The sequence below is a fragment of the Pan paniscus genome, chromosome 14, assembly GCF_029289425.2.
Source record: "Pan paniscus chromosome 14, NHGRI_mPanPan1-v2.0_pri, whole genome shotgun sequence".
NCBI classification, from domain to species: Eukaryota; Metazoa; Chordata; class Mammalia; order Primates; family Hominidae; genus Pan; species Pan paniscus.
The window spans coordinates 17930598-18002686 of NC_073263.2; the positions used below are offsets into that span (position 1 = coordinate 17930598).

General features: G+C 37.9%; 1 pseudogene; it reads right to left on the reverse strand.

Moving 5' to 3' along the window:
* Positions 1–5100: 5100 nt before the first annotated feature.
* LOC134728423 (general transcription factor II-I-like) lies at positions 5101–41946 on the reverse strand (annotated as a pseudogene).
* Between the last annotated feature and the right edge of the window lie 30143 nt (positions 41947–72089).

Sequence of the window (72089 nt, forward strand, 5' to 3'; positions counted from 1 at the left end):
GCCTTCAACATGTGTAAGTACACAGACAAATACAGATGTAAATGTGTGCATGCACACGATGATTTTCCTTATTGTGCTGACTGTACTGTGGTTACACAGGCCAATGTCCTTGTTTGTAAAAATTACACATGGAAGTAGCTGAGAGATAGGGCATTGTGCTGGCAACTTACTGTCAAATAGTACAGGAAAAAGTTTATTGCACCATATACATGGATGCTTTCTGGGGTCTTTCTGTTAGCTTGAAATTGCTTCAAACTGTAACTGATTTTACAACAAAAATTTTAAAGAATTACAGTATTATTTATCTCTTCTACATCAAGCTTTTCTCTTGTAGTCTATCTTACAGGTACTTCCCTATGAATATAAACAGATCTATCATTTTGTGTTTACTGGCAACATGGATGGAATTTCCAGAATGGAACAGTAGGTTAATTATCTTTTTTATAAGGCAGCAATGGGTTAAAGAATACATGCATCTTAAAATAATAAATATTGTCAAAGTACCATGCACAAGATAGCTACAGTTTATATGCACATAAACAATGTCTTAACCTGCCTGTTTTTCCAAACCCTTTGCTAAGACTGAGCATAAGCAAAATTTACTGTCTGCCAACCTGCTAGGTGTCAAACATTTTCATTCTTAGATTGTTATCCGCACTTCTTTAACGAGATTGAGAATTTCTTGAGTCTCTGCTCATTTATTTTGTGGCTTGCTTCTTTTAAAACAACATATAGATGGGGTCTTCCTTTGTTGCCTAGGCTGGATTCAAACTCCTGAGTGCAAGCAATCCTCCCATCTTGGCCCTTCAATGACTGGGATTACTGGTGTAAGCCACCATGCCCAGCCTGGATTCGTTCTTCGTAAATCAAACCCTTTGTCATTTTCTTGCAAATAGCCTACCCTTTCTCTTACACGTCCTTTGACACATTTTAGATGGTTTTGCCATACAAAACTTTTCGATTTTTAGTTAAAGGTAGGCTTAGGAAACATTTCAAGAAACTGAAGTGTTTCTTTTTTCACCTGCTTTTAATCTAAAGTCTTATTATATCTGGATTTTAACATTTATTAAAAGTAATGTCAGATTATAAATGTTTGGATTTTATTCATTTTCTAAATGATTCTGACTGGTTTCCTACATATACAATCATATGACCTGCAAAACAAGATGTGCCCTTTACTTTCTAATTATTTGCAACTAATCTGTACTGGTTTATACATCTAGGAAACTGATGAGCAACTGGTGGGAGTGTGTATCTTTTTCATATGAAGCATGCTTCTAGTGGTTTACTATTAGACAATAATGGGTTGGCATTTGCAATAATATTCCAACCAATTATATTAAGGATTTCTGCTGCTTTTTCATGAGACACACAGATGATACATTATTTCTAGTTAGTTCAATAATATGAGAAAATGAATTAAGATTTTTTATAAAATTATCCTGTGTTTCTGGATAAATCCTAAATATGAAATTCACTGTAGAATATAAATTTTTATATTTTAGAGATAGAATCTTGCTCTGTTGCCCAGGCTGGAGTGCCATGGTATAATCCTAGCTCACTTCAGCCTCCAATTCCTGGACCCAAGCGACCCTCTTGCCTCAGACTCCTAAGTAGCTGAGACTACAGACATGCACCACCACACCTGTGTAATTTTTGTATTTTGATAGAGGTGGGGTTTTGCCATGTTGCCCAGGCTGGTCTCTAACTCCTTGTCTCCAGCAATCCACATGCCACAGCCTGCCAAAGTGCTGAGACTATAGGCATGAGTCATCACACTGAGCCATAAGATATTTTTTGAACTCATGTGAAAGCATAGTTAAAAGCCCCACAATGGCAGGATCTGCAACAGTGAGAATTCAGATATAATGCAACTGACAACTGGCTCCCACCCTCTGCAAGAGGTTAAGCCCAGAGACGTTGACTATTTTTCAACAATGTAAAATTGTGTTTCATATGATTAAAATTTTTGGACCCCACATATAACCTAAAGACAGGTTATATAGCTTAAAGGAACATATAAGCTATAAATCCCTTAATACTAGTACCAAACTAGTACCAGGCATGGTGATGCATGCTTGTAATCCTAGCACTTTGGGAGGCCAAGATGAGTGGACTACTTGAGCCCAAGAGTTGATTTTTGAAAAAGGTTTTATGGCAAGTAAGCAGAGAAGGAATGGTCTTTTCAACAGATGCTGCTGGTAAATCACATGCAAAATGGTGACTTTAAACTCTTACCTCACAATATGTGCAAAAAATAACTCACAATGGATCTTACCCCTAAACATAAGAGCTAAAACTATAAATTTCAGGAAGAAGATCTAAGTCTAAACCTTTGTGACCTTAGGTTGGACAAAGATTCTTTAGATACAACACCAAGAGCATAGTAATAAAAGGAAAACTTGAAAAACTGAATTTCACCAAAACAAAAGCTTTTGAGCAATAAGGGACACCACCAAGAAAATGAAACAACTAGCCAGACAGAAGCAGTATGTGCAGAATCTTACTTCTGATAAAAGACTTGTATCCAGAGCATATCGAGAACTCCTGTAACTCGTAAAAGAAGAAAAACACAATTTTTAAATGGGCAGACACTTACATAGACATGTCACCAAAAAAAAAAAAAAAGTAAAACAAAATAAAATCTTCATGCCTTTGGGTTAGGCAATGGTTTCTTAAATATGAAGTCAAGGCTGGATGCAGTGGCTTATGCCTGTAATTCCACCACTTTGGGAGGCTGAGGCAGGTGGATCACGATGTCAGGAGATAGAGACCATCCTGGCTAATACAGTGAAACCCTGTCTCTACTAGAAATACAAAAACTTAGCTGGGTGTGGTGGCACGCGCCTGTAGTCCCAGCTACTCAGGAGGCTGAGGCAGGAGAATCGCTTGAACCCAGGAGGTGGAGGTTGTGGTGAGCCGAGATCATGCCACTGCACTCCAGCCTGGGTGACAGAGCGAAACTGTCTCAAAAAAAAAAAAAAAAAATGAAGTCAAAGGCACAAGTGCCAAGAGAATAATCTGGTTTCTGTCAAAATTAAAAACTTTCCTGCCTCAAAACGATACTACCAAGCAAGGGAGAAGACAACTTATATATTAAGAGTAATGTAGAATTATTAGAATTGGAGAAAATATTTCCAAATCCTACACTACAGCCTGCATGAAAGTGTGACATCCTGTCTCACATGCAAATTTTTTCAAAATCATCAATCAATTAGGGACTTATATTGAGGCTATGTAAAAAACTCTTATGACTCAACAAAAGACAAACCCAATTTTAAAATGGGAAGAGGATCTAAGTAGACATTACTGCAAAAAAATTTGTAAATGACCAATAAGCGCATTGAAAGATAACACAAACCTGTAATCCCAGCACTTTGGGAAGCCTAGGCAGGTGGATTGCTTGAGCCCAGGAGTTTGACACCAGCCTGGGCAATGTGAGGAAACCCCATCTCTACAAAAAAAAAAAAATCAAAAATTAGCCAGGTATGATGGTGCACACCTGTAGTCCTAGCTACTCAAGACATGAGGCAGGAGGATCACCTGAGCCAGGAAGGTTGAGGCTGCACTCAGCCCAGATCATGCCACTGGACTCTAACCTGAGTGACAGAGTGAGACCCTGTCTCAAAAAAAAAAAGTAAAAGGTAACACAACATCAATAGTCACTAGAGAAATATAAAACAAAACAAAACAAAATACCAAAATGAGATACCACTTCACACCTATTATGATGGCTAACATCAAGAAGACAGTAAGTTGGCAGCAATGTGGAGAATCTGAACCCTCATAATGTGCTACTGGAATATACAATGGTACAGCCACTTGGGAAAACAACCGGTCAGTTTCTTAAAAGTTCAGTGTAAATGTACCCTATTCCTAGTAATTATACCCCTAGGTATATATACAAGAGATACTAAGGTATATGTCCAGACAAAAACTTGCTCAAGTATGGTCACTGTAGCATTATTCATAACAGCAAAAAATGAAAACAACAGAATCATCAAGTGATGATTAAACAGTTGGAATGTTCGTAGAATACTTAATGTTCAGCAATAAAAAGGAGCTACTGATCCACGCAACAAGCCCACTGAGCCTGAGGTGAATTACGCTCAGTGAAAAAAAACTAATTTCAATAGGAAACACACTATGTACTCAATTTCTATATCATAATTCAGAGATGGGGTCATAAAAGCACCCTAAAATTAGATTGTGATGATTGTTGCAAAATCATTTAAAAAAATGTAAGACTGTAAATTTACTATCAGTGAATTAAATACTTCAGACAGGTGAATTTTATGGTGCATCAATTATACTTCAATAAAGCTGCTAAAAATTAACCTTTTCACCACAATGAGAATAAAACAAAGGTTAACAGAAAACAAAATGTGTGTGTTTATGTGCATATTATTTTCCCTTTTATCCTTACATTGTGAAGAGTATTCCAATGATATTTGTTATTTCAAAAGTCTAAAAAAAAATTGACTCCAAAAGGTACCACTCTATCATTTTTTCTCTTCAAATGAAATGGTTAAACTTCCCTAAAGGAAGCTGAAATCCTTCTCATTCCCCAAGGGCTCATGTAAATGCCCTCTTCCTCATGAAATTCTTCCTGAACTATAAAGGAATCCAACCCCTAATGAACATTCGCAGCACTTTCTCTGAACCAGTCTTACAGCAGGGATGTGAGACTCTTGCCATGGCCATTTTACAAACTTTTCTCTCTTCCACGAGACTCCGAGCCCTCCAAAGCCATAATGCTTATACACAGCTGTGCATCCCCTCCCCACCCAAAGCTGTGCCCAAAAATGCCATGCCTATTCAGTGACATTAGGTCATTAATCCTACTCGTGATGCTTGGAAGTGGGCGCAGATCTATGATCTTATGTAGAAAACAAGTAGCTGATCTGAAAACAAAAAACAAGTCTCTACTTTTTCAGCTCAATGAACTTTTCTTGGATTATATAAATATCTAAGCAGCCCATAGGAAAATGTCTTACATCATATTCTCAAAGAAAATAAAAAAGAAACCATTAAAGTGTATTTAGATCTAGCAAAACGGGATTAGGAAGCCAGCCAGCTATCAAGGAAGCAAAGCAATCACTAATCTAGATGCTTCTTTGGCTCTAAGAAAGATCTGCAATAAAACAAATCTAATAAAACTACACATGAATACATAAAATTAATGACAGCATGAATTTAAATGAATTGTCTTAACCAAGAATTTTTAAACTATATTAACATAAGCTGAATATTCAAATTTATATGAATAAACCATTGATGGGCACGAAGGGAGAAAGCACTTCACCTCTTAATAATAAATGAAATCCCAGCTGTGTTCTCCAAAATCCATTTCAGGGTTGCAAGATCATAATTCTCAGGGTGTTTAAAGGCAACACCTTCTGGAAGCCCCTGTACTATCAAAGCTGACTGGTCTTGTAGCATCTTCTCATATGGTACAGGTACCTCTGTGGGTTTTTGTAAAGCTTTCCCTGGGAGAGGCAAAAAGCAGATAAATGTCATTAAATTTTAAGATTAAAGAACAAAATCATCACTACCTTATTGTGGCTTAATAAAGGCATACGTGATCTTTTGTAACATGTGGTTTTAAAATTACTTAACACTACAGCACCCTATTCACATGTAAGAAGTTCTAAACCTGACACCGATCCAAAGGGCCAAAATGTAAAGTATATTAAATATCTGACTTTAAAAACTACACAAAAGGAGAGAGAAATGTCTGATTTCTTGCATTATTGTCTTTAAGATGGTCCTACCCTGGCATATTTCTTGGGTTCCTCCTAAAAGGAAGTGGAAAGTAAGGTTATTCCTCATCCATTCAGCTTGTGAAAATGTTGTTATATGACTGTTAAGTCAATGACATAACATAGTCTACCCTTTAAAAACTCTATTATATCAGGTATCTTTTATAAAATTTAAGTGTGTTGCTTTTAAGACAGCAAAAGCAGAAACAGTCCTCAACTGTTTTTTTCCGAGTGTTGCCATTTCTACAACATCTACACTCATCTGATTCACCTGGGTTGTAGACCTTATTTTACACATCTCTGCAACCTTTTCTTCTTCTTCAACACCTGTAAAAAATATTAACGTGCATATCTATTTTCTTAATATTTATTTGGCTTTTAGTAAAAATAGTTTTTCCTGTATTCCAATATTTATGATCTGTTATACAAACAAAAAATAGGTCAAGTGAAGTGGCTCACACTTATAATCCCACCACCTTGGGAGGCTGAGGCAGAATTGCTTGAGCCCAGGATTTCAAGACCAGCTTGAGCAACATAGAAACAACCTATCCCTATAAAAAAAGATTAATAAAATTAAGTGTGGTGGTGCATATCTGTAGTCCTAGCTACTTTGGAGGCTGAAGCAAGAGGATTGCTTGAGTCCAGGAATTTAAGGTTACGATGAGCTATAATTTTAGCACTACACACGAGTCTGGGTCACAAAAAGAGACCCTGTGTTTAAAAAAAAAAAGGCAGGGGGAAGATCTTAAAGGGAGCTTTTAAAATACAAACATAAAATAAGAGTAATTTATTGGCTATAAATTTAAATATGGGAAGATTATCATCAGGAAACAAATTCTAGGCTTACGAAGTCCAGCACAATAACCACTAGACATATGTAACACTTGAAATGTGGCCAGTCCAAATTCAGATGTGCTGTAGGTGAACAATACACATTGACTTTTGAAAACTCAGCACAAAAAGTATTCCAAATATCCCATTAATAATTTCTATATTGATCACACATTGAAATATTTTAAAGTATTACCACTAAATGATTTTCACTTGTTTCCCTGTATTTTTTAATGTTATAACTAGAAAGTTTTAAATCATGTGAATGACTCGCATTATATTTAGTTCTATGTAATAGCACTTCACTAAATCCTAGAAAAGGGCTCAGAATTCTCCTGAAGAATTTCTACAACTTCCTCATGAAACTATTGATTATGTTTCAGAAGAACACTATTGCAAACAAATAAAAGGTACTTGAGAATTAGGTACAAAAACCATTCTCCATGGTATCAAATTAGTAGCAATGTAAACAAACTATAAATACCAATAGGCGGGGACTACAACTCGCAACGAGGACAACTCTCCTAAGGCTTAGTTCAAATCACTGGAGAACCATGTAAGCCATGGAACACAGGGAGGGGAGAATAAACACAGCTGCCTGCGAGATTGTGGTATTTGTGGGTCAGAGGGCAGGTGACACACACACAATCAAAACAGCATTATTAGTATAAAGAAACACACAATCAAGGACTTAACATTTCTCAAAATTAAAATATTGGCAAAATTTAAAAAATGGGTTACTACCATAAAGCTTGGAAGATTATAACACAGGTGGTGAGGGGAGGGATACAGTGGCGAGGATAGTTTTTTTAAGAAACTAAAAATACTACTGGGAATAGGAATTAGTGAATTAGCAAAATTTTTAATTCACTAGTAATGTGCTCAATTTATCATGAGTTGAATCTAATCTGACAACAGAAATTTAAGTTTAAAGCTTAGTGGCATACAGACATCTGTGGGAGATACTGTAGGTTCAGTTCCAGACCACCACAATCATGGAAGCATAAAGTGAAGTTACACAAATATCTTCGTTTCCCAATGCTTTTAAAAGTTAGTTGAATCTTTCTTTCACAAAAGATCTCTGGGAGGTATGATGCTATTGGATAGCATTTTACACACAGTGGAACTTCTTTCCAAATCGGAATCAATCCTCTGAAAGCCTGCCATTGCTTTATGAAGTAAATTTATGGAATATTCTAAATCTTTTGTCATTTCAACAATATTCACGACATCTTCACCAGGAGTAGATTCCATTTCAGAGACCCCTTTCTTTGCTCATTGTAAGAAGCAACTCCTTATCCGTTCACGTTTGATCATGAAATTCCAGTTCAGTCCCATCTGCAGGCTTTTTTTTTTTTTTTTTTGAGACAGAGTTTCACTGTTGTTGCCCAGGCTGGGGTGCAATGACAGGATCTCCACTCACTGCAACCTCTGCCCCCTGGGTTCAAGTAATTCTCCTGCCCCAGCCTCACAAGTAGCTGGGATTACAGGCGTGCACCACCATGCCTGGCTAATTTTGTATTTTTAGTAGAGATGGGCTTTCTCCATGTTGGTCAGGCTAGTCTCAAACTCCTGACCTCAGGTGATCCCACCTCGACCTCCCAAAGTGCTGGGATTATAGGCATGAGCCACTGTGCCCAGCCAGCAGGCTCCACTTCTAATTCTAGTTCACATGCTATTTCCACCACATCTGCAGTTCCTTCGTCCTCTAAAATCCCGAACCCCTTAAAGTCACCTATGAGAGATGGAATCAACTTCTTCCACCAGTCTTGTTAATGTTAATTTTGTTCTCTTCCCTTGAATCACAAATGTTCTTAATGGCACCTAGAACAGTAAATCTTTCCCAGAAGGTTTTTAATTTACTTTGCCCAGATCCATCAGAGGAATCACTATCTCTGGCAGCTATGGCCTTACAAAATGTAATTATTTCTTTTTTTGAGATGGAATCTTGCTCTGTTGCCAGGCTGGAGTGCAGTGGTGCGATCTTGGCTCACTGGAACCTCTGACTTCCTGGTTCAAGTGATTCTCCTGCCTCAGACACCTGAGTAGCTGGGATTACAGGCACACACCACCACGCCCAGCTAATTTTTGTGTTTTTAGTAGAGATGGGGTTGCACCATGTTGATCAGGCTGGTCTCGATCTCCTGACCTTGTGATCTGCCTGCCTTGGCCTCCCAAATCGCTGGGATTACAGGCATCAGACACCACGCCTGGCCTACAAAATATATTTCTTAAAGAATAAAACTTGAAGGTTGAGTGCAGTGGCTCACACCTGTAATCCCAAGCTCTAAAGAAGGCCAAGGTGGGCAGATTGCTTGAACCCAGAAGTTTGAAACCAGCCTAGACAACATGGAAACAAAACATCTCTACAAAAAAACCCTACAAAAATTAGCCAGGCATGCTGGTACACCACCTGTGGTCCCAGCTATTCAGCAGGCTGTAGTGGGAGGATCACCTGAGCCTCAGAAGACTGAGGCTGTAGTGAGCTGTGAATGTGCCATTACACTCAAGCCTGAACAACAGTAAGATGACCTTCTCAAAAAAGAAAATAATAATAATCATAAGACTTGAAATTACTCCTAAATCCATGGGCTGCAGAATGGATGTTGCATTAGCAGGCATTAAAATGATATTCATGTCTTTGTACAACCTCCATCAGGGCTCTCAGAGGGACTGGGTGCAGTGTTAATGAGCAGTAATATTTTGAAAGGAACTTTTTTTTCTGGGCAGTCGGTCTCAAAAGTAGGCTTAAAATATTCAGTGAACAATGCTATAAAGAGATATGCTGTCATCCAGGCTTTACTGTTCCACTGAGAGAGCACATGCAGAGCAGATTTAGCATAGCTCTTAAGGGCCCTAGAATTTTTGGAATGGTAAATGAGCACTGGCTTCAGTTAAAGTCATCAGCTGCATTAGCCCCTAACAAGAGTCTCAGCCTGCCCTTTGAAGCTTTGAAGCCAGTAATGGAATTCTCTCTAGCTAGCAAAGTCCCAGAAGGCATCTTCCAATATAAAGCTGTTTTGTCTACATTAAAAATCTGTTTTTTGAGTGTAGCCATCTTCATGAATTATCTCAGCGAGATCTTCTGAAGAACTTGCAGTTCCTACATCAAGCACTTGCTGCTTCACTTTGCACTTTTATATTATACAGACTATGTGTTTCTTTAAACCTTATGAGCCAACCTCTGCTAGATTTCAGCTTTTCTTTTGCAGCTTACTCACCTCCTCTCAGCCACCACAGAATTGAAGAGAGTTAGGGCTTTGTTCTGGATTAAGCTTTGACTTACAGGAATGTTGTGGCCAGTTTGAACTTCTATCCAGACCACTCAAAGTTTCTCCATATCAGCAATAAGGCTGTTTTGCTTTCTTATCATTTGTGGGTTCACTAGAGCAGCACTTCTCATTTCCTTCGATAACTTTTCCTGTGCATTCACCACCTGGCAAACTGTTTGGCCTAGCTTTCAGCTGCCAACATGTCTTCCTCACTAAGCTTCATCATTTTTAACTTCATTTAAAGTGAGCAGACTGCAACTCTTTCTTTTACATGAACACTTAGAGGCCACTGGAGGGCTGTTAACTGGCCTCATTTCAATATTGTGTCTCAGGGACTAGGGAGGCGTTAGGAGAGGAAGCGATGGGAAACCACCTGATTGGTGGATCAGTCAGAGCACACAACATTTGCCAATGAGGTTTGCCATCTTATATGGGTGCATTCATGGAGTCCAAAACAATTACAACAGTAACATCAACGCTCACTGATCGCAGGTCACCACAGCACATATAATAATCATGAAGAAGTTTGAAATATTCTAAGAGTAACTAAATGTGACACAGAGAACCAAAGAGAGCACATGCTGTTGGAAAAATGGCCCAAAAGACTTGCTTGACACAAGATTCCCACAAATCTTCAATTTGTAAAAACTGCAGTATCTGCAGGGTTCAAAAAAATGAGTTATGCCTGTATGTATTCTGTGCCTATAGACGCCCTGCCTTTTTTTGTTCCCTTTCAGTGTTTCACTCAGTTAACATGAAACCTATCGACAGTGTTAGGTTACATACAGATATGAAAATTGCCATACTGTGAAAGGCCATAAGTATTAACACCCTATAGTAAATTTTAATACTGTATTCCAATGTCAAATAAGCTCATTGCTCTAAACGAGGATTACAAAACCCACTGAAGATTCAGATAAGGTGATTCCACTCAGCAAGTTGAGAACTGTTTAATTCTGCATCGTGCTTAAACAAACTCTTTGCACAGTGAATTTCTTGTTTTCAGTTCACCACCTTTATCTAGAACTCCATATCTGAGTAAGAACGTTTAATGTATTCAAAATTTCTCTCCCTTCATTATCTTCTCTCTAATGCATCTCATTAATCCAGAGTGAAGCCAAGCAAGGAGCCCTGTACAATCAACACTTGCCATTGTTCTTAACTCTTCAGTATCTACCCTGACATATCACCACTTCAGTGATTCCTTTTAAGCATTTTGAAATGTCTTCATAAACATTTCAGAAAATCATTCATAGTTTAGGCCGTGCACAGTGGCTCACACCTGTAATCCCAGCACTTTGAGAGGCCGAGGTGAGTGGATCATTTGAAGTCAGGAGTTCAGTAGCAGCTTGACCAACATGGTGAAACCCCATCTCCACTAAAAATAGAAAAAAAAAAATTAGCTGAGTGTGGTGCCACGTGCCTGTAATCCCAGCTACTCAGGAGGCTGAGGCAGGGGATTTGCTTGAACTCAGGAAGCAGAGGTGGCAGTGAGCCGAGACCTCACCACTGCACTCTGCCTAGACAACAGAATGAGACTCCACCTCAAAAAAAAATTTTTTTTTTTACAGTTTAAACCTCATTCTGCTTTAGAAGCAAATATGACTAGTGTTATCTATAAATATTTAGGTTTAAAAACAATGAAATAAAAATGATAACAATACAACGCTTACAATATTTCACAAAATCGGCTTGAAAATCCTTTCTGGTATTGAAAAAATTGTGTCCTCTGTCCTTCAGTTCTGAAGGCAAAGAGATCTGCTTTATACTCTGTGATGCAGGCCACTTTGGCCTTAAACTTGGCCAGTTCTTTAAACTATAATAAGAACAGCAAATATTATGTTAAAGGCAGACATTTAAAAGCACCATTTCTGCTAGATGAATTAAAAAATCTAACACAAGCCTGGGCACAGCACCTCATGCCTTGTAGTTTCAGCACTTTGGGAGGCCAAGGCGGGTGGATCACGAGGTCAGGAGTTTGAGAAAAGGCTGGCCAACACAGTGAAACCCCATCTGTACTAAAAATCCAAATAATAATAATGATAACAAATAAATAAATAAAAGGCTGGGTGTGGTGGCTCACGCCTGTAATCCCAGCTACTAGGGAGGCTGAGGCAGGAGAATCGCTTGAACCTGGGAGGCAGAGGTTGCAGTGAGTCGAGATCATGCCAATGCACTCCAGACTGGGCAACAGTGCAAGACTCTGTCTCAAAAAAAAAAAGAAAGAAACTAACACCATTTTTTAAAGTTACTACTCTTTCTAAATAGATTTTTGCCTGATTTTAAGCAAAAGACAACACAAAATTTATAAGAAAAAAATGCAGAAATCCCTTGTAATCTATTATAGGTCAGATTCTCCAAGAAAGAGACTGATATTTCACACAGGCTTGCTGGGGAGCACTGTCAATAACAGCACCCAGGAGGTGGGAGGCAGGCATGGCTGAACAGGCAAAGTGCTGAACAGGGATGCAGCTGCACCAAGAGCTCAGAAGCCAGTGTGGCCCTCCCCAGGGAAAAGGTGGACAAGGTGACTCGAACACTTGTAGCAGCTGGGGAAATTAGTGCCATCAGAATTGAAAGAAGGGACTGAAACCCACACTACAGTATTCAGTACATAATCCCCTCCTCCAGAAGTATTACCCCATCTACACATAGCCAGAATCACATTTAGGTGATTACTTACTGACTTTCACTAAGAATATTTCTATGAGAGTCAAATTCTTTAAAAACGTTATAGAGTACATAGTATTCCATTTTATGGATACACCATAATTCATTTAGTGCTAACATCATTTCAAAGGTCAGTGATTCCAATTTTCCCTCCTAAAAATAACACTACAGTAATAACCTGGGAAGCAAATATTTATGTACATCTTCAATGACTTTCTCAAAAAAGACATGAGAGTCAAGAAAAACAACCATTAAGAGTCAATACTCCAAATACTCAAAATCTACTAAAATTTGCTTTCTAATAAGGTTCATAACATCCTAGCAAATGTTACCATGTGACTTTTCCAGAAACCTTGAAAAAGGGTATCTTAGTGTCATAAACATACTCCACTGATTGGTGTTAAAATTAAAGAGTATCATAGCATAATTCTCTGCACATTACCATATCCTTTGTCTATTTATCAAATGTGTTAGTGTATCTCCGACTGACCCATAGAGGTACATCACTTATTTTAGGCATAGAAAAGCCATTTATGGAATTAAATAATTATACAATAATTACATATATTTTGTTTTGGTTTTAAAATTTGTCCAGTATAACTATTTTTGCTCATCTAGAATTTAACTCATCACATGATGAAGACTATACATTGAAGCTTGTTTTTACCACAATTTTTACTTTTTACCAAATAGCCTATTTTCTCAGTATCATTTGTTGAAAACTGTAAGCTTTCCAGTATTTGTTTTTGATTTGTACAATAAGTGCCCTCTAATTTCTTAAATGGAGATTATTTCGGCATAATATTGCTTTAAAATGTTATCTTCAGTAACTAATTTAGCAGCTAGTGAGGTGATCAGAAATCTTTTGAGCTATAATAAAGCCATGGTAGCGAACTTCTGACTTGGAGGTGGGACAACTGCCCCAGCAAGAAGAATGATGGGCCTCAGTAATTTCCTTCCATTGCACTTACATGACATGTGCTGTGGCTACTCTCCTGTAAGGAACTATTATTTACTTACCTTGTGGTAAATGAGGGTACATTCTTGCTTCAGTATCCACACTCTAAAACAATCCTGTCAACAAAGGCAATGTTTATGAAAGAGGAAGCAAGATTCATGTACTATCCGTAGATTAGATAAAAGAAGTCTACCAGCCAAGGAAGAGATAAAGTCAGCCTGGATCTGCTTAGCACTCTGACAAGCCAGTGAAAAACTCAGCAGTTTCTACAACTTTAATTATACCATGTAATATACAACTAGGAATCGGAGGAGAAATGGTCTTACTAATGCTGGGAAGGAAGACATAAAGGCTGAGAATAGTGAAATGACTATGCCAAAGATGAGGGAACTGTTAAGAAACTCTAAGGAAGTGAATGGGTCTTACGTGGCCTTATGGTATTCTTTGCAGAGATCAATATTTTAAAAAAACATTTTATTATAAACAGAACAGCATTTCATCTCTAAATTTTTATTTAACATTAAAGTCACAAATTTTGCCTGGTTTTATGATCACAAGGCAGAAACAAGTCATTCATAAAATAACAATATATAACCACCAACCATTCTAAAATTTCTTTAAGGGGATAATTTTATAAAGTTCTTAAAACATTTTTTTAAATGCGCTAAGAAAACAAAACAGATGGCCAAGCACAGTTGCTCAAGCCTGTAATCTGAGCCCTTTGGGAGGCTGAGGCAGGAAGGTCACTTGAACCCAAGAGGTCAAGGCTGCACTGAGCTATGATCATGCCACTGCCCTCCATCTTAAAAGAGTCAGATCCTGTCTCAAAAAAATGAAAAAAAAGTATCCACAAACATTGTCACACAGAGTTCTGTGAGGTTAAGCACCACCTAAATACTTTTCAACCACTTAAGAGGAGGAAAATGCATACTCCTGCTTAAAACATTTACATTTAATATGTCAGAAAACACCTAAGGCCATGCATGGTGGCTCATACCTGTAATCCCAACACTTTGGGAAGCCAAGACAGGACAATTGCTTGAACCCAGGAGTTTAAGACAAACCTGGGCAACATAAAGAAACCCTGTCTCTACAAAAAAGCTTAAAAATTAGCTAGGCCAGGAACAGTGGCTCATGCCTGTAATCTCAGGACTTTGAAAGGCAGAGGTGGAATTGATTGAGCTCCAGAGTTACAGACCAGCCTGGGCAATATATTAAGACCTCATCTCCACTAAAAAGCAAAACAAAGTAGCCAGATGTGGTAGCACATGCCTACAGTCCCAGCTACTCTGAGGCTGAGGTAGGAAGACCACTTGAACCCAGTATGTCCAGGCTGCAGTGAGCCATGATTACACCACTTCATTCCAGTCTGGACAACAGTGTAAGATCCTTTCTCAAAAAAAAAAAAAAAAAAAGGTTAAAAAAAAAGATAATACCTAAGTCTGATACTTTTTCTTTTTTTTTTGAGACAGAGTCTCACTCTGTCACCCAGACTGGAGTGCAGTGGCATGATCTCGGCTCACTGTAAGCTCCACCTCCTGGGTTCATGCCATTCTCCTGCCTCAGCCTCCTGAGTAGCTGGAACTACAGGCATCCGCCACCACACCCAGCTAATTTTTTTTATATTTTTAGTAGAGACGGGGTTTCACCCTGTTAGCCAGGATGGTCTCAATCTCCTGACCTCGTGATCCACCCGCCTTGGCCTCTCAAAGTGCTGTGATTACTGGCGTGAGCCACCGTGCCCAGCCACCTGATACTTTTTATAATAAATACTATTTCCAACTACATACCCATAAAAATATAAATTAATTGTATAACCACCATGATAGTAATATAAAAATACAAAACTACATAATCAGTACTCAATATTTCACTGTAATTATGCATATTATAGGCTTTATTTTTTTAAGTAAAGAGCTGGCCAGGTGTGGTGGCTCTCACCTGTAATCCCAGCAATTTGGGAGGCCAAGGCAGACAGATCACTTGAGCTCGGGAGTTTAAGACAAGCCTTGCCAACATTGTGAAACCCCATCTTTAGCAAAAATACAAAAATTAGCTGAGTGTGATGGCACATATCTGCAGTCCCAGCTACTGGAAAGGCTGTCAGGAGAATCACTTGAGCCTGGGAGTCGGAGGTTGCAGTGAGCTAAGATCGCACCACTGCACTCCACCTTGGGTGACAGAGTGAGATTCCGGAAAAAAAAAACAAAAAAAAAAAACCATAAACAGCTAACACTAAACAATTTAGAAAGAGGTGGTTAATGCAATAGTGAATGTGTAAGCAGAAGAAATATAGATACACAATAGTAAAGATGCCCTCATGACCCCAAATTCTGGGAATCTTCTACATATTGATACAATAAAACTCCAGCCCCATACTCTAGTATACAAACTCATTCTGAGTAACCACAAATATTATACATAATTTCAAAATTCACACTTACAAAACAAAAGACTGCCTAAAATAATGGTAGAAAATTATTTGAGATTCAAAATAAAAATTAAACATTCTGAAGCATGGTAATAAACTGTGATTTGAAAGGCATAACTGCTACTCAAGAAAAAAAAACTACTCCTTAAAACTAAAAAGACATAAAATTATATCTTCTACAAAAACAAATCAACCTTATCTACAGCCCAGTTCTACCCAACTATGGAATGTCAGAATAGAAGGTCTCACCATGGACTCAAGAGCTAACATGAGGAATGTCACTACCATCCTGCTGAGGACTCCTCATCTTCAACGGCCAGGGTGGACACTGTTACTTGGGCCATGATCTTTGTGCAAGACAAGTAATAAGAAAATCAGTGGTAGAAATGTGGTGTTCCAAATCCACATTTGGAGCTCTGAGGATCTCCCACTGGCTGCCTAATTTACTGTTTTCTTACCTAAGAGAAAAAACAAGACTAAAAAATTAAGTATGTGATTTGCCCAAAACGCTCATCAGATAGAGAATCTATCCCCTAACTTCCTATCTAGTGTTATTTCAATAACATTGGGTTAATATCACACCAAAAATAAATGCAGATGGCACTCAGAATCAGTGAAATTTCTCCCAAGAAGGAGGAGGAGGAGAGGTGCTTTACAACCCAGTGATGGACTACCACAGACCAATGCAGGACAGAGCTGCCAAGCTCCCTCTCTCCCCTGAACATCCTGACACAGCAAAGGGTGGGTGCAGTGGACTGAGGATGGGTGGCGAGAAGTTTCTCTTCTTACTGTGAAAATAGATCACGGGCATCAAGAAGCAAGTAAGATGATTTATATTACAGCATATTGCTCTATTTGAAAAACTTTTTATAATATTTTGGTAATAAGAAAGACCCTCAAATGAATTTCAAACACTTTAAATATTCAACACATAAACAGAAAATATTAAATGTCAGCAAGGATATCGAAAAACTGGACCCTTTATGCACTGCTTTTTGGAATGTAACTGGTGCAGCCCCTGTGGAAAATGGTTTGGCAGCCCCTTAAAATATTAAGCACAGAATTATCACATAATCCAACAACTCCCTTTCAGGGTATATACCCAAAAGCACCGAGAGCAAGGACAGGAGAGCAAACAGGTATTTGTACACTCATGTTCATAGCAACACTATTCACAATGGCCAAAAGGTACAACCAACCCTAATGCCCATCAACAGGTAAATAGATAAGCAAAATGTGATATACACACATACATGAAATATTATTCAGCTGTATAAAGAAAAAACAATTCTGGCCAGGTTCAGTGACTTACCCCTGTAATCTCAGCACTCTGGGAGGCAGAGGCAGGCAGATCACTTGAGCCCAGGAATTCCAGATCAGCCTGGGCAAAATAGCAAGACCTCATCTCTGTAAGTTTTTTCAAAAAAAAATTCTGATACTGCTATAGATGAACCTTGATAGCACTATGCAATCTATGCGTGTAACGAAATTGCACTTACACTCCACAAATGTATGTAAAGTTGTTTTAAAATGGGGAATTCATCAAGGAAGAAATGTGAACCACAGAGAGCAGAGAGGAGTGAGACAGAAAAGCCACCCACCCAGAATTGGTGTGGATCCCAGGGGGGCTCCCCATGGCAGGAAAATAGTGAGCAAGAGCCACTGGTGACTCACCCTTCTGCCATCGACTTTTGAAATCCTGGGCACAGAAAATCCCCCGACACCCTCCCCTCAGGGCTCCCCAACTGACACAGAGAGCTGCATGGAGTCTGGGCAGAGCCTCCAGTCAGGCCCACATGGAACCCTAAGGGCCTTGGACCCCTGAGCACCACAGTGCCAGCTGCTATAGCTCTGCCACCAAAAGAGGCCAGACTCTCTCACATGCCCCCAGGATAGAGGCCATATCTACAGTGCTGAGGAGGAGACAGACTCACCTCCTGTCTCTACTCTACCTCCTGTAGCGGCCTCACCTCCATTACATCTCGCCTGGTAGTGCCCACTGGCCTGGGTCCCAGTGCAGCTACTTACCCTCTGCCTGAGCACTCAGGCTAATTGCAACTCTGCAGACTGACCTCCCAGAGGTAACTGTCAGGCGTACTGTTTTTGCAACTGCCATGGTCCCTGCCTCTACCTCTCCTAGGCTAGGGAGGGACTGAAGAGCCCAAGAACTATCATAGGCTTCTTAGCACGCCACAGCTGCCTTTCAGAAAGTGGGCAAACTGTATCCACGTGGATCCCCCTCCCTGCTATGCCTCACTGGGTAGGGTCTCCTGACCTGGGCCCCCAGCACAGCCATCCTGCACCCCCACCCTGAAGGATTGCTTCAGTCAGTGGCATCTCTGCATCTCTCTGAGATAGAGCTTTCAGAGGTAATCCATGGGCTCTCTGCCATTGCCACTGTAGCAGTACCACCACTGCTGCCTTTGGCCTGGGGAAAGAATAAAGACCCTGACTGCTTTGCCAGCACCTCCAGCGTGCCACAGCCACCAGATGGAGAGAAGCCCAGTTTCTCTTCTCTGTGAGCTTCCGGCAACCTGCTCTTCACCAGAGGGAGGCCCAGGTTTAAGCCCACAGTTCAGCCACCTCACCCTTGGCTGAACATTCTCATTGGCAGTGGCTCTGCGTCTCTCTGGGGTGGAGTTCCCAGAGGCAACTGAGAGCCCTTTTGCCATTACTGCTGCAGTGATACTGCCCTTGCTGCCCTCAGGCTGGGGAAGAAACAAAGTGCCTGAGTGCTTTGCTCACACCTCCAGCAGGCCACAGGCACCATATGGAGGGAAGCCCAGTCTCTTTTCCCTGTTGGCCGCAAATCCCCTGCTCTTCACTAGGCAGGGGGCCCAGCTTGGGCCCACAACGCAGCTGCTCCATTTCTGACTGATCATTCTGATTGGCAGAGCTCTGCACGTCTCTGAGGTGGTACCCCAAGAGACAAGTGAAAGGCTTTCTGCCATTGCCATTGCCAAGGTCCCCAACCCTGCTGCTCCCAAGCTGGGGAGAAAATGAAAAGCCTGAGTTCACCCCAGAGCTATGGTGCACAGGGCTATGGGATGGGAGTGCCAAGCCAAGACCTATGGCTAGTACTCAAGTGGAGGACCAGCATAAAATCACTGAAATGACAGACAGAGAATTCAGAACCTGGATGCCAATGAAGATCATCAAGATTGAGGAGAAAGCTGAAACCCATTTCAAGGAATCTAAAAAATTCAGCAAAACTATTCAAGAGATGAGAGATGAAATAGCCTTCTTAAGAAGGAACAAAACTGATCTGACAAAGCTGAAAAAGTCACAAAAAGAATTTTGTAATACAATCAGAAATATTAACACCAGATGAGACCAAGCTGAGGGAAGAATCTCAGAGCTCAAAGACTAGTTCTTTGAATTAATTCAGTCAGACAAAAATAACTGAAAAAGATTGTTTTTCATGAACAAAACCTTTGAGAAATATGGGATTATGTGAAGACGCCAAATCTACAACTCATTGGCATCTCTAAGAGAAAGGAAGACAGAATGAGTAACTTGGAAAACACTTTTTAGGATACTGTCCATAAGAATTTTCTTAACTTTCCTAGAGAGGTTGAAATTCAAATTTGGAAAATTCAGGGGACCCCTGGGAGATAGTACACGAGATAACCATCCCCAAGACATGTAGTCATCAGATTCTCCAAGGTCTGTGTGAAAGAAAAAATATTAAAGGTAGCTGGAGACAAGGTGCAGGTCACTTATAAAGGGAACTCCATTAGGCTATCTGTAGACCTTCCAGCAGAAACTGTACAAGACAAAAGCAATTGGGGGGCCTATATTCAGCATTCTCAAAGAAAACAAACTCCAACCAAGAATCTAATCACACCAAACTAAACTTCATAAACAAAAGATAAAAGATATCCTTTCAGACAAGCAAATCCTAAGAGAATTCATTACCACCAAACCTGCCTTAAAAGAGATTCTTAAGGGTATGTTAAACATGGAAAAGAAAGACTATTACTGGCCACCACAAAAAACACACTGAAGTACATGCGCTATTTATACTATAATGTAAATACACAATGAAGTTTACATAACAAACAGCTAACAACACAATGTCAGGATCAAATCTGCACATATCAATATTAACCTCGAAAAAGAATGTGCTGAATACCCCACTGAAAAGGCGCAGAGTGACAAGTTAAATAAAGAAGCAAGACCCAACTGTATGCTGTCTTCAAGAGACCCATCTCACATGCAAGGACATCCACAGGCTCAAAGAAAACAGATGGAGAAAGACCTACCAAGCAAATAGAAAACAAAAAACAGCAGAAGTTACTATTCTTTTATCAGACAAAACAGACTTTAAGTTAACAATGATCAAAAAAGACAAAGAAGGGCATTTCATGATAATGGGTTCAATTCAGTAAGAAGACTTAACTATCCTAAATGTTAATTATAGGCACCCAACACTGGAGTACCTAGATTCATAAATCAAGTTCCTAGAGACTTATGAAGAGACTTAGATAACCACACGATAATACTGGGAGACTTTAAAACCCCACTGAAAGTACTAGACAGATCACCAAGGCAGAATATATTTAGGACCTAAACTTGACACTTAACCAAATGGACCTAACAGTCATCTACAGAACACTCCAGCCAGCAAAACCAGAATATATATTCTTCTCACCTGTACATGACACATACTCTACAACTGACCACCACACACTTGGCCATAAGGCAACTCACAGCATATTCTAAAGAATCAAAATCATACCAACCACACTATCTATCGGACCACAGTGCAATAAAAATAGGTATCAATACCAAGAAGATCTCTTAAAACCATACAATTTAATAAAAAATTAAATAAGCAGCTGCTGGTGACTTTTGGGTAAAGAATAAAATTAAGGCTGGAATCAATAAATTATGTGAAACTAACAGAAACAAAGATGCAACATACCTATATCACTGAGAAACTGTTTAAAAGAAGTGTTAAAGGGAAAGTTTGTAGCACTAAACACCCACATTAAAAAGTTAGAAAGACATCAAATTGAGAACTTAATATTGTATCTTTTTATTTTATTTATTTTTGAGACAGAGTCTTGCCCTGTCACACAGGCTGGAGTGCAGTGGAGCAATCTCAGCTCATTGCAACCTCCATCTCCCAGGTTCAAGCAACTCTCCTGTCTCAGCCTAGCTGAGACTACAGGTGTGTGCCACCATGCCCAGCTAATTATTTTCTTTTTAGTAGACACGGGGTTTCACCATATTGGTCAGGATGGTCTCAAAACTCCTGACCTCAGATGATCCACCCACCTCGGCCTCTCAAAGTGCTGGGATTACAGGCATGAGCCACTGTGCCAGGCGATATCTAGAGGAAGTATAAATGTAACAGCAAATCAACCCCAAAGCTAGAAGACAAGAAATATCAAAGCTGAACTGAATGAAACAGAGATCAAAAAAAAAAAACACTGCACAAAAATCCAGTGAAACTTATTTCTGAAAGAATAAATAAGATTGATAGACTGCTAGCTAAAGAAAAAAGATGATCTACCTAAACATGATAAAAAGTGACAAAGGAAATATTATCACTGATGCCACAGAAATACATGAAACCATTAGAGACTATCATGAACACCTTTATGCACACAAACTAGAAAACACAGAAGAAATGGATAAATACCTGGAAACATATAAACTCTCAAGACTGAATCAGGAAGAAATTAAAATCCTGAACAGACCAATACTGACTTCTAAAATTCAATCAATAATAAAAAGCTTACCAGAAAAAACTCTGGACCAGATGGATTCACAGCCAAATTCTACCACACATATAAAGAAGAGGGGGTAACAGTTTTACTGAAACTATTCCAAAAAAAGGAGGAGGAAAGACTTCTTCCTAACTCATTCTATGAGGACAGCATCATTCTGAAACCAAAACCTAGCAGATATGGGGGAAAAAAAAAAAAAAGCACATTGGGCTAGGCATGGTGGCTCACGCTTATAATCCCAGCATTTTGGGAGGCAGAGGCAAGCAGATCACCTGAGGTCAGGAGTTCAAGACCAGCCCAGCTAACATGGTGAAACTCCGTTTCTACTAAAAATAGAAAAAATTAGCTGGGCTTGGTGGTACAGGGCTGTAGTCCCAGCTACTTGGGAGGCTGAGACAGGAGAATCCCTTGAACATGGGAGGTGGAGGTTACAGTGAGCTGAGATCACGCCACTGCACTCCAGCCTGGGCAACAAGAGTGAAACTCCATCTCAAAAATATATATATATTTATTTATATATTATATATATAATTTATATATATATAAAATAATTTATATATATTATATATAATATATAAATTATATATATAAATTATATATAATATATAATTTATATAATATATTTATATATAATATATAATTTATATATATTTATATATTTATATATTATATATAAGTATATAAATATATATTATTTTTATTTATATAAATATAATACATATTTATATAAGTATATATGTAAACATACATATAAATAAAAATAAAAATATACATATTTACATATAAATATAAATATATTTACCAAACTGAATCCAGCATCACATCAGAAAAGCTAATCCACCATGATCAGGTAGGCTTTATTCCTGGGATGCATAGTTAAACACCCTCAAAAACTAGGCATCAAAGGTACGTACCTCAAGATAATAACAGCCATCTATAACAAACCCACAGTCAAGATCATACTGAAAGGGCAAAAGCTTGAAACATTCCTTTTGAGAAGCAGAACAAAACAAGGATACCCACGCTCACTATTCCTATTAAATAAAATACCGGAAGTCCCAGCCAAAGCCATCAGGCAGTGGAAATAAATAAAAGGCATCCAAATAGAAGAGTGGAAGTCAAATGATTTCATTTCACAAATGATATAATTCTATACTTAGAAAAGCCCACAGTCTCTGCCCAAAGGCTCCTAGATCTGAAAAAAAACTTCAGTAAAGTTTCAGCATACAAAATAAATGTATGAAAATCAGTAACATTTCTATACACCAATAACATCCAATTGAAAATACAATTCTATTCACAATAGCCACCAAAAGAATAAAATACCTGCAAACACAGCTAACCAAGAAGGCAAATGTTCTCTACAATGAGAATTATGAACCATTGTTAAAAAAAAATTAGAGATGACAAAAACAAACAGAAAAACATTCCTTGCTCTTGGATAGGAAGAATCAATACTGCTAAAATGGCCATACTACTGAAATAAATTTACTTTTGAATTCAATGTTATTCCTATTAAACTACCAACAGCATTTTTTGCAGAATTTTTTAAAAATGAAAAAACTTATTTGAAACAAAAAAAGAGCCTGAATACTCAAAGCTATTCTATGCAAAGGAACAAAGCTAGACTCATACTACCACCCAACTTCAAACCACACTACAAGACTACAATACCTAAAAGAGCATGGATACTGGTACAAAAATAGACACATAGACCAAAGGAACAGGCTAGAGAACCCAGAAATAAAGCCACACATCTAAAACCATCTAATTTTTTCACAAAGCCAAGACTAACATACAATAAGGAAAGGACTCCCCCTCAGGCACGGTGGCTCATGCCTGTAATCCCAGCACTTTCAGAGGCCAAGGCGGGTGGATCACCTGAGGTCAGGAGTTTTGAGACCAGCTTGGCCAATATGGTAAAACCCCATCTATACTAAAATTACAAAAATTAGCTGGGCGTGGTGGAGGACGCTTGTAATCTCAGCTACTCTGGAGGCTGAGGCAGGAGAATCACTTGAACCTGGGAGGTGGAGGTTGCAGTGAGCTGAGATCGTGGCACTGCACTCCAGCCTAGGCAATTACTCGAATCCATCTCAAAAAAAAAAAAAAAAGGAAGGAAGGAAAAGACTCCCTATTCAATAAATAGTGCTGGGATAACTGGCTAGTCATATGCAGAAGATTGAAGCTGGACCACTTCATTTATACCATATACAAAAATTAACTCAAGATGGATTAAAGACTTAATATAAAACCTAAAAGTGTAAGAACCCTAGAAGAAAACCTAGGAAATACCATGCTGTACATTGGCCCTGGCAAAGACTTCAAGACTCTAAAAGCAACTGAAACACAACAAGTTGACAAATGATACCGGATTAAGCTAAAGAGCTTCAGCACAGCAAGAGAAACTATCAACAGAGTAAACACACAACCAACAGAATGAGAAAAAAAAATTTGCAAACTGTATTTTTCATCAAAGGTTTAATATATAGAATCTATTTAAAAAAATTGTAATTCACCAAACAAAAAACAAACCTTATTAAAAATGAAAAAAGAACACAAACATACACTTCTCAAAAGAAGACAGACATGCATCCAACAAGCATATTAAAATGCTCAATATCACTAATCATTAGAAAAATGCAAATCGAAACCACTGGATACTATCTCACATCAGTCACAGTAGCCATATTAAAAAAGGCAAAGAATAATAGATGCTGGTGGGTAGTGAAGAGAAAGCTTATACACTGCTAGAGGGAATGTAAATTTTTCAGCCACTTAGAAAGTACTCTGGAGAATTCTTAAAGAATTTAAAACCAAACTACCATTTGACCCACCAATTCCATTATTTGGTATATACCCCCAAAACAGAAATCATTCAACTGTAAAGACACATGCATGCTTATGTTCATCACAGTACTATTACAATACTATTTACAATCATACTAAGTACCAGTACTATTGTACTAGTACACAGTACTATTTAAAATAGCAAAGACATGGAATCATCTGATGTCCTTCAATAAATAAATGGATTTTACAAATGTGGTGTGTGTGTATATATATATAATTTCATTGTGTATATATATATATATACACAATGTAATATATATTACACAATAATGTAAATACACAATCGTATTTCGTTGTATAGATATCTATATCTATCTATACCTATCTATAGATATAGATATCTATATCTATCTATACCTATCTATATAGATATCTATATCTATCTATACCTATCTATAGATATAGATATCTATATCTATCTATACCTATCTATAGATATAGATATCTATATCTATCTATACCTATCTATAGATATAGATATCTATATCTATCTATACCTATCTATAGATATAGATATCTATATCTATCTATACCTATCTATAGATATAGATATCTATATCTATCTATACCTATCTATAGATATAGATATCTATATCTATCTATACCTATCTATAGATATAGATATCTATATCTATCTATACCTATCTATAGATATAGATATCTATATCTATCTATACCTATCTATAGATATAGATATCTATATCTATCTATACCTATCTATAGATATAGATATCTATATCTATCTATATCTATCTATAGATATAGATATCTATATAGATATGTAGATATAGATATCTATATAGATATGTAGATATAGATATCTATATAGACATATAGATAGATATAGGTACATAGGTACATAGATATATATATCTATATATAGATAGATACATATATATCTATAGATATACAGATATAGATATATACAATGTAATACGATTGTGTATTTACATTATTGTGTAATATATATCTATATTACATTGTGTATATATATACAATGAAATTATATATATATATACACACACACACCACATTTGTAAAATCCATTTGTTTATTGAAGGACATCAGATGATTCCATGTCTTTGCTATATATATATAAATATATATATGTCTATATATATCTATATCTATATAATATCTATCTATATATAGATATCTATATATAGATAGATATATACACACACACACAATGAAATAGTATTCAGCCATAAAAAGATAAAATTCCGTTCTTTGCAGCAAGAGGGATGAACCTGGAGGACACCGTGTTAAGTAAAATAAGCCAGGCATAAAAAAAAATACTGCACATTCTCACTAATATAGAGAATCTAATAAAGTTGATCTCATAGGAGTAGAGAGTAGAATGGTGGTTACTAGAAGCTAGGGTGTGCAAGAGAGTGCAAAATGAGGAGAAAATGGTCAATGGGCAATAAGTTACGGTTAATAGGAGGAATATATTCTAGTGCACAGTAGGGTGACTATGGTGAACAATTTTGTATTGAATATTTCATATGGCTAGAAAAGACAGTTTTGAATGTTCTCACCACAAAGAAATAATAAATGAGATGTTGGATATGCTAAATCCCCTAATTTGATTATTACATATATAAACACGTATCTAAAGCTCACATTGTACCCCATCTATATGTAAAATTATTGTGTCAATTAAAAACAAAATTAAAGGCTGAGTGTGGTGCTCACGCCTGTACAAATCCCAGCACTTTGGGAGGCTGAGGTGGGCTGATCACCTGAGGTCAGGAGTTCAAGAACAGCCTTGCCAACATGGTGAAACCCCGTCTCTACTAAAAACACAAAAATTAGCTGAGCATGGTGGTGGGTGCCTGCAATACCAGCTACCCAGGAGGCTGAGGCATAAGAATTGCTTGACTCCAGGAGGCGGAGGTTGCAGTGAGCCATGATCACGCCACTGCACCCCAATCTGGGCAACAGAGTGAGACTCTGTCTCAAAAAAAAAAGAATTAAAAACGGAAAAATGAGGTCATGAGCTAAACATCTGCCCCCAAACTGTATGGAAAGGTATATGAATAAAGATCATCACGACTTACCAGAAGAGAAACCGGTAAGAAAAAACTTCAGTAGCAATTAGTACTATGGTAGGAAACCTGCGCTGTAATTGAGGAATTGCTGAAGCCTGAGCATGGACAATCATGAGAGTTAAAGTCTCCGGGGAGGCCAGTCTTAGTTCCTCCTTCTCACTTTTGAGAGTTTTATTGTCAGAAGCCTTACCAGATTCTTACAGTAGAGGTAGAAAAATCTCGTGTTTCTGGCATAGGGAAAGGAAATGTACCCATTCTAAAAACCACCTAGAACATTCTATTCTTACCAAGCTCTGCCATCAGAAAACTATCTGAGCAAAGCCTAACCTACTGGGGTTTCGTCAGAGTTTATATGACCTAAGTTAAGGGAAATACCCATCACCAGACTGCTGTAGTCTTCAGCGGGGGAAGAAGAGAAATATTCAACTTCAGATCACTTGAGCCCTTCATGTGAGAGAAAACATCATATGCAACTCCCATTCCCTCTAGCCTTCCTGTTAAACCTAAGGAGGTGGGAAATGTGAAGCATTTTTTAAGATGACAAGACAGAGGCACAGACTCACTACAAGACACAAAACTCAGGGGCTGGAATGGAGATATCCTTCTGTTCTCTATAAATGCATCAGGACAAATTGATGGGAGTGGAAGTAATAAGCAACCTAGGATATCCTCCCCCTGTATCTCATGATCTGTGTCACAGACGTGTCCTCTGGAGGACAGAGCACTTCTCCTATGTAACTCTGAAAGAAGTAACATTTTTCTGACTTCCAAAATACTTTTGCTCTAGCTCAATTCAGAAAACTAAAATCCACTAAGGAACATATTTGAAGAACACTACAAATCACCTGTAGGGAACCCATAGAAACACAGTAGGAAATGTGATATTGTGTTGTGCACATTTTGAAGGCTGGATTATTGGGAGGTATATTTTGTTGAGAAGTTCTGAGAACATACAATCCATTAGGCAGAAGCTACATAGAAAAATGAGCTTTCACATTAAAAAGTTTGGAACCCAGATGGTACAATAAAAGTTTAGAAATTGTACACTCTGTGGCTGTGTTGATGTTTTATATTATTTGATGTGGAAATGAGTGAAGAGGCTAGATTATCCAGAATGTACATGAGATAATCAGAGATAACCAAGGAGAAGGTAAAATTAAAATGATCGTGGTAATTATTTGGAGCACTAAAGAACAAACATTGATAATGTGAGATCTGTTGTTTTTTCCCAGATACATGAAATACATTTCTTTTTTATTAAGATGAACATACTTTAAGCATAATGCTTCTGTTATGCTTAAAAATACCTTTTTTCAGCCAGGTGCAGTGGCTCACGCCTGTAATCCCAGCACTTTGGGAGGCCAAGGCTGGCGGATTACAAGGTCAGGAGATCGAGACCATCCTGGCTAACAGGGTGAAACTTCGTCTCTACTGAAAATACAAAAACTTAGCCGGGCATGGTGGTGGGGGCCTGTAATCCCAGCTACTCGGGACGCTGAGGCAGGAGAATGGCATGACCCCAGAAGGCAGAGCTTGCAGTGAGGTGAGATCACACCACTGCACTCCAGCCTGGGCAACAGAGCAAGACTCCGTCTCAAAAACAAAAAACAAAAAACAAAAAACCTTTTTTCCCAAGCTACCATTGGACTTTTAGCCAACACTTTTTTCCTTTTCTTCAACATCTTCATATTCCTTCAGGATCAGAAATTGAAGCCCCATGACCTCATCAGCTGTAATTCGGCCTTCATTCATGTAGTGATGTTCCTCACTGTGGTGGATGCTTGGCCTCCAGATATGCTTGAATCACTGCACTTAGGGAATGAGTTCAAATTTAAGTCCTTGTCCTACATAAATAGAGTGAGGATGGGCCTATGTATCTGTAACACATGTCTCCTGAGTATACACCAGGCCAGCACCATCAGCCCCAGCAACTTCTGTTTGGCAAGGCTTAAACAGAAATTCACAAATAACAGTATCGTGTCATCTTTTTTCTTTTTTTGTTGGTCCATCAATTTGTCTTTCAGTCATAACATAGTATTCTTTACTGTGGCTTCTTCTAATGTGACCCAGACCAGTCTACCTAAGGGCAGCAAATACTGTTCACTTTCTCCCATGAAGTCCTTCATGAGAAAAGTATTTTTTTACTCTGACATTATCCAGGGATGTCTTCATTATAGGAATTACACTGCATTCAATTGCACACATGGTGATCCTTGTGTCCAGGCATGAGAGGCAACCTCAGCACCTTCACAGCATCAGCATCTCTCCACAAGCCTTCCCAGAGAAAAGGGCTGCTCGGACCATCCCGCTGTTAGTGAGCTACTTTCTGGTCATGTGCTGGGTGGACCTCATCATCTCATCTTCTTCAACCCTGCTGTGGACGTGTAACCCAGTCTTCCTGAGTGTGCAGAATCTTGTGGGCGATGTCTATGCCACTGTTGTTCCACCGGAACAAATCAGCTCTGATAAAAATATAGTTGACATTCTCCAAAATATGCAAAGTGCTATAAAGCTTTAACAAGTTGGCGATGGAAAACATTTCTAAAAAATAGTCTTCTCCTATAGTTAAATTGTTCAAGTAGCCCTGGAGTTCTTTTTATCTTATTTAATAAAATGCATGGAATCATACTTTTATTATATTTATATGCTTTCAAAACTGATGCATCTAAGGACCATGTAATTTCTTTAATTCCAGTGTCTACCATGGGTTGACATTTCTGTATCAAGTTTCTCACATTTTTATTTTCACTTTATCTTGGTAGCAGAAAATGTTTCTCTCAAAGTATACTCTTCCTTTTTTTTTTTTTTTTCGCTCTGTAGCTGAGGCTGGAGGGCAGTGATGAAATCTCAGCTACTGCAACCTCCACCTCCTGGGTTCAAGCAATTCTCATCCTCAGCTTCCTGAGCAGCTGGGATTATAGGCACGCACCCCCATGCCCAGCAAAGTTTTGTATTTTTAGTAGAGAAGGGATTTCACCATGTTGGTCAGGCTGGTCTTGAACTCCTGACCTCTTGATCCGCCCACCTCAGCCTCCCAAAGTGCTGGGATTACAGACGTAAGCCACTGCAACCTGCCTTGAAGTATACTCTTAACAATATTCTCTTGGTAATCAAATTTCTCAATGTTTTTACTTTTGAAAATATTTTAATTTACTCTTATTTATGAAAGGTACTTTAGCTAAATATCCAATTTTAGCTTTTATACTATGCTTGTTCGTTAGAACCTCCCTGACTGGAAATATGTCAATTTGGATTTTACATTTAATTTAGAATTTATTTTAAAGGGTTTTAAATGAAATTTACATGTAATTAGATACTATATGGTTACACAATATTTTCCCACATGTGCTATAATTGACAAATAAAAATTGCATATATTTAAGGTATACAATGTGGTTTATGTATATGTAAATATATATAATAAAATTACTACAATCAAGCTAAATAACATACTCATCACTTCCCATAGTTACTGTTGGTGTAATAAGAATATTTGAGGTCTTCTTTATTAATAAAATTTACCTATACATTAACTGTAGCCTCCATTCTGTACATTAGGTCTCCAGTACTTATTCATCTTATAAAACAGGTTTGTACCATTTGACCAATATCTCATTCCCCCAAGCCACAGCCCTTGGTCACTACCATTCTACTCTCTGTAACTATAATTCAAGCCCTTTTTTAGATTCCACATATAATTGAGATAATGCAGTGTTCATCTTTCTGTGTCTGGCTTATTTCACTTAGCATAACGCCCTCAAGATGATCCATGTGGTTGCAAATGTCAAGATTTTTTTCAAGGCCTGAATTGTGTCACACACACACACACACACACACACACACATACATACAATACGTATATGTAACATTTCATTTTTCTTGTTGTTGTTAGATATAACAACAGGCTGGAGTGCAGTTGCATGATTATAGCTCACTGTAACCTCTAAATTTTGGGTATAAATTATTCTCTCACCTCAGCCTCCAAAGTAGCAAGGACCACAGCAATACACCACCATGCCTAGCTAATTTGTAGGGACATGGTCTTGCTATGTTACCCAGCCTATGGAGTTTCACTCTGTTGCCCAGGCTGGAGTGCAGTGGCAAGTTGGAGGCTCACTGCAACCTCCACCTCCCAGGTTCAGGGAATTCTCCTGCCTCAGCCTGCCGAGTAGCTGGGACTACAGGTGCCTGCTGTCACCCAGCTAATTTTTGTATTTTGAGTAGAGACAGGGTTTCACCATATTGGCCAGGCTGGTCTCAAACTCCTGACCTCGTGATCCACACACCTTGGCCTCCCAAAGTGCTGGGATTACAGGCGTGAGCCACTGCACCCGGCCCCTTATCTATAGTTAATAATGCTTCAATCAACATAGGAGTGAAAATGTCTCTTCAAGATAGTGAATTTATATTGTTTGGATATTTACTTAGATGTGAGATTGCTGAATCACATGATAGTTTTATTTTTAATTATTTGATGAACCTCCATGCCATCTTCCATAACGGCTTACCAATTTACATTCCCGGTGATAGAGTACAAAGGTCCCTTTTCTCTATATTCTTGATAACACTTGCTTTCTTTTGAATTTTTGATAAATATCACCTTAATATGTGTTTGAATGCTAACTCATTGTGGTTTTGATTTGCATTTTTCTCAGAATTTCTAATGGCTTCTTTAAAAAAAAACTAGTTTTTTTGGCTGCTTTTTAAAAGAATGTGTTACGTTTTCTCGTTATTTTTATTTTGGGGGCTTAAGTTTTATGAGTTTCTTGCAGATTTTGAACATTAATCCTTTATCTGATATTTGGCATACAGGTATTTTTCTCCAATTCTGTAGATAGCGTTTTAATGTCTCTGACGGTCTTTTGCTATGCAGTGGAAACTTTTTAGTTTGATGTAGTCCTACTTTTTTTCCTGTGCTTTTGGTGTCAAATACAAAAAAAAACTATTGCTAGGATCAATGCCAAATAATTTTGCTCAGTGTTGTCTTCTAGAAGATTTATGGTTTCAAGTCCAATGTTTAAGTCTTTAATATATTTTAAATTAATTTTATGTACGTTGTAAAGGTTGGGTGCAATTTGTTTTTGCATATGGATATCCCATTTTCCCATCACCATTTATTGAAGAGTTTATTCTTTCACCATTATGTGTTTATATGCCTTTGTTGAAAATTTGTTGACCATACACAGACGGATATATTTTATACATATCTGAGCTCTCTATTTTGTTCCATTGGCTTATGTGTTTGTGTTTATGCCAATATTTTGCAGTTTTGATGACCACAGCTTTGCTATATAGCTTGAAATTAGGCAGCATACTGCTTCTAGCTTTGTCCCTCTTGCTCAAAATTGCTTTATTTGAGATCTTTTGTAATTCCATACAAACTGTGGATTTTTTTAAATTTTTGTTGAAAATGCTATTGAAATTACAATAGAAATTGCTTTAAATATATACACCAATTTCAGTAGTATGAATGTTTTTTTTCTGGTTTTGTTTTTTTGAGATGGAGTCTCACTTTACCACCTGGCTGGAGTGCAGTGGCGCAATCTCGGCTCACTGCAAACTCCGCCTCCTGGGCTCAAGCGATTCTCATGCCTCAGCCTCCTGAGTAGCTGGTATTACAGGCATGTGCCACCACACCCAGCTAATTCTTGTACTTTTAGCAGAGACAGGGTTTCACCATTTTGGCCAGGATGGTCTCGATCTCCTGACCTCATGATCCACCCGCCTCGGCCTCCCAAAGTGCTGGGATTACAGGCATGAGCCACCATGCCTGGCCAGTATGAATGTTTTAATACTAATTTTTCTAATCCATGAACACTAAGTATTTTTAATTTGTCTTTTCTATAATTGCCTCCACTAATATTTTACAGTTTTTGTTGTACAAATCTTTCTCCTTCTTTATTATATTTATTTCTAAGTATTAGATTGGTGCAAATGTAATTGTGATTTTTGCCATTACCAACCTAATATTTTGTTATTTTAGATGTTATAGTATATGTAACTGTCTTCTTGATTTTTCCCAGATATTTGTTGTTGGGGTATAAAAATGCAATTGACTTTTTGTACATTGATATAGTATCCTGCAAACTTACTGACTTTGTTTACTAGTTCTAAAATTTTTTCATGTAATGATGAGCACACTGGCCTGTGTTTACACATTAATTGATCGTTTTTATTAACATATCACAGTGCCTAAAAGTGTGCTCTGTTGTATTTTTGCTGTGACAAATTCTATGGCATCTTTTAGTCCTAATCTTTTTTTAAAATGTTTTTGTTTGGTATTTGATAATAATGTGTCTATGGTTACTTTTCAACTGTGCAACACATTTATCTCCATGCCAAGTCAAACTTTCTAACGAAGTTAATAGTTTTATGTACATAGTTATTGTAAATCAAAACAGTAAATTGTTATGATAGTTTTAAAGTTACTAAGATTGAGAATATGTCAGTTTTTCACTGCTCATGAATCCGTGTGTTCCTTAAACAATTATACATAAGGTCTATATATATGTGTGTGTGTGTGTGTGTGTGTGTGTGTGTGTTACGGCTTAGAATCTTGCCTAACATATTGTATGCACTAAGCAAGTACTACTAAAATTATTCATCAAATTATCATCTTCATACCATTCTTCAAATGGCATATTGTTTGTTCTAATTAAAAACTATGTTTCTGTCTTATGTTAAGTAGTAACAAAAATTAGAAGGTCTACTTGTTCTGCCCTCTTGAGAAAATCCAAAGTTAAATGGTAGTTTTACTAATTTCCTTTAGATTCAGTACCTTATTTTCCTCACACAAAAATGTAAACATTAAGGATAACATCATATTTAAATGATTCATCCTACAATAGACAGACTTTGGGTCATTCATTGATTGGGCTGAAGTCTCACTCACTCTCTATTATTTGATTGTTTCATGTTAACAGCCTAGAAAATCTACTACACATAGAATGTTATAAATTAGAAATTAACACCTTGGATGTACAAATTATAAATGTAAACTGAAAAGTATAATATAAAATGCATATTTATATATTATGGATTGTTATTCGAGTAAAGCAAAAGCATTCATTTAAAAAATTTTCACAAAGAAACGTCCAGGGCAAAATAACCTATATAAAACATTCTACCAATATTCAATAAATAATTGATACTAATTCTTCAGCAGAAAATACTTCCAAAAAATGAAGAAGAGGGAACATTTTCCAATTCATTCTAGAGGCCAGTATTACTGTAATACTAAGACCAGACACAAGTGTAAACAGAAGGTGTGTGGGCAAATATACCATATTCATGTAGACACATACAGCCTCAGAAAACTTTAGCACGCTAAATCCAGGCACATAAAATATGAATATACACCAAGAACAAATGTGATTGTTTTGTAAGTGTCGTTGTGACTTAGTATCTAAAATTCAATCAAGATAATGCCCAATATTAGTAAAGAACAAAAAGTGATCCTTTAAATAGGTACAGAGAAAGTTACAAATAGCAAGCATCATTCCTGACAAAACCCCCAGCAAACTACTAATAGAAAAAGATTTTGAGACCCACTAAGAGGTATCTATAAAAAACCTACAGCTAACATCCATCATACTTAATGGCGACAGACTTGTGCTTCTTTACCTGAAAGTTTGAGAGACAAGAATTTCCACTTTAACCACTCTATTCAGCATTGTAGTATTAGCCAGGAAAATTCTACAACAGAAAAAAATTGTCCAGATTGTAAAATAAAAGTAGAACTGTCATTATTGCAAATGAAATAATTTTCTGTAAAAAAAAAGGATTCACTAAAATATCACTAGAATTAATACTCAATTTTATCAGGGGTTTTTAAGAACTGTACAGGGTGGGACTCTAGGTGCATAGGTTCAGTGCATAAACATACATCTTTAGGAGGCTGAGGTGGGTAGATTACCTAAGGTGAGGAGTTCGAGACCAGCCTAGCCAACATGGTGAAACCCGGTCTCTACTAATAAAAAATACAAAAAAAAAATTAGCCGGGCGAGGTGGTACACACCTGTAATCCCAGCTACTTTGGGAGGCTGAGGAGGAGAATCACTTGAACCTGGGAGCTGGAGGTTGCAGTGAGCCGAGATGGTGCCCCTGCACCTAAGCCTGGGCAAGAGTAAGATTCTGTCTTAAAAAAAAAAAAAAAAAGATCTAAAAGCAACTAGGGGTCACCTGTTCAAGTTTGTGCTGGTTGGAGATCTTATCTCCTTCTGATATCTGGTCAGGGATGGAGAAGCTCTGGTGCTGTTGGGCCATCTGGTTTCTTTATGCAGCTGTGCCTACAAATAAAGAAACTAAAGAAACACAGTAAGAAAAAGAACTTTCCCAGTTATTTCATTAGGGTGGCCCTGGTAATATTTTTATTAATTTTTCATTTATTTATTTATTTTTTTTTTGAAATGGTGTCTTGCTCTGTCACCCAGGCTGGAGTGCAGTGGCATGATCTCGGCTCACTGCAAGCTCTGCCTCTCAGGTTCAAGCGATTCTCCTGCCTCAGCCTCCTGAGTAGCTGGAATTACAGGTGCGTGCCACCACGCCCAGCTAATTTTTGTACTTTTAGTAGAGACAGGGTTTCACCATGTTAGCCAGGATGAGTCTTGATCTCCTGACCTCGTGATCTGCCCACCTCAGCCTCCCAAGATGTTGAAATTACAGGCATGAGCCACTGCACCCGGCCTGTTTTTAAAATCTTTATATAGCTTGGTATCCTTTCTCCTTTCCTTCCTTTTACCCTTTTATGAGTTTTATCTTAGACTAACCTCTGTAATGTTGCTATATGCCAGTATTCAGTTGCTGCATTTGATGAATCATAAAATGGTGTAAAACTTCAATTAATGTTCTTTTTATATAAAATATTTATGAATGCATCCAGCAAAATGCTTATGATTTGGGTATTCACAAAGTATTCAAGAATAGAATGTATTCTGACTTGGAATGTACATAAAATCAGCTGAGTGCAGTGGCCTATGCCTGTAATTCCAGCACTTTGGGAGGCCAACGTAGGTGGATTGCTTGAGGTCAGGAGTTTGAGACCAGCATGGCCAATATGGTGAAACCCTATCTCTAATAAAAATACAAAAGTTAGCCAGGCATGGTGGAGCATGCCTGTAATCCCAACTACTCTGGAGGCTGAGACAGGATAATCACTTGAACCCGAGAGGCAGAGGTTGCAGTTAGCTGAGATTGTGCCACTGCACTCCAGCCTGGGTGACAGAGATTCCATATCAAAATAATAATAATAATAATAATAATAATAATAAGAAGAAGAAGAAGAAGAAGAAGAAGAAGAAGAAGAACTATTTCCTGTGACTCCCAAGATAAAATAGCATTACAGAATACCGAATAATCCTGAATTTGGTTTTCTTGGTTTTCTTTTGCTTTTTATTTAGTTTTGTTCACCCTGACCAGTCGGCTGGTGGTTCTTAGGTGCACCTGCGTTTTCATTGCTAGGTTCAAGATTTTCAAACTTTAATATGGTAATTTCTCTAATTTTTTTGACAGTTATTTCTCAGGTTGCAAGTTAAAATAAAATTTCCATTTTACTAAAGTCTTTGGTTTATTAATTATTTTATAATGAGTTAATACATATTTAATGAGTAATGAGGGGTACTACAAAATTTCAGAACTCAAAACTAAAGAACTTATTCATGGAACCAAACACCACCTTTTTCCAAAACACCTATTAAATAAAAAATATTAAAAAAAAATTTTTAAATAAAAACTAAAAATAAAATGAAAATGAAAAAATATATATCCAGGTTAAAAAAAAAACTATTTCAGTTAAACAACAAACACTTTTTTGGGGGACTCTACTACAAAATTGTTTGTTATTATAATTAATAAGGCAGACGAAAAATCTAAGTTTTTTAAAATAAAAAATAGTAAGTAAAAAAAAAAGATAATAACAAATATTGGTATATCGGTGAAGGCTATGCTCAGTGGCTGTTTTCCAAAGTGGTTACACCAGTCGGGTTTGATGGCACACACCTGTAATCCCAGCACTTCGGGAGGCTGAAGCAGGCAGATCACTTGAGCTCAGGAGTTTGACACAGACCTGGGCTACATGTCAAAACCCAATCTCTACCAAAAAAATGTAAAAATCAGCCACACATGATGGCATTCACCTGTAAGTCCCAGCTACTTGGGAGGCTGAGGTGAGAGGATCACTTGTGCCTGGGAGATCACGGCTGCACTGGCCATGTTCATGCCACTGCACTCTAGCCTGGGCGACAGGGCAAGGTTTTGTCTCAAAAAAAAAAAAAAAAAGTTGGTGACAACGTGGAAGAATTGGAACCCACATACATTACTGGTGGGAACATAAAATGGTGTAATCAATTTGGGTGTTTCTTTTCTTGTCATTTGATTTTTTTAAAAATCAAGATATTGTCTCCCTATGTTGCCCAGGCTGGTCCTGAACTCCTGGGCTAACGCAATCCTCCAAACTCAGCCTCTCAAATACCTGAGACTAAAGGTGTGAGCCACTGTGCCTGACTGGTGTAACCACTTTGAAAAACAACATGGCCATTTTTCAAAGGCTGAATGTATAGTTATCACATAATGCAACAATTTCACTCCTGGGTGTAAATCCAAGAGAAATAAAAATATATGTTCACACTAAAACTTGCACATGATTGTTCATAGCAGCATTACTCATGATGGCCAATATGCAGAAACAACACAAATGTCCATCAACTGATGAATGGATAAACATAAGCTATTATTCAGCTACAAAAAGAAAAAAATACTGATATACACTATAACATGAAAGAAATTTGAAAACATTGTGCTAAGAGAAAAAAAAGCAAACTACAAAAGATCACATATTGTACAATTCTATTTCCATAAAAGGTCCAGATTAGGCAAAACTACAATGACAGAAAATAAATCAGTGGTCGTCTATGAAGACACAGGAATATGGAGGAAGTAGGAGGTAGCAGTTAATAAGTGAGGGTTTCTCACTCATAAGTGGGTAACTCATAAGTGAGTAATCACTTCTAAAAGTGACTGTGGTGATGGATACACAGCTCTTTGAATATTCTAAAAACCACTGAATTGTATACTTTCTTTTTTTCTTTAGTTATTTAGAGACAAAGTCTCCTTCTGTCACCCACGCTGTAGTGCAGTGGCGCCACCTGGTCTCACTGCAACCTATGCCTTCTGGGCTCAAGTGATCTTCCAGCCTCACGTCCCCGAGTAGTTGAGGCTACAGGCATGAACCACCACGCCCAGCTAATTTTTGTATTTTTAACAGAGATGCTGTTTTGCCTTGCTGCCCAGGCTAGTCTCAAACTCCTGAACTCAAGTGATCCACCTCCCTCAGCCTCCCAAAGTCTCAGCATGATAGGAATTAGCCACTGCGCCCAGCCTGAATTGCACACTTTCACAAATGAATTGTATGATATGTTAATCATGTTTCAATAAAATCATTAAAGGAGCCGGGTGCTGTGGCTCATGCCTGTAATTCCAGCACTTTGGGAGGCTGAGGCGGGCAGATCACCTGAGGTCAGGAGTTCGAGACCAGACTGGCCAACATGGCAAAACCCTGTCTCTATTAAAATACAAAAAATTAGCCAGGCATGGTGGCATGCACTTGTAATGCCAGCTATTCATGATGCTATGACAGGGGAATTGCTTGAACCAGGGAGGTGGAGTTTGCAGTGAGCCAAGATCATGCCACTGCACTCCAGCCTGGGTGACAGAGCAAGACTCTGTCTCCAAAAGAAAAAAAAAGAAAAGAAAGAAAATAGGGGTTGAACACAGGTGGCTCCCACCTGCGTATAATCCCAGCACTTTGGGAAGCTGAGGCAGAAAAAACACTTGAGGCCAGGAGTTTGACACCATCCTGGGCAACATAGTAAGATCCCATCTGTACAATAAAAAACAAAGAAGTCAGCTGGGCATAGGGGCAAATGTCTGTAGTCCCAGCTACTTGGGAGGCTGAGGTGGGAGGATTGTTTGAGCCCAGGGGTTTCCAGCTGCAGTGAGCCATGATCGCACCACTGCACTGCAGCCTGGGTGACACAGCAAGACCCTGTCTCTAGGAAGAAAAAAGAAAAAGAAATGCAAGTTTTTATCACCTTCTGAGAGTAATGGACTTTCAGGAGGAATAGAGTAAAACAAAAGACCACTGAATGGTTGAGGGTGGGTTGCTGGTTAGGCTCAGTTCCCAGCTGAGTAGTATCTGAAAAATTAGTAAAATTATGGTTCTGGCATGAGTCATGCAGTCAAATGATGAATGCTAAATCCATTGCAAATGCCCATGGTCTTTCTTTACATGAATTCCAGTGAAAAATTCCTAAGTTCCTAAATAGCAAGTGAGTAGCTAGAACTATAGGCACATGTCACTGTACCTGGCTAATTTTTACAAAAACTTTCTGTAGAGATGGGTTTTCACCATGTTGCCCAGGCTGGTCTTAAACTCCTGAACTTAAGCGATTCTCCCGCCTCAGTCTCCCAAAGTGCTGAGATTACAGACATAAGCCACTGTGCCCAGCATGTACATCTCTTTCACTGGCTGTTTCTGAGATATATCCTTTACAATGAACCAGTAATAATAAATTGGTGAGACACAGTGGCTCATGTCCACAATCCCAGCATGTTGTGGAGGTTGAGGTGGGAGGATCATGTGAGGTCAGAAATTTGAGACCAGCCTGGGCAACATAACAAGACCCCATCTCTACAAAAAATAAAAGAACATAGCCAGCTATGGTGGTGCAGTCCTATATTAGTCTCAGCTATTTGGGAGGCTGAGGTGGGAGGATCACTTAGGGCCAGGAGTTTGAGGCTACAGTGAGCTTTGATCACACCACTACATTCCAGCCTGGCAACAGAGTGAGACCCTGAATCTCAGGAAAAAAAGGAAAATAACCTGTTTTCTGAGTTCTGCAAGGTGTTTTAGCAAATGAGTCAACCCAAGAAGGGGGCCATGAGACCCCGGTTTCTAACTGATTGGTCAAAAGTACATGTAACAACCCAGGGCTTGCAATTGGCATTTGAAGTGAGGGTAGTCTTGTGGGACTGAGCCCTGACCTGTGTGGTCTGCACTAACTCCAGGGAGTGTCAGAATGGAATCGTGGGATACCGAGTTGGTATCCAGATTGTCTGAAAATTGGAGTAGAAACTCTGCACACACATTTGGTTGGAAGTGTTTGACCATAACTACTATTCAAGAAAAAAAAAAACTACTCATTAGAACTTAAAAACATAAAATTGTATGTTCTACAAATACAAATCAACCGTATCTACAACCAAGTCCTACTGAACTACTGAATGTTAGAACAGAAGGCCTCACCGTGGACTCAAGAGCTGACATAAGGAACGTCACCACCATCCTGCTCTCGTAGGAGTCCTCATCTTCAATGGACAGGGTAGGCACTAAAACTTGGGCCATGATCCCTGCGCAAGAGAAGTAGTAAGAAAGTGAGTGGTGGGCAGGGTGTGGTGGCTCACACCTGTAATCCTATCATTTTGGGAGGCTGAGGTGGGTGGATCACAAGGTCAGGAGTTTGAGACCAGCCTGGCCAATATGGTGAAACCCCATCTCTACTGAAAATACAAAAAAAATTAGCCGGGCATAGCAGTGCACACCTGTAGTCCCAGCTACTCAGAAGGCTGGGGCAGAAGAATCACTTGAACCCAGGAGGCAGAGGTTGCAGTGAGTGGAGATCGCACCACTGCACTCCAGCCTGGGCAACAGAATGAGACTCCATCTCAAAAACAAACAAACAAAACACACACACACAAAAAGAAAAGAACGTAAGTGGTAAAAATCCAGTGCCCTAAACCCATATCCAGAGCTGTGAGAGTTTTTCACTGGCTAATTTACAGTTTTCTTGCATCAGAGAAAAAATAAGGCTCAGAAACTAGGTATTCGATTTGCCCAAAACTCTCATCAGATAGAAAATCCATCCCCTAACTTTCTAGCTAGTATTATTTCTATAAAGTTAGATCAGTATCACTCCGAAAATAAATACACGTCACCCAGTATATTTCTCCCAAATAAAAGAGGAGGCAAGGCGCTTTACAACCCAGTGATGGGCTACCACATCAACACAGGAAAGAGGTGCCAAGCTCCTTTACTCCCGTCCATAAGCCAACACAGAAAAGAGTGGGTGCAGTGGAATGAGGCTGGGTGGAGAGAAGTTCCTCTTCTTACTGACAAAATAGATCACAGGGCATCACGTAATATGTAAAAGTCTTTATAATACAGCATATTATTTTCTTTGGAAAACCTTTTCTAATATTTTGGTATCAGTAAAAACCCTCAGATGAATTTCAAACACTATAAAAATACAATACATAAACAGAAACTATTAACTGTCAGTAAGCATATAGAGCAATTGGAACCTTTATGCATTGCTGTTTGGAATGTCAGCCCCCTGTGGGAAATGGTTTGGCATTTCCTCAAAATACTAAGCATAGACTTATCATATGATCCAACAACACCCTTTAAGGGTATATGCCCAAAAAACTGACAGCAGAGACTCAAACAGGTATTTGTACACCTGTTTAATAGCAGCATTATTCACAGTGGCCAAAAGGTAAAACCAACCCAAATGCCCATCAGTAGGTGAATGAATAAAGAAAATGTAATACATACATACACAGAATATTATTCAGCCATAAAAAGAAAAAAAATCTGGCCAGGTTTGGTGGCTTACACCTGTAATCCCAGCGCTTTGGGAGGCTAATGTGGGCAGGTCACTTGAGCCCAGAATTTTGAGACCAGGCTGGACAACATGGCAAGACCTCATCTCTACAAATATATATATATATTTTTTAAAGGAAATTCTTTTAGTGTTATAAATGAGCCTTGATAACATTATGCTAAGTGAAATAAACCAGACACAAAAGGAAAAATATTGTACAAGTCCACTTATATAAGGTATCTAAAATTGGCTGGGTGTGATGGTTTACGCCTGTAATCCCAGCACTTTGGGAGGCCAAGGCAGGGAGATCATGAGGTAAGGAGATCAAGACCATTCTGGCTAACACAGTGAAACCCCATCTCCACTAAAAAATACAAAAAATTAGCTGGGCATGGTGGTGGGCACCTGTATTCCCAGCTACTTGGGAGGCTGAGACAGGAGAATGGCGAGAACCCGAGAGGCGGAGCTTGCAGTGAGCCGAGATTGCACCATTGCACTACAGCCTGGGTGACAGAGCAAGACTCCATCTCAAAAAAAAAATAATAATAATATAATCTATAATATAGAATAAGCATACAACAGGCCGGGTGCAGTGGCTCACACCTGTAATCCCAGCACTTTGGGAGGCTGAGGTAGGCAGATCGTGAGGTCAGGAGATCGAGACCATCCTGGCCAACATGGTGAAACCCCGTCTCTACTAAAAATACAAAAATTACCTGAGTGTGGTGGTGTGTGCCTGTAATCCAAGCTACTCAGGAGACTGAGGCAGGAGAATCGCTTGAACCAAGGAGTCGGAAATTGCAGTGAGCTGAGATCATGCCATTGTTCTCCAGCGTGGTGACAGAGTAAGACTCCGTCTCAAAATAAATAAATACAAAAAATACAGTAAAATATAAAATCTCTTTTTCTCCTATCCTTCTGCTGGTACTTCAATTTCTGCTGGTACTGTTCCATCATTGCCCTCTAAATAATAATGGCTTCATAAAATGAAAATAAACAACATATAATAAACCAGTAAAAATTCACATTGAAAGAGAAAAGAGAAGCTAGGTAACAATGCAAACACTTTTAAGACATAATAAACATATAAAAAATGATCCTTTTAACTCAATCCAAACAATGTTTCTAATTCAGAAAAAATATAACAGATATTTGGAAGCTGGAAAACATTATTTTAAAACATGAATACACAGTAGACTCAAGTAGGTTTAGGGATTTAATATTAGTGTATCTACATGATAAAATTACTGGATATTGGAATCTGAAGAAGTACAATTATGGTTCAAGTACCATGCTCATCTGTCACTGACACACACACACAAACAAATTAGCATGAATGCTTGCTTTGCTCAGACAATTAACTCTCTATAAGTTCAGGGTTTGCTGTGGAATGCTTCATGTTTTCCATTTTCACTATGGTGAAAGCTATGGAAAGTCAATCCATGTAATTTAATCCAAGCTGTACATAAAGTAACTTATAAGTAAAAACTGAAGATACTACCTTTAGTGTCAAAAATATTTTAATCCCAGTAATATCTGCCTGCTTCTAAAAACTGGGATATAAAGCAATAGATTAATCAGGCAGTCACAAGGGAAACAGGCTCATCCTACTGGAGCAGAAGTTTTATTCACAAATAGGAAAGAAAGAATCTAAGATATCAGAGGGCCGGTTAGGATTAAGACCACAAGCTGCCCCCACAGGAACAAGATATATTATTTTGTTTTAAGCCATGAAAGTTTAACAGGGCAGTTTGTAATGAAGAAACAATAACAAACGATCTACCAAGCTAGAGAAAGACCCCATGCTCATTTCATTTTGTCTTACTTCACTATATTGCAAAGGGAAAGTGAGAAAGAAAAAGAAAGACAGAGAAGGAGAGAAAGAGAAAATCGAGAGAAAAAGAGAGACTCTCCAAACAAAATGATTATGCCTCAAAAGAAAATAAAATTTTTCATCTATTTGTCTAACACACACACACACACACACACACACACACACACACACACACACACACACAACTCTACTGCTTGGTATCCCACCCTATTTTGTATCCCTGAGGATTTATTTGAGTCCTTGAGAAAGCCCCTTATGAACATTAGAGCTCCTCTTAGGGTTAGTGGGGAACGGGTATAACTGAGCTTTCCCTACAGACTAGAGTAAATGTGCTAAGCCAGAATGTCTTCTTCCTCCTACTCTTCCTCGTCTTTCTCCTCTCCTCCTCCTCTTCTAAATTTAAATAGTCTACATATGATTTTTATTTCTTATGTAATTGAGTTCCTAAATGTGTCCCAGGCTTAGCTTCTTCACACTCTTAAAAACCTATGCTTTCAGAAATCCTTAGGTTCTGGAGTCCCCTAGTCTTGGTTGGATATCTTCTTGTGCTATTTGCTATTTTCATGGCATTTGTCATTTACTAGCTGAATTAATTCATTTCCTCACTGCTATGAAGAAAAACCAAAAACTGGTAATTTATAAGGAAATTAGATTTAATTGACTCGTAATTCCATCGGCTGTTAAGGAAGCATGATGCTGACATATGCTCAGCTTTTGGGGAGGCCTCAGGAAATTTACAATCATGGCAGAAGGCGAAGGGGGAACAGCCCTTCACATGGCTGCAGGAAGAGCAAGAGAGAGATGGGAAAGGTGCCACAAACTTTTAAACAACCAAATGTCATGAAAACTCAATCACAAGACAGCATCAAGGGAATGGTGCTATAGCATTCACGAGAACTCCGCCTCCATAATTTAATCACCTCCCACCAGGCCCCACTTCCAGCACTGGGGATTACAATTCAATATGAGATTTGATGGAGTTAAAGATCCAAACCATATCATTAACCTTTTCTATGAATCAGATTTAAAAAAAAATCTGTTAATAATGGCACCTATAATTTGCTGTGAGGATTTGATAAATTAAAATTATTTGTCAATAACAATGTCCATGAAAAACTTGATTGAAAGTTAAATAAGAAAATCCTTCTAAAGCTTCCAGTAAGCATCAGTTAATAATTGGTAGTTTCTGTTTCTCTTATCGTTTTTGTTAAAAACAATTATCTTCTACATGTGAGTAATGGTAAAATGGGACAACAATGTGATTTGTTTCAAATAATTTATTTTTATGCTGGTATTTCCTACTTCAGAATAAATGAAAATATAGATTATTGAATCTGACAATAAATCATATTATTTATAAATGAAAGCAGAATGGAAGATTAATTTGGATTCAGATATTAAGAAGACTGAATAACTGATATGAAATATTCCTACACACTAGTTTTAAAATTATGTTCTACAAGGCAACTTTGAGGGTTTTTTGAAATGACATGTTTATGGTAGACAAACGTATCATACGCTCTTACGAATATTCAATACATCAGCAAAAGATCCAACTCTAAATTTTCATGTTACAGTCAGCTTCCTAAGACCACTCTATGCATAACTGTGTTACACAGGTTTCCTGGAACAGACCTTGAAGTGGAGGATTGCAGGCAGAATCTTTGTTGTGGAATGCTCTTGAGATACACACCTGTAAAGAAGTGAGAAATGCAGGATTAGACAGAGGGGGAAGCTGCCAAACAATAAGGTGACAATGGAGGATTCTGCTGATTCTATAAACAGCTCTGGACTTAAAATAAGCCTTCACATTGTTCCAAATTGAGTTCTAAGAGTTCAACTTTGATATCCCCACCATAGGACAACAATGGACCTCAGGATGCATTCACACAATGGGCATACTCTTGACTATGCAGTTTCCTGTGGTTGAGAGCAATTCCTAATTGAGTGATGAAGCTGTAAATGGTTTTCCTCATAAACTGGGAAATGGTTTTCTTGGAGGCCCCGAAGAGGAAAACTGACAGAGTATCACAATAACAGCTACAATATCCCAGATCTAAAACAATTTAAAAATATTTATTAGGGTGATTCATTTCTTTATTTCTTTCAAAACATGTTTACAAAAACATGTTTTGAAAACATTAAATATCTTTGATATAGTTTAGTAGGAAAATACTCAAAATCAAAATTGTAAAAACAATGTGTTTCTTATACAATTAAACTGCATTTGAAATAGATGGTAATGTAATACAAATCTTGAAAAGTTTTTCTTTTCTAAAACAAGGTGCCAATGATGTACTACACTGTAATTAACACTGAAATTCTGGGAACTACTTCATCATTTCCAGTCACTATAGTTGCAAAGCTGGGAAGTAAACATTGTGTATCAGATGATTGTTTTCCCATGGAATACAACAGGCTGAAGTTCCCTTTATTATACAAATTAATAAAATTCAAACTATATAAAATATATATTAGTCATCGATGATTAATTCACCCATATCTGGGTACCAAAGGTCTGGACTACTTAAACCATGTAGATTCAAAATTCTATATTGGGAAAAATTATAAGGAAAACCCGAAGCTTTCATATAGTGTGAAAATTATTCAGCACATATGGATAATTGTTGATGTTTGAAATAAGCAGAAAGATCTCTAATGGAGACGACTTTATGACTTTGTTTAGGAACAGCATAAAAATAAACATTTTAAAGTGCTGTTATATAAAAATAAAACAACAGTTACTTCTCTATGTTTTGAAAGCTAAAACTAAATAAATGATAGTAGGAGCAGAGGTGCTTTGTTACAAGTTCTTTTCAAGCACTTACAATTAATACCTTTAATGGCAGAGGAAAAAAAATACTGCTTCAACAATATAAAGATATAGCAGTTCACAGTGGCAACCAAGCAAGATGTTACTTTGAAATGCCCTGCTTTAACAGTATACCTGGGGACTTTGCATTCTCCTCTAAACTGGGTTTAATATAAAGCAAATCCCACCACAGCTGTCTTCAAGCTTTCTAGTAAAATGGCCCTCCAGAAAGATGATCTCTGGTGTTAACCCCTGTCAAAGTGACAGCTCGCCAAATGGAGAAGTCAAATCCCAGAAAAAAACAATAGAAAGTTTCGTAGAAGTTAGTGAGAAAAATAAAATTTTGAGTGTTAAATGATTCTTACAAATTGAATACCATTTTACTTATTTTCTCTAACAAATCCATTCACCAGTATCATTATAATTTATGACTTTTATTGTGGTACAATGCTATCCTTTCATAAATGTACTTCAATGAAGTAGGATTACTCCTGTATATTATTACTATGGATACTACAGTCATGCTTTCTTTGTGCTCAAGTTGCCATGAGCTAAAGCCTCATTAAAAAAGGTAGATCTGTTTCTAGGTGTGTCTACTCCTATATTTTATCAAGTATGTATGTATGTATGTATGTATCACAATATCTAAATATTAGCAAGCTTATGAGACAGTGATATTGATAACAATATCTTCAGTAGAATTAAGATTTATCTTCTTTGAGATCAGAAAATAAAACCATGTTAGATTTAGCTTAGAACATGCATACCTAAAAAAGATTGCTTAAATTAGCTTATAAGTGAGAACTGTGATAAGTATGTTAAGCAAACAACTTACTGGAAGTTATTTCTTCCATTCTGTATACTCTTAACTACCACATATCATAAAGTCCTAAGAATCTAGTTTGGGAAAGTATAATAGAAGACTGAAGCAATTATTTAGATCATTTAATCTAAAAAAATCCCATCATTGTGCCAATTCTTTGGTATTTCAAGGATAGTAAGATCAATGTTTTCCACGATTATTGTTAGTATTATTTTATCATTAATTTTCATTAATTTATGATTTATTTAATACTTTCTTGACAATATCGGTATATCTTAAAATCCTGCTAAATTTTACACGTGTAAATTCTGGATATTACTAAGCTGACCTAAACTACATATCTCCGAAAAGAAAAACTAAGGTGACAATACAGTTAAAACCAAATTTTAGTTTCAGATTCTAAGGAAATAATGTATAAATTTGAAAAATAGCTATGTTCTTATATAATTATAAAATAAAAATGTTATTTATATCTAAATTAAATAGACAATGTATTAATCTATATTAATGAACATGCTCCAAATATTTTGAACCAAATTACTATTTCCCATCCATTACAACATACGATTCCCATCTATTACAACATACGATTTTTACTACTTTGTACATAAGTGTATTATTGAAATGTAACTATTATGTCTCCTTATATTTTCTTTGTAACATTTAAAACATTCTCATTGTTTTAAAAAATGTATATGCTAATACTTAGGAAAAGGCTTTTTTGTGCCTGAGATTTCTCTAACTGTGAAAAGCATAAGGGAGAATTTCTTTTCCAAAAACATAGACATTAATTAAGTTGTTTTTGAGGCCTGTTCTTCGTAACTGTTTTCTAGGTGATGGACTATTTATCAACTTGCTCCATAATCCGTTTAAAGAGGACCACAGAAACTGCACCTCCAGGTGTCACAGGTTACAAAACTAATAACTAAAACAAATTAAAAAACTTATCTCAGATTCCCTCCTGGAGTCTACTGCCTTGCTTATACAGTTGGAGGACAAAGTCAGCCGCTGCCTGAATTCATATTCTCCACTATGCGATTCAGGAAACAGTGAGTCCAAGCATTTCTTACTCTTAAAATTGTGTTCAATGTTTGCAGTCACTTTCCTATCCCTGATATTATCACGAAAGGGGCTGCAATTTCCTTTCTACTTCTCTGAGTCAACTGCAAAGTCTGAGATGTTTTCACAGTTGAGACAAGAGAACAAGAAGCACCAATGAAAACCACGGGGTTCTATGGAGGCATCATGGTGTAGTGAGTAGAAGCATGCTGCTCTAGCTGTATCTCACTGGGTTCAAATCCTGACTATACGGCATATGGTGCATTAACACCCAGCTGACCACAAGAATTTCTATGTTGGTAAAATAGGTTTATAATAATGCCCGTTAATCTAAAGATGATTTAAGTGAAGACTATTTGGTATTTTTCAAGGACTCAATAATCATTAACTGTGATCATGATCTTCCCCTTACCTACTTTCAATAAGTAAATAATTTACATTTATTAAACAAAAGAAATTTAATCTTGCTTTTCTGAAACAACACAATTCTATTTCAATTTTCTTTACATAGAGGGAGCATCTCACCGCAGATAAAGATGTATGTGTATTTTTTCTCCACTCAAAATTATGCTGAGACTCAAAAACAGAAATATCTAGTACGATATCAATTCATATATCAGTTATGTTTAGAGGGAGTTGGGCTAAACATACAGCATTCACTTAAAATGAAGGCCTCCCGTCATACTTTGCTGATGGTATTTAAGTATTGAAAGCCAACTTTTTCTACCTGCTTACTATTATGTCATAGTAGCATGATTTCCCAGACTGCAGAAACTTTCTCTTTTTGTACATAGCTAGGCATTTGATGCTTACAACAGTGACTTCTCAATAATTATGCATTGCCAGGAAAGATAATTACTTTAAAAATTTATTTAGGAAATTATTTAGCAAATAGTAAATAAACAGTATTAGTTGGTTGCTATTATTTCTGAATATCATCAGTTTCCCTCAATTTTCTCATCTGAAAAATGGAGATATGTATTTCACAGCAGCATTGTGAGAGACAATAGAGTCAATATAGATAAAATTCTCCAAAGACCAAAACTTTATCTAGCTCATATGTTCTGCATGAGTATTCATTTTTTTAATTACTGTATCTTTTTAACTCATTATGACTAAAATTAAGTATTTTTTTATCTTTCAAGACCTTATGCTTCTCCTATGTTCCCAATATGCTGGACATCAGGTGTGGGTAATAACAGTACCATGATTTTCCTTTGGAGACTCCAAATCCTCAGTCCAAATGACTTTATTCCACCTATAACTCCATAGATGCCATGAAATCCAGACCTCAGTACAGACAGTGACTTCCATGAACTTAGCTAAAATTTTTGGACAAAGTTTACTCCCTCTGGATTCTAAATGGATAGGATAATGTTGCTGTCTCATGAAGCACCTTCTGAGCCTACTGAAGCAGGAGCCGATGCTGAGGCAGAACTGAAAGATGCAGAGGCAGAGTCCGGATAACACTGTCTGAACACCTGAAAACACGTTGAACACTGATGAATTTTACTGTTCCGTTTTAGCCCAAGGTCAGTAAGCATCTTCTGTATAGGGCTAGATTGCAAATATTTTAGGTTTTATGAAACATAAGGTTTGGGTGCAACTATTAAGCTCCAGTGATGGATATGGCTGTGTTGCAATTAAACTCGATTTACAAAAACAGATGGCAAGATCAATTTAGCCGTGGATCATAGTTTATTGATTCCTGCCTTTTCCTGACAAAGTAGAGTTTCTTTACCTGGCAACCAAAGCAGTTAGTCTTAACTAATACCCCCTGTATCAGGCACTGGATTAACACATTTTTAAGCCAAAAATTTGAAAAATAATCATTTATACCTTTTCTCTGTTCCCTTGCAGCATAAATACAACAACAGAAAGTATGTTTATCTCAAATGTTTCCTTGGTCTATTTACTCTTTCCATTCCCACCTATAACCTGTTATTTCAAATCACAATCATTTCCTGCTTAACATTCTATAAAAACTTTTTACATATTTGCTTTAGTCTAGGATTCCTTTCAATTCTTTTTCACATGGAAGGTCTTATTGTGATATCCTGCCTTGTTTTAACCTGAATTGACTCTCCCTTAGCTGAGAGAGCCACACAAACTACAGTTTGGCTCCTTCACTTGCAGCCCCTTGCAGCCTCTTACCCACCCCCCTTCCTCAAGGACTTAACTTGTGCAGGCTGACTCCCAGCACATCAAAGAACACGATTAACTGGTAAGACACTGTGGCAAGCTATATCTGCAGTTCCCAGGAATTCCCCTGGTTGATAGGACCCAAAGCCCCCAGGGTTTGTGTCCCGTTGATAGCACCCAAAGCCCCCAGGTCTATCACCTTGTGATGGATTTAAAGCCCCTGCACCTGGAACTGTTTGTTTTCCCTTAACCATTTGTCCTTTTAACTTTTTTGCCTTTTTTACTTAGCTGATTGCTTCAGCTAAGCTCCCCCTCCCCTTTCTAAACCAAAGTATAAAAGAAAATCTAGCCCCTTCTCCGGGGCCAAGAGAATTTCGAGCACTAAGGGTCTCTCGGTTGCCGGCTAATAAAGGACTCCTGAATTCGTCTCATAGTGTGGCATTTCTCTACAACTCGCTCGGTTACATTATGATATTTCCACAATACATACATTGGCATGCCATGGTCATATCCAGGGGACTGTTTATGAACCTTTGACATGGATAATGTCTCCTGTCATAAAGTGCATATTATCTGACTTGTTTATTAAATTGTATCTTTTGTATCTAGAATATAAATTATGTGAGGATCAGAGCAATTTTTTTTTGTTTACAGCTTTCTTCAATTGTCTATACATGTGGTTGATATAATGTGAATAACCCATATACATTTCTAAAAAGAAGGCCAAATGACTCAGCAGGGAAAGTAAATATAAAAATAATGCATTTTTTTCTGAATCAATACAGACTTAAACCATATAATAAACTTCTGCATTTAGATAAACCATTAAGGTCTATAGCACATATTTACTATTCTATGGTAATCTCTTAGACTTATCTTGCGCCAACATACTAAAATTTTAACGGAATAAAAACAGAAAAGAGGTTTTCAAAAAATATTATTTTCATATACCTAATTTTCCAATTGTCTTTCTATTCCTGTTGGCTCTTAAAATTTACTTATTATTCAATGTCCAGTTCAAGTACAGATTCTCATTGTCTAATTTATTTCCTGCAGGGCTAGTTTGTTATTTTAGACACAGTTTCTGTATCACACATTTTTATAGTTCATATTGTATGTAAATTAAATTGTTGCAGATTCTTCCTATGTGCATGTCTTTGATGCACATGTACAATGAATGTTCCCAAAAAGTACTAATAAAGAACACATTTTAACTTCTTTTTAAATCACCAATTTCAGTACAAAGCAGTGTGCACAGAAGAGATTCACTAAATTCTTACTAAATAAGTGAATTTCATAGGAAATTGGAAAATGGATGATCATAAAATTACATCTGGAAGGAAATCATGCCCAGAAAATTTATCTGATGACTGCACACACAATTTTTGCTAACATTATGCTGAAGGAAACAAGTGTATGACAGTAACATGAAACACAACAATGGTTGGTTTACACTTCACATCATTCACTTGGTATTCTGGTGTGGAGAAATAATATTTGATCAAAACTTAATAGCATTTAAAATTGTTTATTTGATCTTTATTCTAACTAGTGATATGGATCACACAAAAGGTGTTTAGGCTCTTTCTTCTATGGCATGAGAATATTTTTAAAAATATATTTAGCTACTCAAAAAGTACAATGATATAAACAGAATATGGAAAACTCAGGAGAAAAAACAGGAATTATAATTAATAACATAATATAAACCAAAAATGAAGTGCCAATCTCAAATCATTTTTTAAAATGTGTGGTCTGAAATATTCAAAACTGACTCTAGAAGAAATCAATACTAAAATATTTGTCATACAAATAATTAATGAGAAGGTTATCAAAGAACTTCATCAAAGAATTCCTCTAATAAAGTCCCTGGGCCCAGAATTCATAGTTCAGAAAGGAAAAGAAAGAATGCATAATTTCCTTAGTATATAAATTGATTCAAAACAAAAACACAAAAAAACTAGAAATTACTCATACAAAGCTAGCATAAACTCAAAAATAAGTGTACCTGAGTGTGCTTATGCACACATATGAGGGGGCATATGTGTGCATGTGTGTGTGCACACCTCAGATGTGTATGCACTACACACACAAGGTGAATTCTATTTAAAAACATAAATGCAGTATATCTAGTAACAGAAAATAGCAGAAATTAAATCAACAAGTAATTATCTCAGGGATGTAGGATTTTCACTATTATATACATATCATAGATGTATGTGATCTGTGATCATTTGACTGGGGGCACAAAAACAAATGCTTAAATATTTCAGCATAATACAGCATTTACATATGTGTGGTATAAATAATATTGAATAATATCATTGATTTGAAAGACCAAATTTGGCCGGGCGCAGTGGCTCACACCTGTAATCCCAGCACTTTGGGAGGCCGAGACGGGTGGATCACGAGGTCAGGAGTTACCTGGCTAACACCGTGAAACCCCATCTCTACTAAAAATACAAAAAATTAGCCAGGCATGTGGCGGGCACCTGTAGTCCCAGCTGCTCAGGAGGCTGAGGCAAGAGAATGGCATGAACCCGGGGGGTGGAGCTTGCAGTGAGCCGAGATCGCGCCACTGCACCCTAGCCTGGGTGACAGAGCGAGACTCCGTCTCAAAAAAAAAAAAAAAAAAAAGAAGAAAATCCAAATTTAACAAAATCTGAGCTATAGTACATATATTTAGTCTTCCTCTTTCATTATTTAATTTTGCTATTCCATCATTATTGTCTGGTTTGAATTAACATAATTATCATGTTTAGATAAATATCGTATTTTTATAAGTATAGGCAGGGATCCTTAAATTGGTAAACCATTTTACTCTTTTTAAATGTTTCTTTGTAATTCCCACTTCCACCCATCTAGTCTTCCATATAAACTTTAGAAAGAAATTATTAGGTTTCAAAAAGTATCCTAGATGGAACAGACTGATATTACTGTGAATTAATAGTAAAGGCCAGGCATGGAGGCTCATGCCTATGATCCCAGCAATTTGGGAGGCTGAGGCAGGTGGATCACTTGAGGTCAGAAGTTTGAAACAATCCTGGCCAAATGGTGGAACACTGTCTCTACTAAAAATACAAAAATTAGCTGGGTTTGGTGGCACGTGCCTGTAGTCTTAGCTACTCGGGAGGATGAGGCAGGAGAATCGCTTGAACCCGGGAGGCGGAGGTTGCAGTGAGCTGAGATGGTGCCACTGCAGGCTAGCCTGGCGATAACAGCGAGACCCTGTCTCAAAAAAAAAAAAAAAAAAAGAGAGAGAGACTGGAAAAAATTGAGGTCTTTAAATATTGACTTATGCCACGCATTAAAAGCAATTCTCTAATTTTTTTCTTTTACATAGTTCAGTAAATTTTAATAGATTATATTCCATATTCCAATGTATTTATTGCTAATTTATTCCTAGGCAATTTGCATGTAGACATAAATTTCCTCTGTAAAATGAATTTCTTATATAATTTTCATTTTTCTTTTGATAATGTATAAGAAAGATGTTATTTGTATTTGTTTTATGCTGACCTTACAATTAACCATGTTCTATACAATCTTATTAGTTTTTTATTTTTATTTTTTTTTTTTTTGAGACAGAGCCTGGCTGTCGCCCCAGCTAGAGTGCAGTGGCGCGATCTCAGCTCACTGCAACCTCTGCCTCCTGGGTCCAAGCAGTTCTCTGCCTCAGCATCCAGAGTAGCTGGGATTACAAGTACCCACCATCATGCCTGGCTAATTTTTGTATTTTTAGTAAAGACGAGGTTTCACCATCTTGGCCAGGCTAGTCTTGAACTCATGACCTCATGACCCACCAGCCTCGGCCTCCCAAAGTACTGGGATTACAGGTTTGAGCCACCATGCCTGGCCTAGTTATTTTTATCTTAACCATATCATTATGACTCCTGCAATACATAAGAATCTAGATTCTGCTTGATATTCACTCTTTCATGTATTTTCAAGTTTTATTCCTCTTATTTTATCGAAAATCACCTCAAATTTTGCATTTAAAATTAATTATAACAGGCATCCTAGTTTCCAAAATAAAAGATATCTTTCTAATGTTTTGCTTTAAACATAATATACAATATATTTCTCATAGATGTGCTCTATCCAAACAAGAACTTTCAATCTTACGGTTTCTAAGAATTATTATTAAAATTTGGAGTAAATATTTATTTTTTAGTGTATTTTTCTAAAACTGTAGAGATAACTGTATAATCCTCCTTCCTTAATCTTTTAATATGACATGTTTACATAAGTTTTTTAAAGCTGTATTATCCTTGAGTTCCTGATGTAAGTGTTTTTTAATAGAGTAAAAGCCTTACTTAATTTAAAATTTTCATTTTGGCATAATTGCCGACTTACAGAAAAGTTGACTTAATAATACCAATAATTACCATGTATCAAAAGTCCCCAACTGTAACATTGTACTATAATTGTTTATCATTGTCTTTTTCCTTAAAAGACGCAGACATTGTGTTCCTTCAAGGCATTCTCTTAGTTGTACTTGAATCAAACAAAAAATTCACAGGGAAGTTGGAAAACCTTTCATACTGAAAAATAATGATACTACTATATATCACAATTTGTGGGATGCAAACATAGCAGTATTAAAAAATATTTATAGTCTTGTGTATTGATCCTAAAAAAGATAATGCAAAATCAATTTTCTAAACATCCACGATAAGCTACAAAAACAGATTACATTAAAACTAAAGGAGGAAGAACGGCAACAGCAAATATAAAAGTAGAAATTAAGGACAGAGAAAAATACAAGGAAAAATTTGTTCTGCGAAAGACTGATATATTTGTTTGACATATGGTAAGTCTAATAACAAAACACACACACACACACCCCCCAATATAAGGAATTTTTAAAACATTAGTTACAGAATGTACAGAGGTTTATGGTTTATTTCCCAGATAGCTTGTGTTTCTCTAAGTATCTGATTTTTATTTATTTCTAACTTAATATGCTTGTGATCAGAGAATGTACTTTCTATGATATAAAAAGTTCAAATATATTGAGACAACGTATAACTCATCATATATTCTATCTTGTTAAATGTTTGGTAATATTTACCAATGGAAAAAAATATATATATATATAGTTAATTGGTTATAAATGTCAAATATTTATTTCTGTTTTATTTTTTAACTTTTCTTTTTTCATACTGATATTCATTTGATCAAGTGGTGATGGAAAGGTGTTAAATTGTCTTTATTTTAATAGTTTTTAGGGGAAGAGGTGGTTTTTGGTTACATGATAAGTTATTTAGCAATGGTTTCTGAGATTTTGATGCACCCATCACCCAAGCAGTGTACACTGTACAGAATGTGTGGTCTCCTTCACCCTCCTACCACCCTTCCTTTCAAGTCCCCAAAGTCCATTATATCATTCTTAGGATTTTGTGTCCTCAAAGCTTAGCTCCCATTTATAACTAAGAACATGCAATGTTTGATTTTCCACTCCCGAGTTACTTCACTTAGAATAATAACCTCCAAGTCCATTCAGGTTGCTGCAAATGCCATTATTTCACGTTCTTTTCTTTTCTTTTCTTCTCTTTCTCTCTTCTCTTCTCTTCTTTTCTTTTCTTGAGCCAAAGTTTCACTCTTGTTGCCCAGGCTGGAGCACAATGGCACGATCTTGGCTCACTGCAACCTCTGCCTCCCAGGTTCAAGCAATTCTCCTGCCTCAGCCTCCCAAGTAGCTGGTCTTACACGTGTCTTCCACCACACCCAGCTAATTTTTGTATATTTAGTAGAGATGGGGTTTCACCATGTTGACCGGGCTGGTCTTGAACTCCTGACCTTAGATGATCTGCCTGCTTCGGTCTCCCAAAGTGCTGGGATTACAGGCATAAGCTACCGTGCCCGGCCTATTATTTTATTTCTTTTTATGGCTGGGTAGTATTCCATGCCACATTTTATCTATTCATTGGTTGATGGGTATTTAGACTGGTTCCATATTTTTACAATTGCAAACTGTGCTGCTATAAACATGCATGTGCATGTCTTCTTCATATAATGAAATATTTTCCTCTAGGTAGATACCCAGTAGTGGGATTGCTGAATCAAATGGAGGTTCTACTTTTAGTTCTCTAAGCAATCTCCATACTGTTTTCCACAGTGGTTATAGTAGTTTACATTCCCACCATTAATGCAAGTGTTCCCTTTTCACCACATCCATGTCAGTATCTATTATATTTTGAAAGTATGGCCATTCTTGCAAGAATAAGGTGATATCTCAGTGTGTTTTTACTTTGCATTTCCCTGATAATTAGTGATGCTGAGCATTTTTTTCATATATTTGTTGGCCATTTGTATATCTTCTTTTAAGAATTTTCTATTCATGTCCTTAGCCCACTTTTTGATGGACTTTTTTTTTTGTCTTGCTGATTTGTTTGAGTTCCTTGTGGATTCTGGATATGAGTTTTTGTCGGATGTATAGATTGCAAAGGTTTTCTCCTACTCTATGTGTTGTCTGTTTGCTGATTATTTCCTTTTGCTGTGCAGAAGCTTTTTAGTCTAATTATGTTCAATCTATTTATCTTTGTTTTTGTTGTGTTTGATTTTGGTTTCTTGGTCATGAAGAACCAAGCCGATGTTTTTAATGTTTTTTCCAATCTTATCTTGTAGAATTTTTATGGTTTATGATATTAAAGTCTTTGATCCATCTTGAGTTGATTTTTGTATAAGATGAGAGATGAGAATTCAGTTTCATTCTTCTTCATGTGGCTTTCCAAATATTCCATTCCCATTTGTTGAATAGGGTGTCTTTTCCAAACTTTATGTTTTCATTTGCTTTGATGAAGATCAGTTGGCTCTAAGTGTTTGGTTTCATTTCTGGGTTCTCTATTCTGTTTCATTGGTCTATGTACCTATTTTTATACCAGTACCATGTTGTTTCAGTAAGGATAGCCTTGTAATATAGTTTGAAGTTGGGTAATGTGATACATCCAAATTTATTATTTTTGTTTGGTCTTGCTTTGGCTAGGCAGGCTCTTGTTTTGGTTCTATATGAATTTTAGGATTGTTTTTTCTAGTTTTGTGAAGAATGATGATGGTATTTTGATGAGAATTGCACTGAATCTGTATATTGCTTTGGAGAGTATGGTCATTTTCACAATACTGATTCTACCCATCCATTAGCATGAGATGTGTTATCTATTTGTTTCTGTGGTCAATGATATCTTTCAGCAGTGTTTTGCCGTTTTCCTTGAAGAGATCTTTCACCTCCTTGGCTTTGGATGCTCCTAAGAGATACATATGTATATAATATGTATATATGTATAATACATATACTTACGTACGTATGTATAATACATATACATATGTATATAATATGTATATTATATACATATACATGTATATATGTATACTATAATACATATACATGTATATTATAATACATATACGTATGTATATTATAATACATATACGTATGTATATTATAATACATATACGTATGTATATTATAATACATATACGTATGTATATTATAATACATATACGTATGTATATTATACATATACGTATGTATATATGTATAATACATATACATATATGTATATTATATACATATACATATGTATATAATATTTATATCATATACATATACACATGTATATAATATGTATATCATATGCATATACACATGTATATAATATGTATATCATATGCATATACATATTATATACATATGTATATCATATGCATATACATATGTATATAATATGTATATCATATGCATATACATATGTATATAATATGTATATCATATGCATATACACATGTATATAATATGTATATCATATGCATATACACATGTATATAATATGTATATCATATGCATATACACATGTATATAATATGTATATCATATGCATATACATATTATATACATATGTATATCATATGCATATACATATGTATATAATATGTATATCATATGCATATACATATGTATATAATATGTATATCATATGCATATACATATGTATATAATATGTATATCATATGCATATACATATGTATATAATATGTATATCATATGCATATACATATGTATATAATATGTATATCATATGCATATACATATGTATATAATATGTATATCATATGCATATACATATGTATATAATATGTATATCATATGCATATACATATGTATATAATATGTATATCATATGCATATACATATATTTATGTGTGTGTTTATATACATATATATGTATATTGCAGTTGTTGTAAAAGGGATTAAGTTCTTGATTTGATTCTCAGCTTGATTGTTGTTGGTGTATAGCAGTGCTAATGATTTGTATATATTGATGTTTTGTGTCCTGAAACTTAAGTGAATTTATCAGATCTAGGAGCTCTTTAGATGAGTCTTTAGAGTTATCTAGATACACAATTATATCATTGGAAATCAGTGACAGTTTGACCTCCTCTTTACTGACTTGCATGCCCTTTCTTTCTTTCATCTGACTGCTCTGGCTAGGACTTCCAGAACTATGGTTAATAGATGTGGTGAGTGGGCATCATATTCTCAGGGGGAATGCTTTTCAACTTTTCCCTGTTCAGTCTGATGTTGTCTGTGGGTTTGTTATAGATGGCTTGTATCATATGCCCCTTCTATGCCAATTTTGCTGAAGATTTTAACCATAAAGGGATTCTGAATTTTGCCAAATGCTTTTTCTGTGTCTATTGAGATGATCATATAATTTTTGTTTTTAATTATGTTTACATGATGTATCACATTTATGACTTGTATATGTTAACCCTTCCCTGCATACCTGGTATAAACCCCACTTGAAATCTTTAGATTATGAATTTGGCTGTTCATTTTTAGCTATGTAAAATTTTACTTTATATAATTTGAAGTTATATTATTAAGAGCATATGCATTTCAAATTGTTTTGTCTTTTAAATGAATCAATTTTTTTATCATTATAAAATGTTTCTCTTTCACTTTTGTACTGTTTTTCCTGTGAAGTCTACTTTGGCTGGTATTCACATTAGAATTCATATGTTTTTATAACACTGGAACTTATTCCGGACACATGGCATAATAAGGACTAGGTTTGTACTCTTGCCTTAAATAAACTAAGAAAATTTTGATAAAATATACATATCAATGGTCTTCAGACAGTGAACATCAGATACTATAGGACAGTGACCTTCAGACAGGGAAAATGAAGGTATGAACTAAATCATCCATCCATCTTATTGCCTTTATTGAAAACAGAATAATTTTTCTGAGATTGGATCAATAGAAGTATAATCGCAAATACAAGCAAATGGATATAGCACATTAAAGAGGTATTAAATTTTTTATGCACAAGAAACAGTATCAAAATGAGTTAAATTTACATTCAAGTCTTTAATTCATCCTGAGTCAATTTTTTGTATATGATGTAAAGAAGGGGTCAGTTTCAATTTTCTATATGGCTAGCCTCTTATCCCAGCATCAATTACTTAATAGGGAGTCCTTTCCCCATTGCTTGATTTTGTCTGGTTTGTCAAAGATCAGACGTTTGTAGATGTATGGTCTTATTTCCGAGTTCTCTGTTCTGTTCCACTGGTTTATGTGTCTGTTCTTGTACAAATACCATGCTGTTTGGCTTACTGTAGTCCTGTAGTATAGTTTGAAGTTGGGCAGTGTGATACCTCCAGCTTTGCTCTTTTTGCTTAGGATTGCCTTGGCTATTTGGGCTCTTTTATGGTTCCATATGAATTTTAAAACAGATTTTTCTAGTTCTGCAAAGAATGTCAGTAGTAGTATAATGGGAATAGCATTTAGTCTATACATTGTTTTGGGCAGTACCGCCATTTTAACAATATTGATTCTTCTTATCCATGAACAGGGAATGTTTTTCATACTTGTTTGTGTCATCTCTGATTTCCTTGGGCAGTGGTTTGTTGACTGTAAAAACATCGGAAGACCACCTAGGCTATACCATTCAGAACATAGGCACAGGCAAACATTTCATGGTGAAGACACCAAAAGCAATTGCGACAAAAGCAAAAATTGACAAATGGGATCTAATCAAATTAAAGAGCTTCTGCACAGCAAAAAGAAAAAAATAAACTAACATGAGAACTAACAGACACCTACAGTATGGGATAAAATTTTGGCAAAATATGCATCTGACAAAAGTCTAACATCCAGCATCTACAAGGAACTTAACCAAATTTACAAGAAAAAAACAAGGCCATTAAAAAACAGGCAAAGGACGTGAACAGACACTTCTCAAAAGATGACATACATGTGGTCAACAAGCATATTAAAAAAGTTCAACATCGCTGATCATTAGAGAAATGCAAATCAAAACCACAATAAGATACCAACTCATGCCAGTAAGAAGGACCATTACTAAAAAGTTAAAAAGCAGATGCTGGTGAGATTGTGGGGAAAAGGGAACATTTTACACGGTTGGTGGGAGTGTAAATTAGTTCAACCATTGTGGAAGACAATGTGGTAATTCCTCAAAGACCTAAGGACAGAATTACCATTCGACACAGCAATCCCATTAATGTGTATATGCCTAAAGGATTATAAATTGTTCCATTGCAAAAAGACATGCATGCATATGTTCCTTGCAGCACTATTCACAATAGCAAATACGTGGAATTAATCCAAATGCCCATCAATGATAGACTGGATAAAGAAAATGTGGCACATATACACCATGGAATACCATGCAGCCACAAAAAAAAATGAGATAATGTCCTTTGCAGGGACATGGATGCAGTTGGAGGTCATTATTCTAAGCAAACCAAAGCAGGAACAGAAAACCAAATACTGCATGTTCTCACTTTTAAGCGGAAGCTAAATGATGAGAACATGGACACATAGAGAGGAACAACACGCACTGGGGCCTATCAGAGAGTGGAGGGTTGGGGGAGGGAGAGAAGCTGGAAACATAACTAACAGATACTAGGCTTAATACCTGCGTGATGCAATAATCTGTACAATCAGCCCCCATAATGCACGTTTACTTATGTAACAAACCTGCGTATCTTACACATGTACCCCAGTCAAAAAATAGAAGTTTAAAAAAGAACAAAATGAGTTAAATTATTGGAAAATTATTTCAAATCAAATTACATATAGCAACGTGTTAAGATCTGCTCACTGTAAAGAGCTCTTTTACTCATCTGACAAGCATTTAGTGTAAGTGTTCTATTCGCTAGGCAATAGGAACTAGAGGCTGGAAAAACAATGGTGAAGAAAATGCCCATGCCATTAAGAAATCTGTGTGTGTGTATATATATATATATGTATGTATTTATTAGAACAAATTAAGACATCATTGAACAATGGTGCAAACAGCAATTAACAATAACAAAAGGCTAAAATACAAAATTATTAAAATAATAATAACCCAACAATTTTTAAATTGGGAGTCAATATAAAAAGATATTGAAGAGATCCAAATGTCAAAATGTGTGTGTGTGTTAGGGGGGATAGAGTTACAGGGTAATAAATGTTTATAGCTTTTTGTTTCTCTCCTTTTTGTTCTTTGCAATCAAACTTAAGTTTTCCTCAGTTTAAAACCACTGGTTACAATGATATTCTTTAGCCTCATGGTAACTAGAAAACAAAATTCAGTAACAGACACCGTAAAAATAATAGACACCTAAAAAGCAAAGAATTAAATCACACTCCCAGAGAAAATTACCTCACTATAAATACAGACAAGAAGAAAGGGAAGGAGGGAGAAAAGGAAAGGAATAAAGAAGGAAGGAGAGAGAGAAGAGAAAGAGGAAGAAATGAGGAGAGAAATAACAAAAGAAAAAAGAGAGTAGCAAAATGACCAGAAAACAAGTAAAAGTGGCAGTAGTATGTTTTTACTTGTTAGTAATAGCCTTGAATATAAATGAATTAAATTCTCCAATTAAGACAGAGTGGCTGAATGGATTTAAAGACAAGATCCAACTATATACTGCCTACAAGAAACTCAGTTCACCTATAAAGACATACATAGACTGAAAATGAAGGGATGGTAAAAGATATCCCATACAAATGGAAACAAAAAAGCAAGAGTAGCTATACTTATATTAGATAAAATACAAAGATAATTATATAATGAGAAAGAAATCAATACAGCAATATCACAATTATAAGTGCAAATGCAACCAACACTGAAGCACCTAAACACAGAAGCAAATATTAACAGACCTTAAAGGACAGATGGACTGCAATACAATAATAGAGTACCTCAACACTCAACTATAAGCAACACCCCACTATCATCAATGAACAGATCACCCAAACGACAAAAAATCATCAGTTAAACTGTAATCTCTACTGAATGGACCTAACATTTACACAGCTTTCCACTCTGCAACTGCACAATGCACATTCTACTGAGTAGCACATGGATTATTCTCCAGGACAGACTATGTGTTAGGCCAAATAACAAGTCACAGCCCATTTTTAAACACTGAATTCATATCAAGCATCTTTTCTGATCACAGTGGAATAGTATGAGAAATCAGTAACAGGAGGACCTTTAAAAACTGTACAAACATATGGAAATTAAAATACATGTTCATGAACAATGAATAAAGAAATAAAAAAATTAAAAATTTATTGAAATAAATAAAAATAGAAACACAACATAACAAAACCTGTGGGATGCAGCAAAAGCAGTTGTAAGAGGAAAAGTGCATAGCTATAAATGCCTACATCAGAAAAGTAAAAAGATCTCAAATAGCCAACCTAACAGTACACCTCAAGTAATGAGAAAAACAAAAATATCAAATGTTAAAATTAGTAGAAAGAATATCAGAAAGATTAGAACAGAAATTTTACAAATAGAAACAAAAAATATAAAATACAAAAAAATACAAAGAGCCAATGGAACAAAGAGCTGGGGGGGGGGGGGTTGAAAAAAAAATCAAAATTGACAAGCTTTAACTAGACTAAGGGAAAGAGAAAGAAAGCCAAAATAAAATCATAGATAAGGCTAGGCATGGTGGCTCACACCTGGCATCCTAGCACTTTGGGAGGCCGAGGCTGTTTGGATCACTCGAGGTCAGGAGTTTGAAACGAGCCTGGCCAACATGGTGAACTCTCTCTACTAAAAACACAAAAAATTACCTGGGTGTAGTGGGAGGTACCTGTAATCCAGCTACTGCGGAGGCTGAGGGGAGAGAATGGCTTGAACCCGGGAGGTGGAGGTTGCAGTGAGTCAAGATCATGCCACTGCACTCCAACCCGGATGACAGAGGGAGACTCTCTATGACATGCTTGAACTTTATGACTTGTCCTATCTTTCCCTATTTCCTAAATAATTAGTCATTCTACTTTAGGACAAGAATTTGCCATACCAGCTCCTCTCTCATGTAACATTTCTTCATAACATTTCTAACCATAAACACATCTTCATATCCACAATTTTCTTTGTATCTCTCCTCCCTACTAATTTCTTATGCCCACCCAAATCAAACAAGATCAGGTAGCAAGGCAAAACAATAGAGCCTTAGATTTTGAGAGGGACCTGTCTGCCTACAGTTCTTAGGATTCCATGAGGAAAAGAGAGGTTTCTCCTAAAAGGGGGTCTGTGGCACCTTCTGTTTTTCCCATGGATTCTCAGGCTGTCAGAAATTATCTCAGGTCCTCTCATGTGGGCGTCGAGAGTGGCAACAAGACAGACTAGGAAAGTAATTCAGACAACTAAGAAGAAAAAGAAAAACTTAGTACTACTTTCATTGTAAAGACAGATAAACTGAGGCACCATGAAGTTTAAAATTTTATGTTCACATAGTGTTAGACTCCACAGCTCTCTCTTTTAACCATCCTGTAATTCTGCTAACTCTATGTCCGTCACTAATTCACTTGTATGGTAGCTCGTGGGCCCCTTAGAGCTTGGAACCTGGGTTTCATTTCCTGCTCTACAGCTATATAATTTAACAATTTTCCTCTGGATTTGTTGGATTCTAATGCTATATATCCCAAATTTTATTAATATTACTGAATATTAACGGAGGCTGTGATATCTTTAGTCTGTAGAAATATTAAACAACCTACGAAGGACTATATGAGGTTAAATAGTATTAATATTTCTATATGCCTTAAAACATTGAGGCAATATATTGAGAAACACACCTAAGAAACAGCAACCAATCCATTCTGGACCAAAATTTAGACACTATCTCTTCAATATAAGCTATCTAGTGGCATTTTTACATATCCTTACACATATCAACAGTATTTTACATGCTCATAACCTTAAAAATAAAAAGTGTCAAAATTATAGACCTTACGCATTTCTGTGGGCTTGAAAAATGATGCAATATAGATTGTTTCTTTAAAGTAGTCAATAAAATGCATAAACTTCTAGAGTACTCACTAAAAAAAAGATTTCATACCAAAGGTAATAATACCAGAAATAAAAAAGGGCTCAACACTGCAGGTTCTTGAAGGCAAAAGTTAATAAAGACTTTGTTTTGGTTGTGAATCTTGGCCTTAAAACATTATACACATGATCCTCCCTTCCTTTTCCTGTTGCAAAGATGTGATGAACCAGATTTGCTCATGCAGATGACAATACTCTTGAAAATGGTGGCAGAGAAATAAAATGAAAGGAATACAGTTCACTTAATGATCTCATAAATTGGAACTAATTACCCCCCTGACTCTTGCATAGCTCCAGACTATGTGAGAGAGATGAAATGGCTGTTTGCTAGCAATATTTTATTTGATGCTTCATTTTTGATTCCTTGAATAACTACTTACAACACATTAACAGGATCATGAAAAGCATAGCTATTCAAGTAACCAAATAATTATGCAATCAATGTTTTTCCTCATCTCTAAAGCATAGTAATGGACTGATTATTTTAAGAATACAACTCGGTGACAAGTAGTTTATGTTTAACTCAGTTTTGGTTTGTTGTTTGTTAAGGCCATTGCTTAGGATAATGAAAACAAGAGGAGGAGAAACAAGAATATAAACAAGAAACAGAAGCAGCAGCATAAGAAAATGAAGAGGAACAAGAAGATGATGATTAGAAGAAGAAAAAACAGACTGAAAGAAAGGAAGAAGAACAGGTGTGGGAATTAGAAAGCCTATTATGATACCTTATTTCCCCTCCTGATTTATGAAATTTGAAAAAATTTCAAGACTTTTCACAACAAAACCAAGCTAAAAGATACACCAATAGTCACCCCCTAAATTTTGTTAAGAATAAGACAATGTTGCCACTCACACCTGGCCCAGGCACCAGCAGGAGGAGGGCACCTCCAGATTCTGCAAGAGAAGGAGGAGGACTCCTCCTTGCCCTGGGTGGGCCTCCACTACTGCCACCTCGGCCCATGGTACAGCACCCGCAGCTGCCTCCCCACTTCAGGCCAGGCTGGGCCCGGTGGGCTCCACAGCATTCCCACTCCCACTTCTCGGATCCCAGACTTGCTGCTGCTGCCACCACTAACACCAACACCAACATGACCACTGCTGCTGTTGCCCTCAATGCATGGGCCCACCCTACAAGCCTCCTACCACCTGGCCCCCGCAGACACTCTCCTACCACTCCACCACTCCGGTCAAGCTGCAGTCTCTGTCTCTGCCACCAACTGCAGCGAGGGGAGCCACAGAACCATGCCATCTGCAGGCTCCAGCCTCCAGCATGCAACAGATGACTCCTCCAGCTCCTGGCTCAAAGCATCTGGGTGGTAAAAGCCAGATGTGCCTAGAACAGGATGGAAGGAGAGGTAGTGTTAGAGGCTCACCTTGTCATGCTGGTCACTGGGTGGCAGGGGCTGGTTTTGGCAAAGGCACAACTGGGACCTGGGGTGGGTGTGACTGCCTTTGCTGAAACTGGCCTCTGGCTAGGTCCAGCTGGCCAGGAACTGCTGGGCCCACCCTGGCTGCACTCCTTGGTGAGCAGGAGAAGCAGAAACTCAGACCCAGCCAGCTCTCTCCAACCAAGTGCCAGTTCCTGTTTCTGATGCCTCCACCCACAGGGCCCTGTTCCCCCGTGATGCCCGCTACTCCGTGCCCAGGAGTCTCAGATTGTCTCTGCAACACAGTGAGAGGGTGCAGGCCCAGGAACCATGGCGGGTGTGGGGGCCTTACCGTGCTCGGTATTCCCAAGGAAACACTGTGCACCTGCCATGCTCCAGCACGAGCAAACAGAGGTTGCCCTCTAGAATCTAGAGTCTGGGAAGAGGAGGACGGCCCCTTCCTTGGAGGCCACAGCTATCGCTGCCACCTCCGTAGCCCATTGCCAGAAGCAGCAGTGCAGTGCAAACCCCAATAGTGCCCCCCCACTGGCATGCCACAGGGCATGTAAACCTGATAGCGCCCCCAAACTGCCCCACTGCCTCCAGCAGTGCAGCCAGGGATAGTGCCCCCAACCAGCCCTTGCTGGGGGTAGTGACAGCCCAGATAGTGCCCCCAACCTGCCCCCCTGTCATGACAGTGCAGGAGCTGATAGCACCCCTAACCCTCCCCCCAGCTGGCGGTCAGCCCCCTGTAGCACACACAACCACCCTCACCACCAGGCAGTATAGCCCCCACCAACTCCGCCAACCCACGCCCCTGATACCCTTACCGGCAATGTGACCTTGATAGTGCTCCTATCCAGGGTAGTGCATCCCTGGATAGCTCACCTACCCTGCCACCTTTCTACCATGCTGGCCAAGCTGCAACCTCCGTCACCTCCACCAACCACAGTGAGGCGAGCCTAGATGCCACAGGCTCAAGCCTCCAGCTCGGGGTATGTGGCTCCCACTTCCTGTTCTCTAAGCTGAGCTCCAAGCTTCGATTCTGATTGGATGAGAGCAAGTCTTAGGACAACCAATCACAGCATGAAAATAAAGTCCAATCAGAATAGGCCTAGAAGTTTTCTCTCATCCAATCAGAATATGTAGTCCAGGAACCTCATTTGCATAACCTCACATATAAAGGATGCAGAAGGGGAGTCAGGCCATTCCAGACTCGTGTGTGGCTGCTTGCGCAGCTGCTCCGTGCCAGGCTTGGAGGACCAGGAGAAGGGGTAGTCACTTGCCACAGCTGGAGGCTGGAGCATGTGGCACCACAGCTCGCCTCGCTGTGGCGGGTGCTGGCAACAGAGACGGCAGCTCGGCTGGACTGGTAGGAGGGGGTAAATAGTTTTTGGGTAGATGGAGGGATAAAGAGGGTGGTTAGCGGCAAAGGGAAAAGAGGATGGCAAGCAGGAGAAGGCATTGCAAAAAGACGGTGGGGAAAAGATGGTTGAAAAAAAGTTTTTGGGTAGCTGGGGGGTAAAAAAGGGTGGCATGTAGAAGGAGGAAAGAGAGGGTGGTGAGGGGGGGAAAACAGGGACAAATAGGAAGGAGAGAAGGTTTACAAAAAGACGGTGGGGAGAAACACGGTGAAGAGAACAGAAAGACATTGGGGAAAGAAAAGATGTGTAAAAAGAGGTGGTGAGTAGGAGGAAGGAGAAGGTTTTGCAAAAAGACGGTGGGAAGAAAAGACAGTGGGGAGAGAAAACTGTGGGAGAAGTTTTTGGGTAGATGGAGGAGAGAAAGGGTGGCAAGCGGGAGAGTGGAAGGACGATTGGGAAAATGACGATGGAAAAATAGTTTTGGGGTAAATGGAGGGCGACAGGAAGGTGGCATGTAAGAGGAGGGGCAGGAATGGGGAAAAGAGGGTGGTGAGCAGAAGGCTTTGCGAAGAGATGGTGAGGGGGGAAAGACAGTGAGGAAGAAAGTTTTTGGGTAGATGGAGGGGGTAAAGAGGGTGGTGAGCAGGAGGGACAAAAGAGGGTGGCAAGTAGAGGGAGACAAGGTTTTGCCAAAAGACCGTAAGGAAAAGACAGTGGGGAGAGAAAAGTTTTTCGGTACGGGGAGGGGGAAAAGAGGGTGGCAAGCAGGAGAGGGGAAGAGAGGGTGGCAAGCGGGAGAACAAAAAAGAGGATGGCGAGTGGGAGGGAGACAAGGTTTTGTGAAAAAGATGGGTAGAAAAGACAGATGATGGGGAAAGAAAAGATAGACGGTGGGTAAAATGTGGGTAGATGCAGCGGGAAAAGAGGGTGGCAATTGGGAGGATAAAAGAGGGTGGCGAGAGGGAGGAGGGAAAGAGTTGGGAAAAAGACGGTGGGGAAAATAGTTTTGGGGTAGATGGAGGGCAAAAGGAGGATGGTAAGGATAGAGGAAAGAAGAGGGCGTTTTTGGGTAGATGGAGGTTGGAAAAGCGGGTGGCGAGCAGCAGGAATGGGGAGAAGGCTTTGGGAAAATATGAGGGAAAAGTTTTTGGGTAGATGGAGGAACAAAAGAGGAATGAGAGCAGAAGGGAGAAAAAGAGGGTATCCAGTGAGGGGGGAAAAGTTTTTGGGTAGATGGAAGGCGAAAAGGGTGGTGAGCAGGAGAGTAGAGAAGGCTTTGCGAAATGACAGTGGGGAAAAATAGTGGGAAAAATGTTTTGGGGTAGATGAAGAAAAAGGGTGTCGAGAGGGAGGGGGCCAAAGGTGGTTGAGAAAAGAAGGTGGGGGACAAAGTTTTTGGGTAGAACTTTTTCTGAGTTTTAAATCAAATTATTTGTATTTTTGCTTTGAGTAGTTTTAGTTTTTTATATATTTTTTGTTGTATTAACCCCTTGCCTGATGCATAGTTTGCAAATACTTTCTTCGGTTCTCTGGATTGTTTTTTCATTCTATTGATTGCTTTCGCTACTTTGCAGAAGCGTTTAAGTTTAATGCAACTGCATTTTGTCTATTTTTGCTTTTTATTGCTTGTGTTTTTGATGTGTATTTGAAAATCCCTTGTAACCAATTTCACGAGGCATTTTCCTATGTTTTCTTCTCTAGTAGTTTAATAGTTTCATGTCCTACATTTAAATCTTTATTTTCAGTAGATGATAAGATAACAGCCTACATGTATTGTGGGTGTTGGGTTTTCCTAGCACAGTTTATTGAAGAGATTGTCCTTCCCGAATGTGTGTTTTTGGTGCCTTTGTTAAAAGAGTTGACTGTAAAAGCTTGAATTTATTTTTGAGTTCTCTATTCTGTTTGATTTGTCTATGTCTGTCAGTCATTGGTCTGTGTATCTCTGTCTCTCTCTCGCTCTGTCTGTCCCCTACCTATTTTTTTTCTTTTGCCACTACCATGCTGTTTTGGTTACTAGGTTTGTGGTATATTTTGAAATCAGGTAGTGTGATGCCGCCAGCTTTTTTCTTTTTATTCAAGATTCTTTTGTCTATCTGAGGTATTTTGCATTTCCATGTGAATTTTAGGATTTTTTTTTTTTTTTTTTTTTTTTTTTGAAACGGAGTCTCGTTCTGTCACCCAGGCTGGAGTGCATTGGCGCGATCTAGGCTCACTGAAGGCACTGCTTCCTGAGTTCAGGCAATTCCCCTGCCTCAGCCTCCTGAGTAGCTGGGATTACAGGCATGCGCCACCACGCCCGGCTAATTTTTGTGTGTGTAGTAGAAACGGGGTTACACCATGTTGTTCAGGCTGGTCTCAAATTCCTGACCACGTGATCCAGGCACTTTGGCCTCCCAAAGTGCTGGGATTACAAGCGTGAGCCACCATGCTCGGCCGTTTGTTTTTTTTTTTCCTATATCTATGAAGAATCTCTTTCCTAATTTAACATGGATTCCATTTATTCTGTAGATCACATAGGGTGATACAGATATTTCAATGATATTCTTCTAGTGCTTGGACATGGGATATCTTTACATTTACTTGTGTCTGCTTTAATATCTTTCGTCTATGTTTTATAATTTTAATTGTGGGATCTTTTGCCTTTTTGTTAAGCTTATCTCTAGGTATCTTTTTTGGGGGGCATTGGGTAACTACTGCAATAAAATAGCTTTCTTGATTTCTTTCTTAGGTGTTTCACTATTGGTACATGGGTGTGCTACTCATTTTTATATATTGATATTGTATCTTGCAATTTTATGAAATGTGTTTATTATTTCTAGTAGGTTTTTTTGTGGAATCTTTAGGGTTCTGCATATGTGTATGATTATGTCACCTGCAAACAGAGACAATTTGACTCCCTTTATTTCCATTTTGGATGCCTTTTATTGCATTCTCCTATCTAATTCCTCTAGCTAGGACTTCTAGTACTGTGATGAATGAAAGTGGTAAAAGCAGCCACACTTGTTCCAGATCTTAGAAGAAGAACTTTTAACTTTTCCCCATTGATTATGATGTTAGCTGTGGATTTCTCATATATGAACTTTATTGTGCTGAGATTAGTTCTACTGTTGAGGCCCTCTCATGCATTTATCTGTTCATCAGTTGCATTTTTCAGCTTTGAGGTTTCTGTCATCTTCTTAAATTACTTCTATCTCTTTGTTAAATTTCTTTGATAAGTTTCTGAATTACTTCTCTATATTTGAATTTCATTGAGTATCCTCAAAACAGCCATTTTTACTCCCCTGTCTGGAGAGTCTTACATCTTTTTTTTTTTTAATTTTTTTATTTTTTTATTTTATTATACTTTAAGTTTTAGGGTACATGTGCACATTGTGCAGGTTAGTTACATATGTATACATGTGCCATGCTGGTGCGCTGCACCCACTAACTCGTGAGATGGAGTCTTATTCCATCACCCAGCCTGGAGTACAGAGGCACAATCTTGGCTCACTGCAACCTCTGCCTCCCACGTTCAAGAAATTATCCTGTCTCAGCCTCCCAAATAACTGGGACTACAGGCACCTGCCACCACACCCAGCTAATTTTTGTATTTTTAGTAAAGACAGGGTTTCACCTTGTTGGTCAGGCTGGTTTCGAACTCCTGACCTCAGGTAATCCACCCACCTCAGCCTCCCAAAGTTCTGGGATTACAGGTGTGAGCCACCACACCCAGTCGAGTCTCACATCTTTAGCTCTGGTCACTGGTGACTTATTTATTGTTGTTATTTATTTCCTTGAATGTTCTTAACGCTTTTGAGCATATGTTCATGCCGGGGAGTTGAATAAGTGTGTATTTATTCCACTTTTTGCAGTCTGTTCTTGTGTGTGCTTGTCCTTCTTCAGTCTTCCAGAAGTTCCAAGAAATTCAAGACTGTTGAGTTCCCCAAGCCTGTGGTCTCTGCAGCTGTTACAGCAACAGAGGGCACCTTAAGCTCAGGTTCACCATGACTTGCAGACTGAGGTCCCTGGTGGCCGTGACACACTTGGAGAAGATAAGGGAGGGGTTCCCTGGGTTCCCAGACAAAGTTCTTCTTTCACGTCCATCTTCTTCCCCTTGCAAGGAATCTGGGCACCAAGCTTTGTGAATCTGGGCACTCTCATGTGATTTGGGCACTCTCATGGCCACTGCAGCTGGCGCAACACACCTGAAGCCCACAGCCTCCCAGACCAGAGCAGCACTGGGGTTTATCTGAGTCCTGTGGCCACTATATTGCCTGACTGCTGCTGACTTACTTAGGTTTCTAAGCCAGGTTAGTCTGCTGGTGATGAAGCTGGCCTGGGTTTGGGTCCATCCAGCCAGGGTGGCAGAATCCCTTCTCCCTGCAGGGGGGTCTGTAGGTGTCTGGGAGCTCCTGCCTGGGATCAGGGCCACAGTATTCTGCCTGACACTGTGTCCACTGTAGTAGGGCTGATACTGGGTTCTCCTCTTTCTCGCATAGGGAAGGAATTCTCTCTGCACTGCACTGCCTGGAGTTGGGATTGGGGTAACACAGGCAGCCCTCTGGCCGCTGCAGCTGATATCACATAGGAAGCCCACAGCCTCCCAGACCAGCACATCGTTGGTTGTTGGAGCTCACCCAAGGACCAAAGTGACTCTGGCCTGCCTGCCACTTAAATTTATTTGGGGCCTGAGGCCACTTGAATCAGCTGGTGGTGAAGCAAGACAGGACTCAGGTTTGTCCCACCAGGGTAGTGGATTCCCTTTTAGACCAGGTCATGTCTAAATGCTCTATCTATGGGCACTGGCCTGGAACCAAAGGCCATGGGGTTCTGCCCAGTGCTGTCCTTTACTATAGCAGAGCTGGCACTGGGCTCCAAGGCAAAGTCCCACGGACCCTTCCTTGTCCCTCCTGCAAGAGGTGGACACATTCTCTGCACTGCACTGCCTGGGTTTGAGGGAAGGGCAGTGCAGTCACTGCAAGACTGTCTTTTCACCCTCTTTAATGTGTTTTCTCTTGTTTTTAAGCTAAAACCAGGTTCTGTGATCTGTCACCTGCTTTCTTTAGCTCTTGTGAAGGTATTATCTTGCTTGGATTGTTGGACGGTGGTTCAATTTAATATTCCTG